Here is a 62,557-nt window from a genome sequence, read left to right as displayed (position 1 = left end):
ATTAAAGGTATTTGGAGCACTCTAGTAGTTTATCTAGATGACAAGATAATAGGGCATTTACAACCTTAATACCACACTCCAATTGAAGGTGTTTGTAGAACTGTAATAGTGTCTCTGTATGGCAAAGTAATAGAGCATTTACTGCCCTAATACAACACTCCAATTGAAGGTGTTTGGAGCACTCTAGTAGTTTCTCCAGATGGCAAGATAATAGGGTATTTATAACCCTAATACAACATTCCAATTGAAGGTGTTTGGGGAACTCTAAGAGTGTCTCTAGATTGCAAGATAATAGGGCATTTACAACCCTAATAAAACACTCCAATTAAAGGTGTTTGGAGCACTCTAGTAGTTTATCTAGATGACAAGATAATAGGGCATTTACAACCTTAATACCACACTCCAATTGAAGGTGTTTGTAGAACTGTAATAGTGTCTCTATATGGCAAAGTAATAGAGCATTTACTACCTGAATACAACACTCCAATTGAATGTGTTTAAGAACTCTAGTAGTGTGGACATATGTCAAGATTATTGGGCATTTACAACCCTAATACAACACTCCAATTGAACGTGTTTGGAGAACTCTATGAGTGTCCCTAGATTGCAAGATAATGGGGCATTTACTACCCCAATACAACACTCCAATGAAAGTGTTTGGAGCACTCTAGTAGTTTATCTAGATGGCAAGATAATATGGCATTTACAACCTTAATACAACACTCCTATTGAAGGTGTTTGTAGAATCGTAATAGTGTCTCTATATGACAAAGTAATAGAGGATTTACTACCCTAATATAACACTCCAATTGAAGGTGTTTGGAGTACTCTAATAGTTTCTCCAGATGACAAGATAATAGGGCATTTACAATTGAAGGTGCACTTCAATTGAAGGTGTTTAGAGAACTCTAATATTGCCTCTATTTGGCTACATAATAGAGCATTTACTACCCTAATACAACACTCCAATTAAAGGTGTTTGGAGCACTCTAGTAGTTTCTCCAGATGATAAGATAATAGGGCATTTACAACCCTAATAAACCACTTCAATTGAAGGTGTTTAGAGAACTCTAATATTGCCTCTATATGGCAACATAATAGAGCATTTACTACCCGAATAGAACACTCCAATTGAAGGTGTTTGGAGAACTCTAGTAGTGGCTACATATGTCAAGATAAGTGGGCATTTACAACCCTAATACAACACTCCAATTGAAAGTGTTTGGAGAACTCTAAGAGTGTCCCTAGATTGCAAGATAATAGGGCATTTACAACCCTAATAAAACACTCCAATTAAAGGTTATTGGAGCACTCTAGTAGTTTATGTAGTTGGCAAGATAATAGGGCATTTACAACACTAATACAACACTCCAATTGAAAATGTTTGTAGAACTGTAATAGTGTCTCTATATGGCAAAGTAATAGAGCATTTACTACCCTACTATAACACTCCAATTGAAGGTGTTTGGAGCATTCTAGTAGTTTCTCCAGGTGGCAAGATAATAGAGCATTTATAACCCTAATACAATACTTCAGTTGAAGGTGTTTAGAGAATTCTAAGATTGCCTCTATATGGCAACATAATAGAGCATTTACTACCCGAATACAACACTCCAATTGAAGATGTTCGGAGAACTCTAGTAGTTTCTACATATGTCAAGATAATAGGGCATTTACAACCCTAATACAACACGCCAATTGAAATTATTTGGAGAACTCTAAGAGGTGTCTCAAGATTGCAAGATAATGGGCATTTACAACCCTAAACAACACTCCAATTGATGGTGTTTGGAGCACTCTAGTAGTTTATCTAGATGGCAAGATAACATGGCATTTACAACCCTAATACAACACTCCAATTAATGGAGTTTGTAGAACTGTAATAGTGTCTCTATATGACAAAGTAATAGAGCATTTACTGCCCTAATACAACACTCCAATTGAAGGTGTTTGGAGCACTCTAGTAGTTTCTCCAGATGGCAAGATAATAGGGCATTTAGTACCCGAATACAACACTCCAATGAAGGTGTTTGGGGAACTCTAGGAGTGTCCTTAGATTGCAAGATAATGGGGCATTTACAACCCTAATACAACACTCCAATTGAAGGTGTTTTCAGCACTCTAATATTGCCTCTATATGGCAACATAATAGAGCACTACTACCAGAATACAACACTCTAATTGAAGGTGTGTGGAGAACTCAAGTAGTGTCTACATATGTCAAGATAATAGGGCATTAACAACCCCAATACAACACTCCAATTGAAAGTGTTTGGAGAACTCTAAGAGTGTCCCTAGATTGCAATATAATAGGGCATTTATAATCCAATGAAAGGTGTTTAGAGCACTCTAGTAGTTTATGTAGTTGGCAAGATAATAGGGCATTTACAACCCTAATACAACACTCCAATTGAAAATGTTTGTAGAACTGTAATAGTGTCTCTATATGGCAAAGTAATAGAGCATTTACTACCCTAATATAACACTCCAATTGAAGGTGTTTGGAGCACTCTAGTAGTTTCTCCAGGTGGCAAGATAATAGAGCATTTACATCCCTAATACAACACTTCAATTGAAGGTGTATAGAGAACTCTAATATTGCCTCTATATGGCAACATAATATAGCATTTTACTACCCGGATACAACACTCCAATTGAAGGTATTTGTAGAACTCTAATAGTGTCCACATATGTCAAGATAATAGGGCATTTACAACCCTAATACAACACTCCAATTGAAAGTGTTTGGAGATCTCTAAGGGTGTCCCTATATTGCAAGATAATGGGGCATTTACAACCCTAATACAACACTCCAATTAAAGGTGTTTGGAGAACTCTAGTAGTTTCTCAAGATGGTAAGATAGTAGGGGCATTTACAACCCTAATACAAGACTCCAATTGAAGGTGTTCGGAGAACTCTAATATTGTCTCTATATGGCAACATAATAGTACATTTACAACCCGAATAGAACACTCTAATTGAAGGTGTATGGAGCATTCTAGTAGTTTATCTAGATGGCAATATAACAGGGCATTTACAACCCTAATACAACACTCCAATTGAAAATATTTGTAGAACTCTAATAGTGTCTCTATATGGCCACATAATAGAGCATTTACGACCCTAATAGAACACTCCAATTGAAGGTGTTTGGAGTACTCTAGTTGTGTCTACATATGTCAAGATAATAGGTCATTTACAACCATAATACAACACTCCTATTGAAGGTGTTTGGAGAACTCTAGGAGTGTTCTTAGATTGGAAGATAATGGGGCATGTACAACCCTTATACAACACTCCAATTGAAGGTGTTTTGAGCACTCTACTATTGTCTCTATATGGCAACATAATAGAGCATTTACTACCTGAATACAACACTCCAATTGTAGTTGTTTCGAAAACTCTAGTAGTGTCTACATATGTCAAGATAACAGGGCATTTACAACCCTAATACAACACTCCAATTGAACGTGTTTGGAAAACTCTAAGAGTGTCCCTATATTGCAAGATAATGGGGGCATTTACAACCCTAATACAACACTCCAATTAAAGGTGTTTGGAGCACTCTAGTAGTTTATCTAGATGCAAGATAATAGGGCATTTACAAACCTAATACTCCAATTGAAGGTGTTTGTAGAACTGTAATAGTGTTTGTATTTGGCAAAGTAATAGAGGCTTTACTACCCTAATACAACACTCCAATTGAAGGTACTTGGAGAACTCTAATATTGCCTCTATATGGCAACATAATAGAGCATTTACTACCCGAATACAACACTCTAGTAGTTTCTCTAGATGGCAAGATAATGGGGCATTTACAACCCTAATAAAACACCCCAATTGAAGGTGCTTGGAGAACTCTAATTATTGCCTCTATATGGCAACATATTAGAGCAAACCAGCTTAATAAATAGTAAAAAAATTTCAAAAAATGTGAAATTTGGTCTGCAAGTAGATTATAATATAGATTAAACATCTAACGGTTTGGATTTGTTGTTTGGATATCACAAAATAAAAAAATACCGGCAACACCTCCGGCTAAAATGCTTGATAGGCCTAAATTATATACATATTCGATCTGATTTTTATTACGAAATAACACCAAATATCTTGTATTTTGAATATAAAGTGAATATAATACACCTTGGATCAAGTTACTGCGTTTGTTTGGTTTTAATTTGTATGAAATGAAGAAAACCGAAGGAAACTGCTCATTGCGGACACACGGTTTGTGATATGGCCAAAATAAGTACTTAGATGGATTTCTGGACGCGCGCCAATTTTAAAAAGATATAATAAGCTATACATCAAAATCCGTGCGGATGCACGGATTTCGATGCGGACGCACGGATCGCAATGCAGCCGCACTCTGGTTGCACAGGAAAAGTCCGAGCCTAGTGCGGATCTCGATGCAACCGCAGTGCGGGTGGCCTGGTCCGCACTGTAGCAGAACGCATAACTGGAGCCTGATATTAAAATAGCCATAACTTTTGACTCGTAACTCCGATTTAGGATTGCGACCACTTTTTAGAAAGCTAGGAAGAAGATCTACAACATGAGAAACTAAAAAAGGAAATTTGGAGTTAGTTGGACGCACAAAACTCGCAGACAGCCAAAATTGCACGTTTTCAACACAGTTTCTATTTTTGGCGTACCAAGGACACGTTTTTACAGCCAAATGTGGACAATGCAATCCTGGAAAACAATCCAAATATAGCACTCACTAACTCCACTTCCTAGCCTCTAAATTGGGCATGATCCTTGGCTATAAAAGAGGGGGTTCATTCTCCATTCAAAACATCCATCCTCATCTCATTCTATCCATCATCACACATACATCTCTTCGCAAAGATCAAAAACACATCCATATCCATCATCTCATTCTCTCTCTCCACACATAGCGATAAATTCTGAAGTAAGGAAAACTTTCAAGCAAGGAGAAGAAGGGTTTCCTGAGCAAGAAGTCGGCAAGCTTGAGGGATTTGATCAAATAAAGGGTGTAATCATTTCTTTATTTCATTTCTTCTTACTTTGCCAAATTTTTGTAATGGATCTCTCCATGAGGGAGTAGTTCTCTCTCTAGGGGTTTAGGTCAATGCATGAACTTGTTTAATTGTATCTTATTCGGATATTTGTCTTTGTTATGATTGTTTATTGGGATTTGATGTTAATTTATGTGATTTACCATTTGTGTTAATTACATAATTAGTACTTGAAATCGCAGTAGTCCCGCTTTGGTATCTTTTTGTCAAAGGATCCAAAGAAGTTAGGACGAGAGGAGAGTACCAAATTATGAATGCAAATACCCTAGGTTTAGATTAGGATTGTAACCAATTTGTAATCTAAGCCGGAACTACAGAAATTAAGGTTAGGAATTTGGTGAAGAACCTAACCGTGAAGGCAAACCCTAATTAGGACATCTCAAATCGAATCGGGTATTGGTATGAAGGACTTAATCGTGAAGTATCAATATTTGAGGAGAGGAGAGACTAACAAGAGCTCAATGGGTCTAGGTAACTAGGGTGGGGGACTTCATCGAGAAGTTCGAGTTACCTAGGCATGTTATTAATTCACGAAAGTGACCCTTAATGACATATTAGGTTAGAAACCTCATCAAATCATACATGAACTTAAACAAATACCGAATAGATAGAGTTAGCAAGGGAATGTAGACCAAAGACCCCTAGATCTCTAAATCTTGAAAGCAAACCAATTCCTTTCTTTTACTTTTATTTACAATTATTGTTTCGAACTCCTTTCTTTTGGGTATTGAACCCAACCTTAGGAATCGTTAGAACAAACCCCCCCAATTTACTTTTATTGCACTTTACTTTCCTTTTATTTTCTGAAATTTATTACTAAAGTTTAAACTAAGTATTTATCATACTCCCTGTGGATCGATACCCGACAATATACTACACGGTAGGATTGTATACTTGCAATCTGAACCAAAAGTGTATTTAGGGTTAAAAGGTACATCTCATTGTACTGAAACTTTGTGCATACGCTTTTGCGCGCATCAATGCTGCCAGCAGCAAATTAGCCGAACCCTATATATATATATATATATATATATATATTCAAAGGTCAGAGAGAGTTTAGGGTGTGCTAATTAAGAGATTTAATTAGAAGTAATGAAAGATTAAGGTGTCTCATTATAATTGAAAAAAAAACAGAGAACTGAAAAACGCATCAGAAGGATGTATAATATAAGTTAAAACTGAAAACATTTCTTCAATTTTTATTGATTTAAATGAGATATGAAATTTATGATTTAGTCCTCAAGTATTTAAGTATTTAGAAATGATGATTAAATTATGAGTTTTCAAATAAAGTTCCAACAGCATGGTTGATACGAACTTTTACTATGTAAATAATTTCCTTAATTAATGAAAATATTTGGTTGGCTATTGGCCGACTTACCCTAAAAAAAAAGATTATTTTTTAAGTTCTAATTCATTTTGCTTTTAAATAGGAAAAGATAGATAATTAATATTAATTACTATAATCAAACTACTTTTAATATCAAAATAAAGATTATGTTATCATTGTTCAAGATATAAAGATTTTATCAATGTTGCTCATATTTTAAGTATAGAATTGGAATAGATGGTTTACTTCTTGAAAAACATTTTGATATATACATTAAAATTGTACTATTTTATTTTAATGTAAATAATTTCCTTAATTAATGAAAATATTTAGTTGGCTATTGACCGACTAACCCTAAAAAAAAAGATTATTTTTTTAAGGTCTAATTCATTTTGCTTTTAAATAGGAAAAGATATATAATTAATATTAATTACTATAATCAAACTACTTTTAATATCAAAATAAAGATTATGTTATCATTGTTCAAGATATAAAGATTTTATCAATGTTGCTCATATTTTAAGTATAGAATTGGAATAGGTGGTTTACTTCTTGAAAAACATTTTGATATATACATTACAATTGTACTATTTCATTTTATGTCTTTCGTTTTCAAAGGACATATAATCGAAATGAAATCAAGAATCGAGATAATGCTCAAAATAATTAATATAATTATTTCGAGTATTTTATTGATTTTTTTTAATTTTAATTAGCATCTTCATCATAAGCAAGGTTTTTTTTATTTTTCTTCTATTTCTCCTGATGATTCTATTTCTGCGAGAAGAAATAGTTGCTCTATTTCGTTTCGAGTATATTTCTTTCCAATCAATTTGTTGACTTCCTCTTCATCTGAATCGAGTTTATCTTCATTCATTTTATTCAGTTCCTCTAGATCTAGTTCTTCTTCAAGTAATTCTTTCTCGATATTTTTTCGTTTCTCTTCCATTCACTCTCCACTTGTAATCATCTTTTTGAATTTATCTTGTTTCATCTTAGAAAAATCTTTATTATATCACTTCAATGATATAATGGACCCTTGGTCTAAGACCAGAGTTGTATTCCAATCTTACCAGACCCCCCACCAAGGGCCGGATATTCTCACGAAACAGCTCATGAGAAACAAAAAAGAATTACTTGAAGAAATTTGAAATAAACTCTGATATTGATATTCTAAATAGTAAGATTTCGAATATTTTTATATCCCTATGGGATAGAAGAAGAAAAATCGAAATGAAATCAAGAATTCAGGAAAAATGGAAATAAAAAAAGAAGTAGAAGATAGAAAGGATTCAAAATGAATAAATTGAAACTCATAATGGAACGATTTTGTCTTTTTTCCATTCCAAATTATTGATTCTGACCTCGATACTTAGATCATTCTATTGGACATAGAATGACAATCTTTTCAATGCAAAAAAAGGAGTAATCAACTGTGATAGGTGAAAAAAAAAAGGATTGTCAAAAAAAAGGATTGTAGTAAAGAAAAGATTTGTAGCTAAGTATTTATCGAAAACATTTGAGAAAATCAAAAAGGGGAGGAGAGAGAAATAATAGTCACTTGGTCTCGGGCATCAACTATTATACCCTCAATGGTTGGCCATACAATCAGTATTCATAATGGAAAGGAACATATACCTATAATAGAAAGGGAGGAGAGGACTTATGAAGTGGGATTTTTTAAATAAAAGGAGGTATCAGCATCTCATCAATATAGTACTATACCAGGTATAAGAGAATCTATAGATGAAATATTACAAAATCTCAAGACAATTGTCTTGAAAAGCCTCACCAATCAAGTTATCAAAGCATCGATATAGATTTCGGAGAGTAGTCCAATGCTTTTTACTGCCAAAAATATAAACCTACCGGATTTTGTTCACATAGTCAACGAAGACCAGCCTATTGTGTATATAACAGGAACAATAGATTTATCAATTGAATTGATATTAGAACGAGATAGAAAGTATCACCCTCGACACAGTGTCGTCAATGACAATGTCAAATATGGCGATTATAGCGATGAAAATTGCAGTTTTACTTTTCCCATAGATAGCACATTTACTCCTGTGCTACAGGTCAATTATATGTATCATGCGAATAAACAGTATTATGATCCGCTTAAAAAAAATATTTGACTCCGAGGAAATACTATTTCTCGAGATATGCACGAATGGAAGTTTGACTCTTGTAGAAGCACTTCGTGAAGCTTGTCTTCATTTGATTGATTCTTTTCAAATTTTTCCCCTCTTATGAAGAAGAAAATCTCTTTTTGAGAGAAAGGGATGAAAAGGATTTTGATATTTCAACCAATATTTCAGAAATATCTGCGTATGGATATACAAAAGTTATCTCGTATAGTAATAAATACCATTTTGATAGATATTTGAAAGAGGGTCTCCAATCTTGTTTAATCATGGGGATTCCGTACATATCCCATTGCAAAAATAGAAAGTTTGAAACAATGTAGTTACTAATTCATGATCTAGCATGTACAGAATGAAAAGATTACGCGGTACAATTGAATCCAATGAGCCCAAGTATTCAACTTCCTGTACACTCTCGGGTACTTCGATCTTCGTTACTTCTTCAATGACTCTTTTACCTGCAAATACAATGGTTGCATCTGGTTCACCAATAATTATATCGCCAAGCATTCCAAAACTGGCCACCTGTTGTAGGTAATGTCAGAAGTGACCCTAAAAATAAGTTTTCAATTCCATTCATGTTTTTCTAATTTGGTCAATCAATTATTATACTAGCTCACTTTTTAATTATTGGTCATTCAAATAACTAGGAGCTATGATTTCAGAAAAATAACTATAAACTACTTTTAATATCAAAATATTCCGTACTTATATTTTTTACAAAACAAACAATAAAGTTCATAATTTTCACGAATACAGTAGAACAAATAGAATGTTATTCATGCAATTTCAATCCATCAATTTATGAATTATTCGAAAATATTTTGAAAAATAACAACACAAAGATGTTGTTTGGGGCGGCATCAACTCTGTCCTCTTCTCTCTCCAACAAGATCCATGAACCATTCATTGCTTTGCAGTAGGCGGATGATACCGCAATAATTGCAACAGCTGATAAAGCAACCTTAATTACTCTTAAATTGGTGCTGCGTGTGTTTACATCAGTGTCGGGTTTGAAAATTAACTTCCAAAAAAGTTCATTTGTTCCGATAAACCTCTGCCAAGCTGACATCCAAAGAATGGCCAACATTCTTGCGTGTCAACTAACACAATTCCCCGTTCTATATCTTGGTATGCCACTCACAATCAAACAGCCAAGCCATGCAGATTGTAGTTTGTAATAATCTAGAAGTCAATAATACGATAAATTATCATAAAGCTTTGTTCATGAATTGAATGTTTATTTATATATCATTTTGTTGCCTTGAGTATTATTGAATTTATGGATCATTTCGAGTTCATGACTGAAATTGTGAAACTCCATAATATAGATGATATATACTCTTAAAAGGTCACTGACCAAGGTAATTAGCAGGAACACTAATTACCGCGATAAGGTTAGTATGTGGATTAAAAGATGGTTAAGTTTTACAAACCACCTGACACAAGATGTCATTTTAATCACATAGATACATGTTCTAGGAACATGGTATTTGACAGACCCCGAATGAAACATTAAATAGAATTGTGTTCGTGTCATTTATGTTTTCATTCAGTGTCAGGTTCTACAGTATGAGGTATTTATCGTTCCCACTGAGAAATATGTATGTGTGATTGTTATCTACCGCTGTCCGTAAAAAACAGTCATAACGGTAGCTTTTCCATATGTATAGCTTGGCTGAGGAAGTGATAGTTTACCAAGAATACTATTTGTCCCTCGTATCTCTATACGAGCTATAGCATCACTGGGCCCCTTGATAGAATAAGATTATCTGCTAGCGGTATAATTACAAGAGTAATTATATTTGATAATCTGCTCAAGATCAAGAAAAGATTCAGTTAGCAAGGATGACACACATCTACCTTGAAACTGATCTGATAGCTATGAGACAGAAGAACAGACACAAGTAAATTGTTTACTGGATCGTGATATTGTACAGTACAGCATCATCTGTGTAATTGGATGGTCATGATGTGTTGCCAGATGCCACCCATGATTATAGAAGTTAAAACAGTTTTAACTCTATTTACCAACATAACACAGATCCTATTGGGTCACACCATATAGGAGTTAATCGGAGAATCTTATTGTGATTGATTATAAATTGGTTATGATCAATAGTAAGATGGTTATAATTAATTATACGTGTTATAATTAAATTATAAATGTTATGTAAAAATAACAAGCAAAAACATTGGTTAATTTATAAACGTGTGTGACACGTTGTATAAAAGTTAACCGGTTAATTTATAAATGTGCAGGACACGTTGTATAAATTACCGAAACAACAAACTGCAAGAAAAATATATATAATTGTTCAGAATAATTATACGAGCATTATTTGTGTTCGGGCCGAGGGCATTCGGGTCTTTTCAGATTCGTCCTTATCCGCATGACATGTCATCGATCCTATCCAGATGACACGTCATCGATCTTATCCACATGACATGTCATCCTTATCCATTCAATGGCATATCTTGTAAATAGGCCGAACTTGGAGGGCATTTTGGTCTTTTGGCAACCGACCCTAAACCCTATAAATAGGGGTGAAGGGGTAGAGAGAAAAATCGCTAATTCACTCATACCGTTTCGTGTCGAAACGGATCGGTATTTTCTCTCTTTCTCGGTTTCTCTCCCAAATAGTGTTTCGGTTGAGAAAAGAAAGTTATACGTAGTTGACGTATAATCTTGCGAGTTGTTGTGAGGTATATTTATGGGATCGATGAATAGTGTTTTACCGAATTTCGCGGTATGTCAGTTTTGCATATTGATAAAACTGAGCAACCGAAAATTCGTGTTTACGGGTTTTTGTCTTTTTCATGTCAATAGTGTTTTTGCATTCCGCGGTTTCCGGTATTTCTGGCAGAAGAAATAAACCGCTCTCCGGTTAGTCCTGGTGGATAACCGATAGAGGTATCACACGTGTGATACTCCGAGTCGATTCCTTCCCTGGTGAGGCTCTACTCGCTCGGTCTGCATTCCAACTGTGATTTTGAAACAAGGTATAAATATGTTATATTAATCTATTTAATTGGTAAGTAGATTAAAGTTTTAGAAATCAATTATGGAGTAGATATGTAAAATGATTAAATTGGATTTTGATGCCAAAGGAATACTGAAGGTGGACCGCCTTGGAAAGTTTCCTGACATACCCAGTTTAATCCTGAGCTTAAGTTGGCCGTAGAAATTTTTGTTCTACAGTCATTCCGCAACTTAAGCCTAAACGGGTTTTTGGTTAGCACCGTAAAACTCCAACACAGATTACATGCCATTAATTGAGAAAGTTCAAAGAAAACTGGAAGGTTGGAAGGGCAAGATGTTGTCACGTGGGTAGGCTACAACTGGTAAAGTCGGTTCTATCTTCAATACCGATCTATTTTATGTCATGTTTTCATCTACCTCGATGGGTCATTCAAAGGATCGACAAGGTGAGACATGGTTTCCTATAGGGTAAGGGGGCTTCTATCATGCCGGGTTACTCGCTGATTAATTGGCATTCTGTTTACCTTCCTCATAAATAGGGTGGAATGGGGGCTGGTTTTCTTGATTTCAGAAATGATGCACTGTTATTAAGATGCTGGTGGAAATTATACAATGACCGGCAATCAATTTGGGCACAGACAGGACAGAGATTGCGATGCCTAAACTCTCAGACTGATGGGCCTATGGTGTGGAGTCTTACGGGATCTTTCTTTTGGAAGAAACTGATCATGCTTAGACACACCTTCCAGTTGTGTACTTCGTGGAGCATTGGGTCAGGCACTACTATTTCCTTTTGGCATGACAACTGGAATGGTTCCATGGTGTTGAATCGGGTACTGGGAGTCACCCGCCACCAACCCAACACAATCTGTTTACGTGATGCTTATGAGATCAGGCACGATCTTACAGATGTGGTTTGCCAAACTGTTGATTTCAGTGACAGAGAGGACGCATTGAATTGGCAATGGGAGGCATCTGGTACATACTCATGTAGCTCTGCCTATACTTTTTTAGTCAGAGGAGACATGATACAATCTGAATTTCAGGAAGTTTGGAAGTATTAAATACCACCCACTGTGTGAATCTTTGCTTATCTAGCAATACGTGACAAGAATATGACTAGAGATGTGTTAGAGAGACGAGGCATGCGATGTGACACAGTGTGCATTATGTGCTTGTCCAACTGTAGAGAGACATTTATTCACTTATTTTTTTCAGTGCACTTATGCTAAAGCGGTATGGAGGAAAGTAGCAAAGCAATTGGGGTTTAATCTCATGTCACCCAAGCAACAGTACGTCAAATATGGATTATATCCTGGCAAGATCTGAGAAGGAGGGGCATAACTTCACACAAAGTAGGTCAGTAGCTTTCGTGGCAGTGTGCTGGTTGATTTGGAAGGAAAGAAATGCATGTGTTTTTGGAAACAAGAGACAGCCGGTGCAATGTCTAATGCTTAGGATTTTGTAGTTGATAGATCTTTGGTTAAAACATTGTAAATAGTATATATGTTTTGTGGGTGGGTTGTTTTTACCAATAGAAGATTGCTATGGTTTTACCTCTATCCTATGTTACCATCATAACTTTCACCAAAATGTATGTAGGTACAATTTTCTTACAACAATTTTACAACAAGTTACTACAACTATTTTCTACATTTTCAAAGTCCAAATCGTTGATCCAAACCATTAGATGTGATCTCTACAATAAAATGTGCTTGGAGACCAAATTTTACATTTTTTGGAATTTGTTTACTATTTATTAAGATGGGTACAAAATTCAATGGTCTGAATTTGACTAGTTTTTGTACCCATCTTAATAAATAGTAAAAAAATTCCAAAAAATTTAAAATTTGGTCTCCAAGCACATTTTATTGTAGAGATCACATCTAAAGGTTTGAATCGACGATTTGGACTTTAAAAATATAGAAAATGATTGTGGTAACTTGTTCTCCTCATATATATATATATATATATATATATAGAGGTAGGCTAATATACAATCGATTGTTCCTGAGGTCTAGTACAACCAAGTCATTTTCTGATTTTTAAAGTTCAAATGATCGATCCAAACCGTTCATCTTGTTCTCCATATTAATATGTGTTTGGAGACCAAATTTTACATTTTTTGAAATTTTTTTACTATTTATTAAGCCACTTTGAAAACCGCTGATCCAACGGTGGCTTAACAAAACAGTAAAACCAGAAGCTACCGTTGGATCAGCGATTTTCAAAGTGGCTTAATAAATAGTAAAAAATTCAAAAAAATGTAAAATTTGGTCTCCAAGCACATATTAATATGGAGAACAAGATGAACGGTTTGGATCGATCATTTGGACTTTAAAAATTGGAAAATGACTTGATTGTACGGGACTTCAGGAACAATCGATTGTATATTAGTCTACCTCTATATATATATATATATATATATATATCATATATATATATATATATATATATATATAGAGAGAGAGAGAGAGAGAGAGATGGGCCACGGTGAGTTGAGAAGTAAAATGCGTTTCTACTTCACGTCGTATTTTTATTTTGAAAGTCCAAACGACCGATCCGAACCGTTAGATGTTTAATCCATATTGAAATGTGCTTGGAGACAAAATTTTACATTTTTTGGAATTTTTTTACTATTTATTAAGCATTTTTGAAAATTATTGTTTTACTGTGAACAATGAAAAACAGTAAAATTTTCTAGACCATCAGATTAGCGACTTTCAAAATTGCTTAATAAATAGTAAAAAAATTCCAAAAAATGTAAAATTTGGTCTCCAAGCACATTTCAATATGGAGAACAAGATGAACGGTTCGGATCGACGTTTTGAACTTTAAAATCGTAAAATATGAACGTGAAGTAAAATAGTCGCTTTACTTCGCAACTCACCGTAGCCCATCTCTCTCTCTCTCTCTCTCTCTATATATATATATATATATATATATGAGGGATCCGATTACACCATTTTTTGGTGACACCGAATTACACTCTCCATTTTTAAAGTTTACAAAGTTCAAACAGTCAATTCAAACCATTCAACTTGTTGGATATGTTAAAATGTGATTGCTGATCAAATTTTACATTTTTTGGAATTTGTTTACTATTTTTAAGTATTTAACAAAATCGCTATATTCAGACCGTTGAATTTTTGTACCCATCTTAATAAATGGTAAAAAAATTCAGAAAAATGTAAAATTTCATCTGAAGACACATTTTAACATATCCAACAAGTTGAACGGTTTGGATCGACTGTTTGGACTTTGTAAACATAGGGTGTAATCCAGTATCTCCAAGCACATTTTAATATAGAGAGATGGGCTACGATGAGTTGCAAAGTAAAACACGTTTCTACTTCACGCCGTATTTTTATTTTGAAAGTCCAAACAACCGATCCAAACCGTTGAATGTTTAATCCATATTGAAATGTGCTTGAAGATCAAATTTTATATTTTTTTGAAATTTTTTTACTATTTATTAAGCATTTTTGAAAATTGTTGTTTTGCTGTGAACAATGAAAAACAGTAAAATTTTATGGACCATCAGATCAGCGACTTTCAAAATTGCTTAATAAATAGTAAAAAAATTCAAAAAAATGTAAAATTTGGTCTCCAAGCACATTTCAATATGGAGAACAAGATGAACAGTTCGAATCAACATTTTGAACTTTAAAATCGTAAAATATGAGCATGAAGTAAAATAGTCGCTTTACTTCGCAACTCACCGTAGCCCATCTATATATATATATATATATATATGAGTAAAGCTAGAGTGTGATGTGCTCACCAAGAGAGTTTGGTGAGCACAACTCCAAAAGTTCATCGGATCGACTTCAAATGCCGAATCCAAATCGTTGAAATCCATGTGCTTCATGAGTGATGCATGTGCATGCAAAATTTTGAAAGTTTCGAGTTCATTTGCTACACGGTCAAGCCGTCAAAGAAATGAACATTTTATTAAGTTAATTTATAAGTTGTTTTATATTCAATTTTTAATATTTCTTTGACCGCTTGACCGTGTAGCAAATCAACTCAAAACTTTCAAAATTTTGCATGCACATGCATCACTAAGCACATGGATTTCAACAGTTTGGACTTGACGTTTGAAGTCGATCCAATGAACTTTTGGAGTTGTGCTCACCAAACTCTATTGGTGAGCACATCACACCCTAGCTTTACTATATATATATATAGGAATATGCTAGCATGCTATGCATAGCATAGAGCCCCTCCATGCAACGGCTCGGATTTCGAGTTTTCAAAATCCTAACGGTCAATCTGAACCGTTCATCTTGTTTTCCATATTAATATGTGTTTGGAGGCTAAATTTTACATTTTTTGGAATTTTTTTACTATTTCTTTAGATTTATTGAAAATCCCTGTTTTCAGCAAATCTGGACCATAAAAAACAGTGATTTTCAATAAATCTAGAGAAATAGTAAAAAAATTCCAAAAAATATAAAATTTGGTGTCCAAACACATATTAATATGGAGAACAAGATGAACGGTTCGGATCGACCATTAGAATTTTGAAAACTCGAAATCCAAGCCGTTGCATGGAGGGGCTCTATGCTATGCATAGCACGCTAGCATATTCCTATATATATATATATATATATATATTATTAAGCGAAACTTTCGGTAATTTATGCTACAAAGAGGTGTCATATAGTGCATACATGCTCGCTTAATCAATTTAACAATTTAAAAAGGATAACGGAGGGGATACATGGAATATAGTTGCATTTCAGGACCTATATATACTGAAATTTAGAGTCTAGTTTAACTTTTTCTTGATTCACTAGTTCAAAATGGTACTAAATCTAACGAATTTTCAACAGAAAAAGTCGAGAAAAATAGTAAATTGTGCTAATTTTTCACTCCGACGACAATATCTAATTGACTGAGTGAACCCTATCTCAGTTATTCTTCTCTTGTGTTGCCATTGAGCTTGTAATCAAATTCAGTTTACTGATAATTGCCTTCCTGCAGTGATCACAATTCAGAACTGAATTAATCACCAATCATTTATGTCCATATCAAACAAATATTGGACTAACTCTAAGAAAATGTCATTTTAAGGTGGTAATGCGGATAATCACATTTAATTTAAATGTGATTTTCAGTGCATCACTTGGAGGATATTTGGACAGATCTATAATACAATCACAAGTGGTACATGTCAAGGAAATCTTGAACAATAACACTACACACTTGGTACCAGATTTTGCCAATTCAACAAATAAGCGTGAATAAAAAGAAAAATGCAAAGTAAAAAAATAATGACAATTGCCAAGAACAGTAAGTAGCATCTTACTTCAACTCATAAAAACCTGACACCATTTTAACTTACATTAGACTAAAGAAAGAAAAACGAGATTAAAGAGAGAATTAGACAAAACAACAACAACATACACCGTACTATAAGCAACTATTTATCCTGACATGCCCATGAAATTAATACCAGAAAAGAACGTTTTGATTTGGACCATTAGATTTGAAAAGGACTGCTTGATTTGTCCCCAAAAGTTTAAGACACTTTGATGACTTTCCTCTTTTGGAATTAATAAGACCTTTCCCATATCAGACTGAATCAGCCCCTTGCTCGATTCCTTTTGATAACTTACCTTTTTCCGAATTGCAAAGGCCTCGTCTAAATCAGACTGTGTCAAAGCTCTTGGGGTCTGCAAATAGATCAAATAGCATCACATTCTATTAAGTGGCTAATAGCGTACAAGATATTATAATTGATGAAATGTATATACAAGATCTTCCAATTGGTAAGCTATACTCACACATAAGTAGAAGCTTTTTAAATGTCTAATCAGGGGGGGACACAACAAATATTTTTCAAAAAAAAAAGGGAAATTGGTAAAAAGAAAAATAGGTTGTCCTATATAATAGAGAGTAGATATGACTCTGGTGGGCCCTGTAATGGTCGACCCAGTAAAAGGCTGGTACTTGCATAGGATTAATGATTGAATCTTGTTTTTTATCTAGTAATTTCAGCCAGTAAACAAGAAAGCAATAATACAGTGTTGTACTCTATATTCCAATAGTCCTTGCAACATATCAAAAACACCAAAAGTACCTTCAAAAGCAAGTAAAATTCCATATATACCAAGTCACCATCATACCAACATGTTATCCCTTGGAAAGAAGTAAAGAGGGGGGCAATTTTGGCATAGAAAACATTTACTTTCAAAATGTGCTAAATGCACAAATTAATTTAACTTACATTAATGCTTTCCCCGTTTTTCTCATGAGCCAATAAATCTCTAATGGGAAATTTGGCAGCTTGCTTACACAGCTCCAGTATGTCAGAACCACTGAATCCTTCACACATAGTAGCTATACTCTCATAGTCTATGTTTTCTTGCACTCTCTCTCCTTCCAGAATTGCCCTCAAAATACTGACTCTTTCACTCAGGATTGGTTTCCCTATTTCAAATTTATATGTAAATCGCCTAAGGATTGCTTCATCCAGTGCTGATGGCCGGTTTGTGGCAGCAAGAACCATCACTTTTGTATTAGCTGGTACGGATAGAGAAAATTCATTGTTATTTGAAAAGGATATAGCAATGACATTTTCATTATTTGTGCAATGAATTCACTTTGATTATCGTAATTTCATTGGAACAGTTTCTAACAATAACAAGCTTCCAAGCTTAATAAGTAACAGTGGGAGATATCCCAGTGCTAGCTGTAAAATATAGCAGAACACCAATGGTCATCCACTTTTAAATAGCTTCTTTTGTTTATGTCACAGCCCTCATATTGGAACAAGTGTTAACCAAGAAAAACACCATGTCAGGAAAGTTTGGGCATCTTCTAATAAAAGGTAATTTGGATGGTACTTAAACAGGGAAATATATCATTTCTTTCTTTCTTAATTCAAGAATAATGCTTTGTAGTGTATGTTTCAATAAAAACTTGCATTTAATAAGATACTGGACTGCACAATGTGTGGTGTTCATATTGTTTCTATAATATTACAGCGCAATACAGACAAGATATTCACCTCTACAATTTTATTATATTGTTAATTCCAGATATTCACCTGGGGTACCACCTGTGTACAGCTTGTTTGTAGTTGCCTTGAACAAAAAACAAGGCTACTATATTCAGCTTCTACCCTGCTAAGGCGATAATAATTACAAGCACATAACACAGAGCATCTATTGGCAACAAAACACTCGCATGACTACATGGACATTGATGTGCATGCACAAAAGCTCGTTAGAGTTTTAAAATTGAAAGTACTCACGGTTGGAGGTGAAGCCATCCCACAAGGACATGAACTCAGTTTTCAAGCAAGTCATTATCTCATTGTCAACATCTCGGCGCTGTCCCAGGAAGCTATCCACTTCATCAATGAAAATTATTGCCGGCTGAAGTTTGTTAGCAAGACTAAACAGTGCAGCCACTGGATTTTAATAAGACAACAAAAGAAAATTACCAGAAAAATTTGGTATGATGATATTAATAATTCTCACAAAGAAAATTATTTTTCATTTTTCTCTACCAATTACTTATGGAATTATGACATGCAAATAAGTAATAACACCAGCTAACAAGCAAACACAACATTCTTAAGGTTATTTTCCACAAAAAGGGAACATAGGAAAATATTTCTGTAATATATAATATAATTGTTCATTCCAGTTCACTGCTATCAGAGCAAATCAATGTACCACTTTTTCTCATTCCAAATTTACTAAAAATGAAGCCATTAACTCAGATGTAAATTTCCAAATTTAATCAGTATGAAGAGTATTTAATATTCCTATTCTTCAGTAACAAGTTTCAAATGTTACACAGTCCAAAATATTGACTGCAATTTGAAAATATAACAAATGGATAAACTGGTATTAACCCAAAGATAAAATCAAAATGATAAATGAAATATAATAAATGATAAAACCAAAATATTGACTGCAATTTGAAAATATAATAAATGGAATAAACTGGAATTTATAGATCACAACTGCATATAACTAAAATGATATTTAAATTTTACCTAATTTCAGTGATTCACCAAACAATTTGTTCATCAAATTTGAAATTCTAACATTTATGAAAACAGCACCAGACTCCTTCGCAATGGCTTTGGCAAGCATGGTTTTACCAGTACCAGGTGGACCGTACAAAAGCACTCCTTTTGTTGGGGTCAGAAGCTTCCCATGACCAAATACTTCAGGCCGTTTTAGCGGGAGGATAACCGATTCAACCAAAGATTCTTTTACTTGGTGTAGACCACCAATTGAATCCAACTTAACATGGATATCATCTGGATTGACTACATCACTTGCTATCACATCCTGAAAGAAGAACAATGAAAAATGATTTCATTGTGACACCGACCACTTTTGCAGTACAGTACTTGAAACAATATTGTGACAAAGTATTCATCTCTTGTTTTAGCTTATCCTTAATCATTGGTCAAATCAACTCAAAATCTGACAGTAAATAACAAGGTGTTAGCTTGTACTGTGTCGATCTTAGTCAAAGGACCTAACCTTTTCTGGCTATTCACAAGGGAATGAAAAAGTGTAATAAAGGAAACAATGAAAATGAGACCTCGTATGAGTTTACGTTGACAAGTTTGCCAGCAATGCACTTAAGAGAGACCCTCTTCGTGGTCAGGACCCCGCCCATAGTATCTCTTCTGATTTTTCTGTGGGACTGTTACTGGTAAATTTCCAATGAAGGAAGTTGTACAGTCGTGAGATAAAGAGAAAGGTAAAGGGAAGTGGGGGGGATCCGTTTTACTCTGACATTTATATAGTTTGAATTTGGTCGGTGGAGTCAGAGTGGCGCCGTTGCTTCGAGAGGTGTGAGCGACCGTGCATGCAGTGTTCGCTTCGGTCATTGCTCCGTCAAAATCTTTTGGCTTTATTTTGTTTCGGGGCTCACGTACAGATGCTGAAGCGACGTCGAAGGTCAAACTCCCTTTTGGTCTTGGGACTTGGGGTTAAATCTGCTGTGATTATAAAGAGATCACAGGACCCTGCGATTTCAAATCTAACCTTCTACTTTTTGAAATACACAAATTTCAATAATACTTATTTTTCATGCACGAATCTCTAATCGGATAAATGGATGGATATGGAATAACAGGGTCCTGCGATCTCTTTAGAATCACAGCAGATTTATTTCCTAATTTCACAAGTCACTGGATTCGGACTCATTCAGTCATTCTGTTCTATCTATGAACTACCAACTTTGTTTTCAGTTTAGAGTCTCAATATAAAAGTTTTTTATTCGTTTTTCCATCTACATCGCATTAAGCATACTACAGAATAAAATTAAAAACTAAATAAGTTACTCTAGTATAAGTTAATTTTATGACAAAAATTAATACTTTCTATAAATTGAAGAAAAAAAAAAAAAACAAGATGGAATAACGTGCTATAATTTGAAGAGAAAGAAAAATAAGTTAAGATCAGTGTTTTAAAATGCGGTTTTGTTCATGCATGCGGAAGGCCTCTGCATACCGCAAATGTGAATTTGTATGCGAAATTATATATGCGGTTTTACTATGCTTTGTTAAAGAAATATGGATGAAATAAAACTAATTTATATCTAAAGACTTATTTAGTCTAGTGGTTTGTGCTATTTATCATATTACAAAGGTTATAGATTCTAATTTTCTTCATCGCAAAATAACTTTTAGACTTTTTTTAAGTTCGCATGGACCGTATATGTGTCCCTATATTCAAAACAGCATGAACTTGACTGCATGAGATTCTATATGCGGAAGACCACTGCATAAGCATATGCGGCCGCATTTTAAAACACTAGTTAAGATAGAGGAGCAAAATTAGGGTGTGATGTGCTCATCAAGAGAAGTTGGTGAGCATACTTTCGAAAAGCTATCAGATTGATTTCGAATTACAAATTTAAACCGTTAAAATCCATGTACTTCGTGAGTGATGCATGTACATGCAAAAAATTTAAAGTTTCAAATTCATTTAGTACATGATCAAGTGGTCCAAACAATGATAAAAATGAATATATAAAACAATATAAAACTTATAAAATGTTTATTGTTTTGACTGCTTGACCATGTACTAAATGAATTCGAAACTTTATAAGAATGATTATCTTTTTTTTCATATGTACAATACAAACTTAAAAAAAATATTTATAAGCTAAAAATTGTAATAAATAATCATCTAAATTAATTTCATTGATAAATGAGAAGATGAAATATTTACCTTTGATGAGAAGTTTTGGTGGTAATTAATGGTGAGAGTTGCATATGAATGAGTATTCACATTATATATTCATAACAAATTTCAATACTTGCAAAAATTATAAAGGTTAAAGAATAAAATTGTTAGCTTTTATTTATAGAGAAGATTTAGTTCTTTAGCACTCCTCAAATCTAGAGATCCACTTACAACATTGGTAAATTACAACATCTTACAAGAATTCAGTTTTGTGATTTTAAAAGTTTAAAAAGTCGATCTAAATCGTTCGACATGATATTTATATTAAAATGTACTTGGGCATAAAATTTTACATCTTTTTTAAATTTTTTTACTATTTATTGTATTTTACATAACTGCTATTTTTAGACAATTCTGGACCACTAAAAAACAACAGTTTTATAAAATACTTAATAAATAGTAAAAATTTCAAAAAAAATGTAAAATTTTATGTCCAAGTACATTTTAATAGATATATCATGTTGAATGGTCTGAATCAACTGTTTGGACTTTTAAAATGATAAAACTGAATTGTTGTATGATGTTGTAACTTACAAATATTGTAAGTGAATCCCTCCTCTTTTACTATTAAGTCAAGTATTGATAAAATTTTCTTCTCTAACCTAATAGATGGGGGGAATTTCACGTATACCCCTCAAAATTTTCAAAATTACGTATTTTCCTCTTTAAACTTTAAAAATTCACAAATTTACCCATTTATTGTCTTTTATATTAAAACTCATTCTAAAATTTCAAAATACTCATTTTACCCTTTATTAAAAGCATATAAGGCTCATTAGACTCATATTTGAATCTGAATGGTTCATCTATCATCTAAATTTGAATCTGAAGGGTAAATTTGTGAGTATTTGAAGTTTATAGGGGGAGAATGCGTAACTTTAAACTTGAGAGGAGAAAATACATAATTTTGAAGTTGTTGAGGGGTATATGTGAAATTCCCCCTAATAGTAAGAGTTAACTTGTACTCGCATAGATAATGAATAAATACATGATTATATATAATAATTTTTGCATTGTCATATATGTGATAATATTAATTATATATATCATATTTATATTATTTTATCTGTAGTTTATGACAAAATGAATTGACGCAATATTTTATACTTTTATTTATTTAGTCGTTTATTTTTTTTTTAATTAATGAGATCATTAATTATAATTTTCATATTTTATGATATTATGTAAATGAGGTGTTTAAGGTGATATATTTAATTGTTTGTTATATGTTTTTGTTAATTATATAAGTTATTAATTAATTTTAACGAGTAAGGACGGAATACAAATAAAACTAATATTTAACCAATGAAGAAAAAATAGGAATAAAACTAATTTTGAACAGATATAGATACGAAAATATTCCCATCTAACCGTACCGGATCCATTGATATATTTTTCAATGAGATCATTATTTCCGTTTCATATATAACCTATGGACAAAAAATTTTAAGTTACTTTGCTCAATTATATTGGGTTCATTCATCTATATATACAAGTCAACAAATTGTATTCTAGATTAATTACCAGAGATTTCTGAGAAAGAATTGGTTTACATGCATGGGTTTTGAACCTTTGAAATTTTCTGAAATCAATTTTATATATAATTTTAAACTAGACAGGCAATACTAACTACTAAATATAAAAACATCTTTGTTAAATTAATTTCATATGTTGTTTAAGCACACAGATATAACACATCACATCTATAATAATATGCCTACAATTTTACTTCTCTAATTTTGATAACCATTTTATTAATTATCGTGGTTATCAAATAAATAAACATAGTTAATTATTGATATATTCCTTCTTTATAAGTACTTGGGCAATTGATACGTGTTGGATAAAAATTTCAGGCAACCATTAACATATGCTATCGCATGAGATGAAGTGTACAAGTAGAGAGCAAATTAAGCTTTTTCAATCAGTTAATTGTTGTACAATTAGGAGAGAAGAAACTTTTTAAGTGCTGTTAATATTGTTAGTCACATATGAAAAGAACTCTTTGGTGTCAATCGATGCATACAAGGATCAGTATTGTGGCAAATGCATTGTTTTTAAAAATGCATTAATTGATAATGTATATTTCGTCAAAACGAATACTTGAAAGGCCGTTTATGGTGTGCGCAATATTTATTTAACTTATGCATTCGATAAACACGGACTATATTCGGCCATAACTCATGTTCCTATTTAAAAATCACATTAGCAAAATACAAAGCATCATCACACACGTTTTGCAAACATAGCATGGAATATTCTATTGCAATAAGTTCGCACTTTAAAATAATTTGGGCAAGAATTAAATTTGTAATTGATATATAATACGGACGTGATTTAAATTAGTTAATTATTCCTACAATAGAAATAATCCATCAAAAATACTTATATTTTACAAAACAAACGATAATGTTCATAATTTTTACGAATACTATAGAACAAATAGGCAATTCATCAATACATGAAGTAATACGAAAATATCTTGAGGGATATTGCTTAACGTTTCTTAACTCATGAGTTCAAAATGGTACGAAATCTAACGAGTTTTCACAGCACAAGTTAGAAATTTTTTGGACAACTTAGTTTTACGTCAAAGAAGATATTGATTAAACCATTTGCTGGGTTTTGCATCGGTTTCCTTTAATGACATAATTGTATAACAATATAAGACTACAGACTCTTCCACTTTAATTAGCAACTAAAAGATCAAAAAAAGTATACATATATTTTCCTCTAATAGTCAAAACCCCAAAATGACTATTACCCCAAAAGGGTGGAACAAAAAAACTTAGTACCATATCTGAATAAGATCAATTGAATTGCATAACACCCGTGCCAGACCAATTGTCACAAAAAAAAATCTACTGCTCAGCAATTCGAGACATAATCTTGGATATCTCATAGATAACATTATGGACATCATCTCCCTCCTGAGTCGTCGTTTCAACCCCCAGTTTGGCTCCTTTTGCCTTTTTCCCTTTTCTAGCTGATAATGCCTTCTCCAGATCAGCCTGTGTCAAAGCTCTTGGGCTCTGCAACAATAGTTTCAGATAGGATCATGATTTATAGACTTGGTTAATTGTGAAAACTTACACAGGTTGAATGTGAGTTGCTTATCTACAATACTGTAATGATAAGCTCAACACCTAACAAACCTTTCACACATCTGGCTGGGAAGAAAACACAAGCATAAAACATAAACAAACAAAAAAACAGAAAAAAAAGCAACAAAGTTGTCGCCATCATACCAGTCCTTGTACTAGTATGATCAGAGATACTTGCACTTAGTACAGAATATCTTTGACTTATGGTCCACTAAGAACTAACAAGATTGAAGAATGTACAGTTGTATCGGTGTTTAACAGGAGAAAAGATAACATTTTTTTATCAGAAGATTGATGTGTCCCACTATATTAAAAAAATTGCAGAAGGAAGATACATCCCATATAGCCCACTCATCTCAAAATATTCCACCTTATAACCGATCCTGTTTTTTTTTCAAAAACTATCCAAGATATCCCACCTCTCATTTACATGAAAGTAGCAAGGAGAAGTGATATGGACATCTTTCGTGGGGCACACAGAATATTAATTTCTAAAAGGGGAGGCAGGGAGGCACAAGTAACAGAACTTACACTATCAGACTTCCCGCTCTTTTCATTATCCAATAGATCTCTGATGGGAAAATAGGCTGCTTGCTTGCACAACTCGAGTAGGTCGGAGCCTGTGAATCCCTCACATAATGCAGCTATGTGCTCATAGTCTATGCTCTCGTCTACTTTCTCACCTTTCAAAATAACCTTCAAGATCTTCACTCTTTCGCTCTGATTTGGCTTGCCTATCTCAAATACCCGTGTGAACCGCCTTAGTATTGCCTCATCCAATTCTGATGGCCGGTTTGTGGCAGCAAGAACCATCACCCTTGCATTTTCTATTGCAGCAGACACAAATTATTGGTTACTAAAAAATCGCAGATATGCAGTTTAATTTTTTGAATAAGTGGGACAGTTTAATTTTTTTGAATAATTGCAATAGTTTCAAGGATACCCTCACAAAATGTCAAAATTTTACTTTTTTCTAATAAAACCGCTAGATGAGAAAAATCCCAATACTAGATAACAACGTCAAGTATCTATCATTTCTCTTCTCACTTGATAACTTGTTCAAAAGTACTCAAAAGGCCTTTGTTTTTGTCCTTTCATATCTAGGATATAGCTGAGAAAAGCCAGTAATTTGGGAGAAGCGGGAAGGACAGCTATCATGCTCTCAACTCTCAAGTAACATGTGGGTCCCTCTGGGTTTTGTAGGGTTCTGCACCAGATTTCTCATATTGCAAGGGTACATAATGTTTTACTAATTAACAACAAAAACAGCCACTAATTTATTTGTTAGCCATTTATTGGTTTATGAATGTTTTTTAATTTTCTTTCATCAGTGGTTCAGTTTGTGTGCTCCAGGATAGTTTCTTGGTGTGGAAAAGCACTACTTGTTAAAAATTGTTGCTAACCTAATAATAACAATGGTAGACTAGTGCAGACAAAATAAACTCGGTACGCATTTATTTATTTTTTCTCTTCCTTCTTCAGTAAAATCATCACAGTAAAACTTGATAAATTCCTAAATCCGTGAGATGAATCCAAAAAACTAATAACTACAAATCAAACAACAACAGAAGCATTGACACATGCACATGTACATAGAAACTAAAAGGGTTGGTCATTTCATATGTATGATTATGAGTATCATAATGCAAGAAGAAGTCAGAAAGTACATACTATCAGTTGTGAAGCCATCCCACAAGGACATAAACTCAGTTTTCATATTTGTCATGGCTTCATGGTCACTATTTCGTCGCTGTCCCAAGAAGCTATCCACCTCATCAATGAAAATAATTGCTGGCTGAAGCTTATTAGCTAGACTAAAGACAGCAGCCACTGCATTTTACCAAAAAGAACAAAGATGAAATCACCACTACGCTAAACAGGAAACATATTACTAGCAAAATGGTCAATTTAAACTTGGCTCAGCATTAGTAGCCAACCTTAGTTCTGATCGTCTATACCCCGTTTAGAAAATCATGTGGACAATATTTCACAGTACAGCGTTAACATATTAGGGACAATATGAAAAAATTGCTCCCTGGTTTATGTAAAAAATTACCTAGTTTCTGAGCATCACCAAACCATTTGCTCATCAAATTTGAGACCCTAACGTTGATGAAAACAGCACCCGACTCCTTTGCAATTGCCTTAGCAAGCATTGTTTTACCAGTCCCTGGTGGACCATACAAGAGCACTCCCTTCTGTGGGGCCAAAAGCCTCCCATGGGAAAATATTTCAGGTCGTCTTAGAGGAAGAATAACCAACTCAAACAAGGCCTCTTTTACTTCGTCAAGACCACCTATTGAATCAAACTCGACATCAATGTCATCTGGATTGACCACATCACATGCTATCACATCCTGTAAAACACCACCAAATTAATTGAGATTTAATGATTTGACACAACATTTTAAATATAATACCAAATTTATTATGAATTTGACATCAAATCTATGTTTTTGTGTTTTGCATGATGCTAAACATGAGAGAGAACTATAAATAACACTTAGAACATGTACAGGCTTCCATATATATATACTTTATACTTCATTACAAGCCAAAAACCTCAAAGACTAACTAAAAATATAATTTAAAGGAAACAGAAGGTCTAAAGTTTATCGATTACGGTTAGCTTTAATCTCTTGGCACTAGCTGTGCTTCAATTGGTGTGTGGCAATAAAGAAATACTAAGAAAAAAATAAAACCTCATAGGTATTGGTGTTGACAAGGGGGCGACCAAGGCGCTTGGCGATGGCCTTCTTCTGCTCCAAGGCTTTCTTATTTGAGCTCCGATTAGGGTCCAGTTGGCGGAGACCGACATACAACACCAGCGAGCTCAGCGCCGCGCTCACGGCGTACAGCATCAACTCCTGCACCACGCTCGTGTCCGATTTCCTCGCCATCCCCTTGGTGTACTGTCCCCCTTGTCCTTTATTTCTTTTGTGGGTTTCGTTTGTGGTCTTCTTCGTTTCTTTTTGTTTCCTGCTTTGTTTGTTGCTTGGTCGAGAAGCTCAGAGAAGGAAGTGGAGCAGTCGTGTTAAAGCCTTAAGGGGCGAAAGATGGAGGGCATACCACTGGTGCAGCGATAATACCGAGCAATAATTATGTGGGCTCCATTTTCAGAGGCGGAGTGTCAGTTGACATAATTTGGTAATGGAGTAAGGAGAATTTTGACGGGTTGGGTCTAGGCCGGGTCGACTTAAACCGTGTCTTTATTATTATCATTTTTTTATTTCATAATGAATCGGATCAGGTGGGCTGAATAAAAATAGAATTCGATCCGTTGTCTTAAATTTTTGGACTGTACATTTATGTCTAGGTAATGGGCCAATGGCCCAAGTAATCGTTCATGTTCGGTCTGGGTCGACCAGGTATTTTTTTTGCCCAACTATTTTTTGTTTTAAAAACTTCAAAGCCTAATATTTTATCAGCAATTGAATATCACTAAATAGTAGCAATCATTCATTAATATACTTAATTTAATCGTACACTGCATAATAGCAATTTGAACTCAACTACCGCTATAACTATATTCATATAAATACATTATAATATTTAATAAATATAAGAACTAACTAATTGAGAAATTAATAATATGAAAGCAAAATAATTTACATGTTTTAACACTATAATAATCTTTTTAGAAAAAAACACTATTAGTATAATATTACTATTAGTAAAACAAAGAAATCGGTTGGAATATCCACTTTTGTTAGAAAAAAAAAAAAAATCGGATAAAACTGGTCCATTGATCAGGGGATGGCCACCAAAGGAAATTTGCTGCGATCGGAAAGAATTGCAAGATTTCTATTATTTCAAATTCAACCTTTTATTTTTTAAAATGCACAAATCTCAATAGAAATTACTTTTTTATACAAATTTTAAAATAAATAAAAAGTTAGATTTAGAATAACAGAGTTCTGCAATTCCTTTATATCACAGCAGATTTATTTCCAATTTGTTGTGGGGAGCTAAGTTCGATTCAATCAAACTGTTAAGGTTTAATCTTCTCCTTGAATGAATATTGTTCCTCTGCTACCAAGTTCCAATGGTTGTAAGTCTCAAGGCAATCTTGAGACAATTGATTCACGTTAATTAGTTTTGAGTTATATTTTTTTTGTTCTCTCGTCTCTGTTCGTTGCTCACCAAGAAACCTCAAGCATGTCGGTGGAGATAAGGAGATCATGAAGATAGTAACCCAGCAGAGCAGAGACCCATGTACGGTTCTTTTTAGGAAGCTATCACCGAAAGGAGAAAAAAAAACAGATATCACAAAGCAAAATTGCGCTAAAATATCTTTTTGTCCTCTATTATATTTCGGTTTAACCGAACAAATCAAAATTTACTTCAGTTTATTTGATTCGATTTTTATTCTATTTTAGTTCAGTTTAGTTTGAGTTTTGAAAACTGAATAAAATTTTAATTTGCTTATTTTAATTCAGTTTGAATCAAACCGAACTGAAGTGGCAAATAGGGGTGTCAATGGCACCCTTACCCGTTTATTCGATCCGTATCGTATTCAAGAACATGGATAAGGGTAAGATTTTTTAGCTTATCGAGTACGGATAAGAGTAATGAATTTTTTCCATTATTTTACCCATTTTCAAAAATAAAATTATATATATAGAGAGAGATATTTGTATGAAGATGACACATGCTATAATAAAATTTTGTATTTTATTAAATTTTTATAATACAAATTGGTTGTATTCATTATTACATTTTTCTTTTATTTATTTTTTTAAAAATATTTTATTCAAAGTACAAATGGAAATGTCAATGGTACTTTTTTATCCGTCAATCTGTACTATATTTGAAAAGACGGGTAAGGTTTAAGATTTTTTTCATTATCAATACGGATATGAAAATGTCTCCACCCAATCTGTATCATACCCGTTGATGCCTCTAGCGGGGAACACACCCCTAGGTATGGCTGCATCGGGTCAGATCGAACATAAACTTTGCTTATAGTTTAGGTCTGGTTTTTGAACCATATATTTGTCAAAATGGTGTGTGTATTTTTCAAATTTTGTTATGATTTTGTTACTATTTATTAAGATGGGTGCAAAAATTTAATGATCTGAATATAGCGATTTTGTTAAATACTTAATAAATAATAAAAAAAATCCAAAAAATGTAAAATTTGACCTGCAAGCACATTTTAACATATCCATCATGTTAAACGGTTTGGATTGACTATTAGGACTTTGAAAATTGAGAGTGTAATTCGATATTACAAAAAAAAAGTATAATTGGATCCCTCCTCTCTCTCTCTCTCTCTCTCTTTTTAAAAATCTTCGCAGAGACTGCGAAGTCGTGAGAAGAAATCAAACTCTCAACTTTGAGTACAACAACTCCATAACATTTTTTTAGCCAATTGTACTACCTTCTCTTTACCCCTCTCTCTCTCTCTGTATATCCAACTTTTTTGAACAAATTACATCAACTCATAAGTACAGGGGCACATGTAATGATGTAAAACCTTTAGGACAGGATAATTCCTAACGTGAATGATGGCAGATGAGAATCTTGTTCCTCTTTCATGATTTCATTTGTCCCTTTTTGAGAACATACATAATTAATAATCGTCCTGGATTAGACTAACTAAAGGGTTTATGCGTTTAAAGTCTAAGTAATTAAGATGGTCTTATCTAACTCGAGGCCAAAAGAAATATCGCACGGATAATACTATTCCTGGACCCATTATTTAGATGCTTTTTTTATCATTAATCATCGGAAAACTAATCCGATATAGTAGCTGCAAATAATGCAAGCGTACGACAAAGTATCTAAGTATGGAGGAGAATATTGAATTAATGACTATATGCCATTAAAAATAGGGTTTAATGAAAATAAGCTCCGACAAAAATGTACCAAGCGTTGTTGCATGCCAACACGAATCCGTATCCTCTGACTCAAGCAAATTACAAACGGACGGCTCATATTAATCTTAGTCAGGTCAAAGTCAATCCGATACATATAGAATTAGAAACTATAGCCTATAGGGGTTCCGTTTTGAGAGACGTGCCAATTTAAACAAACTAATTTGGACCGTCCGTTTGTAATTTGCTTGAGTCAGGTACCTTGGGTGATCAGAACTCATGCCAACACCATATTGCAGCGGGGCTTGCGCCATTCTTCATTGATCTTTAATTTCCTTTTTGTTGGATTGCATCAACACTTTCTTTTCGGATTAACTAAAGAGACAAATTATTTTCTTCTTCGATCTTGCAAATACATTAATGTCATACTTGTCATGGAGTCGTTTAGAATATTATATTTTACAATATCTAAGTTGGGCCGGGTTTAAATTTTATTTGTAAAATATATCTAAGTTGAGCCGTTTAGGATTTTATTTTTAAATATATAAATTCAGGCCAACCCTTAAATTAAGCATGGTACATTATAAAAGCAATTTTGAATAGCTTTTTTTTTCCAATTTCTAATAAATGCATAAAGTTCCTCTACGCAAGCAATATATATACAGCCAACAAGCATTGGATTCTGTTCCTTTTATTGTCTTTTATTTTTATTTTGTTGATAATATCTTGATTTTCTTGACTTTTATTTTCTGATTGTCTGTTATGAGAACAGGCAGACCCCAATCTCGCTGTTCCCATCCCTATTCCATGCCTAATTGTGGGTTTAACAACCATCAAGAAAATGTCCTTGTACTGCTTGATTGCTCCACAACTTCTTCCAAGATTTATATGCAGAAAAAAAGAAAAATGAACACTTAAGACTGTTAGACATGCCCAATAATTGCACCTAGAAACGTCTGAAAAAGAGAACAAATAAACGGAGCATCATTAAACAGGGTAGAAAAAATCGAATTGGATTTTGTCCATGGGGCTCTGGACAAATTTTATTTAAAGTCGAACCTAGACAGTCTGACATGCACTATGCGTTGAGATTCATGCGAACAGATTAAGAGCTAAATAATTTTAATCCATTCTGCGAATTTAAGCTATCGGCGTGACTTTTGACATAGATTAGACAATTTAGGTTCGATTTTGAATTTGACTTTGTTCAAAACTCTTTGGACAAATTCCCACATAGGAAAAAAATGTGTAAAAAGGAGTTTGCTCGATCATAAGAAGCTCGGTTTTACTAATTGAAGTTAGCAGGGTGTCAATCATTATTCGTTTAATTAAGTATGGTTTTTAATTAATTTAAGTACTTTTTATATTTTCTTAAAATACAAATTGTAATTTATTAACTATCAACACTTAAGTTGTTTCATTACTTGGGTGTTCCTCTTCATTGGAAGAAATTAAGTTTAACAAATTGGTATCCATTAGTAGATAAAATTGAAAGGCGTTTACAAACTTGAAAATGCTCTTTATTGTCATTAGGGAGCAGGATAACCTTATTAAACTCTGTTTTGTCATCTATGCATTTATATTGGCTCTCTATTTATCGTAATGCCTGTTACTATTAGGAAAAAAAATTGATATCATTCGAAAAAGATTTTTTTGGACTAATGGCAACATTGGGAGAAGGAAATATCATCTTATTAAATGGTCCAATGTGTGTTTACCTAAAAATCATGGAGGCTTAGGTGTATTAGATATTAATTATATGAATATTGCTTTGTTGGCTAAATGGTGGTTTCGATTTAAGGATCCCACTGTCAATGATAAATGAAAATCAATTCTTATTGCCAAATATGATTCTATTGGTTTAGCTTCTAGTAAATTTTCTTCATTTTGGGTTAGTATTTTAGATCTTACAGAAATATTTAATTTGGACATTAATAGAATTGTAGGTGATGGTAGTAATACTTCATTTTGGTTAGATAAATGGCATGATAATTGCTCTTTATTTTGTGTCTTCCCTAATCTCTTTAGGATTGCATCTCATCCATCCATTCATGTATCTACAGTGTTCTCTAATTTTTCATTTAGTTTGCAATTTACTAGGCAATTAACGAGGATTTTTCTTTAGGAATATAATAGACTTTTAGAGTTTTTTCCTATTCATGCTTTAGATCCAGCTCAGCCGAATAGAATATATTGGAGATGGACTTCGTCGGGTCTTTTTACTGTTCACTCTCTTTATAAATGGCTTTCATTTAGGGGTATTCCAACTCATATTTTCAACACTTTATGGAAGGCTAAAGTTCCTCTTAAGATAAAATTTTTTGTTTGGTTACTTAGACAGGATAAAATCCTAACTAAATACAATTTACGTATTAGAGGTTGGCAAGGTAATGTAGACTGTCCATTTTGTGGTGCCCCTGAGACTATATATCACATATTTGTTACTTGTCTATTTATTTCTACTTTGTGGACTTGGATAGGCACCCTGATAGTGATATCGGACACAGCCTCTCAGGACAGAGCTAGCTCCCGTATAGTTTTTGATTATTGGATACCTTTAAAAGATTTATTGTTGGTTGAGTTAATTAGAGCAGCTACTTTATGGATTGTCTAGTTGACCAGAAATAAAATTTGTTCTCAAAATACACCGGTATTAACTATTAGTTCTGTTGCATCTTCTATTATTGTTTTGACTTCATATTAGTGTAAGTCTCGTTTAGATAATTCATATTTTAAATTATCATTGATTATGCCTTTTGATATTTCTCCTCTGACACAGATAGGCACCCTGATAGTGATATCGGACATAGCCTCTCAGGATAGAGCCAGCTCCACTATGGTTTTAGACGGGGTTCATTATTTTGGTTTAGGAGAGTCGAATGATAGGGACATCTCTGATGCCATTGATGAGGCAGCTAGCTTATTGTCTCCTGATTGGTCTTTAGTTGACACTAGCTCTTTTGATGTGATTGCTCTTAGTGATTGATATTAGGGATTTTGATGTTTTTAGTGATGTTAGTTTGATTTCATTTTCTGGTATACTACTTTGTTTTGTGGTTGCTGATACTAGTTGGTAGTTGTTCCACTAGTTCAGAATAATTGACTTTTTGTATGACCTTTGTTGTTTCATAGTGGAATTCCACTTTTTCAAAAAAAAAAAAACACTTAAGTTGTTTCAATATTAACCTAAATTGTATATATTTAGTATTCATTTATAATGTATATTACCACTTGAAATATATATATATATATATATATATATATATATATATATAGTAGAACTAGGGTGTTCTTAAGCTCACCAAAGTGTTTGGTGAGCTTAACTCCAAAACTCATCAAATCTATTTCAAATGATGAATCCGAACTGTTGAAATTCACCTACCTTACGAGTGATGAGTCTACATGTGAAAATTTTAAACATTTGAATTAATTTAGTATAAAGTCTAGCGGTCAAAAAACGTTCAAAAAATGAATACACTAAAATTAATTTATTAACCTTCCAATTTTGACCGATTGACTTTATACTAAACTAATTCGAATGTTTAAAAATTTCACATGTAGACGCATCACACGTAAAATAGGGGGGGTTCCAATGGTTCGGATTCGTCACTTGAAACCGATTTAATCGGTTTTGGAGTTAAGCTCACCAAACACTTTGGTGAGCTTAAGAGCACCCTAGTTCTACTCATATATATATATATATATATATATATATATATGAGATGAGCTACGTTACTCCATGGAGTAAAACGCATTGGTGCTCCATGGCACTATATTTTTATTTTGAAAATCTAAACGACCGATCCGAACCGTTCAACATGATCTCCATACTGAAATGTGCTTGGAGACCAAATTTTACATTTTTTTTGAATTTTTTTTACTATTTATTAAGCAATTTTGAAAATCGCTGATCCGATGGTCCAGAAATTTTTACTATTTTTTACTGTTCACAGCAAAACAGCAATTTTCAAAATTGCTTAATAAGTAGTAAAAAAAAATCCAAAAAATATAAACTTTGGTGATCTCCAAGCACATTTCAATATGGAGATCACATCTAACGGTTCGGATCGGTCGTTTGAACTTTCAAAATGAAAATACGGCGTGGAGTACAAACGCATTTTACTCCATGGAGTAGCGTAGCTCATCTATATATATATATTTGATTTTCTTTTTTTTGAATGCCGTATTTTTTTACTTTCATTACTCAAAATTTTGCCCCCGCCTCTGGATGCATCAACAATTAGTATTAGTGTATATATTATGTAGTTGATTCTATATGTTTTCTTGTTTTTGTTTGTAGATCCATGATGACTATATGGTTCTCTAGTGATATTCGAAATTAATTAGATTTAGTTATTTTTTGTTTGAGTAGCTTATTTTATTGGTATCGTAGGATGTAGAACACAACTACTCACATATTGTTATCAATTCTGTCATGTCTTATCATATTACGTCACGTCGCATTATATGTGTTGATCGTGTGATGTGACTGTTATCCACTATATTAATCACATCACGTAAATTGACCCGATCACGTTAATTACATGACTAATTTTTCAACATTATTTTCTAAATATAATTTAGTTTGTGATAGTAACTTATTATTTGGTATATATTTTATTATTATTTTTTTAAATAAATTAAAACTTGAAAATAATAATTAAACGTGATAAGTCATGTAATATGACTATTGTTTATTATTTTAATCACATCACGTTATGTAAGAAAATAAATTAGTTACATCAAATCACAACATATTAATCATGTCATATCACATTTTTCCTTCACTATTGTAGTACAGTATCATTCACTGTGTATTACTTTAATTCAATATACTTTGTACTGGTATTCTTAGTTTCTAAGAAAATTCATGCATATGTCCGCTGCTCCAAAAAAAAAAAAAACAATTAGCATTCAAATTCACTAAGGTCATGTTTGATTGTGGGGTAAGTGGTGGAGTAAACCATCTACTCCACTTTTAAGGAGCCAAATGAAAAGTAATGTTGAAGGAGTAACATTTGAGTTAATCCGGAGTAAGTTATTTCACTTCTAACTTAATTTATAAGTGGATTCGTAAAGGAGACAGAGACCCTTTATTATTAATGGTAGTGATGATTAGTTGTTGAGTCTGATAATGAAATGTCATGTCAACAATTAGCACACATGGTATGCTTAATCCAAACTATAAACTGTTCATTCGACCCTACATCCAATTTCTAATTTTTAATTAACTACAAGGCTAACATGTATACATATTTATTTTCTATTTTTTTTATAATTACATAGACTTAATTTGAAAAACAAAACGTTGATTAATGGATCCCAAAGTTAACGGGTGTTTATTTTAAAAAAAAATCATGATTAAATTTCGGTCATTTGGGAATTGAAGTTGTTTAGTTTTAAATTTTAATTAAAAAGAATGATTTAAAATTTCAAGTGTTAAATATTAATGATCTTTTAATTGATATACAAACATATTACAAATTGAATACATATATGACTCTATTCAAGCAATAACATGCGTACAATTTTAATTATATGATTTGGAGTACAGTTTCGATGGCGTAATATCAAATTATTGAAATGAATACACTATTTTATTATAGATGGACACTACAACTACCATTAATTGTATAATAATACGGGGGCCTTCAATCTTAGCCACATATTATTAAAAAAAAAATGGAAAAATAGGCTAAAAAGCCCTTCTTACCACATATTATTAATTGGTCATTGATTTTAAGTGGTCGTCAAATTAATACTTAAATTAAAACCAAAGCATAGATATGGAAATATCGTAAGCGCGCGCACACACAAAAATAAGAATCACTTTTGAATATATATATATATATATATATATAACACTTGCCGAGGGTTGGCAATGGAGAATAGTAATGCACTAATTTATTTTACATAATATATAATTAGAAGGACCACAGGGTCAACCACGTTTGGAGGGAATCCCAATTACGGAAGTAGATCCAACTGTATCAAACTATTCGCTCTCTCTCATTGACCAGGGGACCATTTTAGATTTGCTCTATAAAGATATATATCTCATGAAATCAAAACATACAAAGATCTGAGTTCAATTCATTTTCCTTGGTTCTGGCAATATGGCCCTGAAGGTAATAACTAGTTTCCTGTACATGCATGGATTTAATTAATTATATGCCAGAAAATTAGGAATGCTGTTTAATTACAAACGGATTAAATGCTTTTCATATTAATTATCAGGTTCTAAACTGGTTGCACCAGAAACTCCATGCTAGAGAAGATTACAGCCCCATCTCTTCAAAGAAAGGTTACCTAGCTACATACTTTTGTTTGACTGAGAAGTACCTACCTAGCTCATCAACTGCCATTTTATTCTTAATATATATCTTGCATTGGTAATATATACAGATGAAATTAAGGAAGAAGCCGTCCGTGAGAGCGCCGCTGATCGTGATACCGAAGCTCTCCTTCTGCATGACATACTCTTAAACGGCATCCTGACAATTGGTACATTAGGTCACGAGCAGTCGTTCTTACCAGCAGAAGCCTTTGTGGTTGAAGTAAAAGAACAAAATTTGCAAACTGATCAAGAGGAGAAGATTCAACAGGAACTCATCAACTCAGCTGCATTGGTTGCCGCCACAGAGAGCAAACCAGTGAGCAGGGCCGGGTCGCTCAAGATGAAGTCGGCATCGGCAAAAGGACGTGAATGCAGTGACATGATAATGGAGGTTTGTGCCAATAGAGGAGAGATGGAGGAGTACAGAGTAAGCATTCAAGAGAAGCCGCTCTTAATGAATGAGGAGAAGAGGGAGGAGATGAAGACGAGGACGACTCTTGCCGAATTGTTCGCTGCGGAAGTATTTGTGGAGAAAGATCCGAAAGAGGTGATCAGCGGGAAGGAAGATTTTGCTATGAAGAAAGTTTCTGATGAGGCGAGATTCTGTGAGGAGAAAATGGAGAAGAGAAAAGAGATCAAGAAGTCGATGTCTAAGAGCGCACATACACTGAATCGAGTAAGGCATCTGTATATTAGATTTAGTAGTTTCCGTTTTTTTAATAAATATTTTTAAAGTACATCCAGCTTTTATAATATATCTAGTTGATATTTTTTAAAAAAATATTGCACGACATCTGTGAAAGCAGCAATGGGCGAACGAACCGAAATGTGATTGTAATTTTTTAAGATATAACTAATAATAAAATTTGAGTAAACTTGAAATTTAATTGATTATTATATGTTCATTATTAAAAGTTTAAATTATTAATAAAAATCTAAACATCATTCATATTCATATGTGCCCATATATACTTTTCCAGGAGCGGTTCTGTGTCCTTAATTGAAATTAATTACTAAATAGCAGTTATAAAAAAATTAGGAATTAGACAATCAACTCCTACATTAGTACAATCAACCAAAAACTTGAGATTAAACACTTAGCCAACTCATCTTTAGAAAAGGATTTCTTATTTTTACCAGTATTAGGATGTATGCACTGATAGCCACTATCAGTTTTTCAAAAAAAGAAAAGGATTTCTTATTAAGCAATATTTTCTAACAATTGCTAAATAAGCAATAGTCATACAACCCAACAATTATATTAGCAATTGACACATCAGATTAGCAATCCAAAAACAATTACCATTGTAGACACTCTTATTTTTTTATGTTTCATCATGACTGCATACTATATTTCTATTAAAAATTAAGAGCGAGTTTATGGTAATATATTTAGTATGGATCAATCCATGCTATATATAGATTCATATCTTTATTTATAAACTACAAACAATTAATATGAGCTGTTACATATGATTTTTATATAATCAAATAATTAATATAAATTGTTAATAAAATGTTATCTTCATATGAAAATATATTTGAAGATCAAATTTTACATTTTTAAGAATTTTTTTACTATGTTTTAGATAGGTCGAAAATTACTGCTCTTGAATGGTCCAAAATTATTAGATCTAGTGTCACTTAATCACGTGAATATGCTACTTCAAAAGAAAACAATATTGTTCAAGATGAACTCCAAAATATATATAAGACGCTATATTTAATTCTTGATCATATTGTTCAAGATGAACTCCAAATTTTCGGATTATATATCCACGTGAATATGCTACTTCAAAAGAAAACAATATTAATAGTTTATGAAATTATGGATAATAATTAGATGGTTTTAACATTATCTTATGTACCCTGCAATTCCTTCTTTTTTAAACGGTTGATGTTCTTTAATTTCTTGCTGCTTTTTTTTTTTTTTTTTAATTTGAAAATGGTAGCTGATCAGGAAGATGCTCAGGAAGAAGATTCATCCAGAACATCCGAACAGACGCAGCGATGAAGGGCCTCTCATGATGCATGCCCAGTTACCAAATATCTCAACCAATTAATCTTTTCTGGTAATATCTTTTTTCTCCTTATAAATTTAATTAAAAAACAGGAACAGAACTAAATATTTAAATTGAGAGGACTGAATAAAACGTATATATATAATGTATGACCACAAAAATTTGAATTCAAAATTTTACGATTACAAATTGAAATTATAATCACTTACTTACAAACACATTTAATATTTTATGAGAAAGACTGAACTATATAAATTTAAAACAAATTCAATTAATTTTAATATATATATATATATAGAGAGAGAGAGAGAGAGAGAGATAGGCTAATGTGCTTCCATAAGCACTTGGCCCGCAGTGCTGCCACCCCATTTTTGATTTTTCAAAATCCAAACAGTCGATCCGAACCGTTCATCTTATTCTCCATATTAATATCTGCTTGGAGACCAAATTTTACATTTTTTGGAATTTGTTTGCTATTTATTAAGCCACTTTGAAAATCGATGATCCAACGGTGGCTTGCCAAACAGTAAAATCAGGGGTTCACCGTTGGATCAGCGATTTTCAAAGTGGCTTAATAAATAGCAAAAAAATTTCAAAAAATGTAAAATTTGGTCTCCAAGCAGATATTAATATGGAGGACAAGATGAACGGTTCGGATCGACTGTTTGGATTTTGAAAAATCGAAAATGAGGTGGCAGCACTTCGGGCCAAGTGCTTATGGAAGCACATTAGCCTATCTCTCTCTCTCTCTCTCTCTCTCTCTCTCTCTCTCTATATATATATATATATATATATATAATAAAAATAATTATAAGGACGGCTAAGCACTCTATGACGTAGCTTTAGGTCCATCCCTGATTAAATATAGTGTTTTTTAATTTATTCACGGCCCAAAAAAACTAATTACTATTTCTCGTATTTTACAAATAGTAAAATTAATCAAACGATTACATAAGTTGTTAGTAATCGGCGCCGACACTTTTGTCAATTACTAAAATTAAACAAATGTTATTCGTTTTCATCATATGTTATAAAAAGCTCCTGCATTAATTATTATACAGTCTAAATGTCTGTTGTATTCAAGTTTCTGAACTTTTCTTGGTTGAGAGAATCACAGTACACATGACATTCATTCATACAATCATATTGCATTGAGTACTGTTAGGTAATTGATACAATATTATCTGCAATAAGGTCCTTTTCTCAACCCCAACTTGCCTTGAAAAGATGCTTATATCATGTATATTGGCACATGGCGGTCCAACACTGTTCCTAAAGTTTGTCAAATTCATGTGATCAAAAAGCGCAACCACTTTTTATTCTTTTTCTCTCCCCATCTTTCCTTTTTGCGATTTCATGCAACATTTTGGGCCCATAAGGTACATCAAAAAATTTACAGGGATTTTCTTACCCACTAACTCAAACGATTAGCGGAAGGGTTCAAATAACGAGTAGAACCAGTGTGTTCTCAAAGTTCACCAACTTTTTTTTTTTTTAAACTCAACTATAAAATTTATTAGATTGGTTTCAAATAATAAAGTTAAACCGTTAAAACTCACTTACTTTACATGCGATGCTTATAAAATAAAATTTAATTTTCAAATGAAGTTAGTAAAAAATCAATCTGTCAAAATTAAAAGGTTTATAAATTCATTTTAATGAATTCATTTTTTTAATGTATTTTGACCACTTGACTCTATACAAAATTAATTCAAATTATTAAATTTTCATATGTAGACGCATCACTCGTAAGGTAGATGGGTTTCAATAGTACAGATTTGAAGCCAAAATAAGTTTTAGAATTGAGTTCACAAAAGAGCCTAATGAACTTATGAACACCCTAGTTCTACTCTCAAATACCTTATGTTGTTCATGCCTTATTGTGCCTCACAGTCTTTATTTCCGTTTTCAAAATCCAGACAATCGATCTGAACCGCTCAATATGCTCTCCATATTAAATTATGATTACGGACCAAATTTTATTTTAGTTTTTTGGTATTTTTTTACTCTATAAAATATTTTATATGGGCAGAAAATCACTGTTTTTTATGTCCAAAAATAATAATTTTGTACTTCTATAAAAATATTAAACAATTACTAAAAAATATAAAATTTGGTTACCAAACATATTTTAATATGAAAGTTATAGTAAGCAGTTTGGATCGACTGTTTATACTTAAGAATAAATAAGTTCCGATAAAACATGAAACAAATGGCAGATTAGAAAAATACTGTTCTAGTGATGGATTACTGTAAAAAAACTTGTAACTTGTCCTCATGTAACTTTAATTTGGACTTTTTAAGTGTTAACATAATTTTATGACCATGCACATATTATATTTACCCATAATTTTTTCATGGCTGTTAAGAATATAAAATAAGAGGAAAGATTCAAACTCGTCAACCTATATGTCTCTATCAGGACTATATTTTCTAAATTCTAAATATAAAAGTTTGTTAGACTCTAACAACAAAATAAAACTGCCAAAATTTGTTCTATAATATGTCATTTACATACATAAAAAAAAAACAATCATTCCATGGACAATTTCCGCTATTCTTTTTTTTTTTTTACCATGTACATAAATTTAGTATTTTTGGAGTATACACTCACATATTTGTTAAAAAATTCATATTTAATCCCGATAAAACTAAACAAATTAAAAAAGCAATATGTTATTGACCCTCATATATGTCACGTCCTCAATCTAAACAGCAATCACAAAACATCAATAGAATAAGAACACAACAATTTCTGAGAAACTAAGCTCAATTTTGTATTAAGAAGAGAGATACAGTGGCTATCGCCTATTTGGTTATAAGAGAAATTACAATAGAATATGGTTCAAAAGCATGAAAAGGAAAGAAATATGCTATCTCCTTATATGGGCGATGCATTTCTAAAAGAAATTATTGAATTTGGTAAATTAAAACGCGCGAATGATTCTGCACTTGCCACCTCAGACGGGGACCAATTCTCTTCTCTGCGATATAACTGACTAACAACCAACTTGTGCCATAGCTTCTCCAGTTGATTTGATAACTGGTGTCTCCTATTCTACTTCAATGGGACCCTCTTCACATAATGAAATCCAATTCGGGCCCAGTGTCAGTTTCTCATCCTTAATTGGGTCACTGCCCGTTTCCTGACCTTTTTTGCCTAATTGCCCTTCTTCTTCTAAAATGTTGACTGGTTCAAAATTGATTACTCCCAATTCTCCTTCTGCACCTGACACTCCCCCCTTCTTCAAACCTTTCTCTACCTTTAGAAGGAATTCAGGAAACCTCGGCTCTATTTCTTTGTAATCCTCCCACGTCGCCTCCTCATCAGGTTGGTTGTACCATTTGATAAGCAATTGAGTTTCTGCCATATTTCGCTTCTTCACCATTCTGCAAGCAAGGATGGTAGAAGGTTTGGGTTGTAAACTCCCACCTGGACTCACCAGAGGTAATGATGGAGACACAGCATGAGTGTCACTTACACGAGCCTTCAACTGAGACACATGAAAGATAGGGTGAATTAACAATCCCACTGGCAAGTTCAACCGATACACCATCATACCAATTCTTTGTAACACCTCATAGGGCCCGTAATAACGAGCTCCCAACTTCTGATTCTTGACCCCAGATACTGACAACTGTCGATAGGGCTGCAATTTGAGGTACACCCAATCCCCTTCCTTAAATTTTCTCTCGCTTCTATTTTTATCCGCAAATTGCTTGCTTCGAGCTTGAGCTTTAACCAAATTCGCCTTCAATTGATGCAATGCTTCTTGTCTGTCTCTCAAATAAGTATTAACTGCTTCAACGGGACCCTTAGGTATACTTGTTGACCCCAATTGCGGGGGTTCATACCCATATAAGGCCTGAAAATGTGACATCTTTATCGCACTGTGATAGGTTGTGTTATACCAGTATTAAGCCAATGTCAAGTACTTCATCCAATTCCTTTGTTTCTCATACACCATGCACCTCAGATAGTTCTCTAAGCACTGGTTAACTCTCTCAGTTTGACCGTCTGTTTGGGGATGGTAGGCAATACTCATGTTCAACCTTACTACTAGCTTTTCCACCAACTTTTGCACATATTTGCTTGTAAAAATAGGGTCCCTATCTGACACAATATTCTGAGGCAACCCATGCAATTTGTAAACTGAATCCATAAAGGATTGAGCCACATCAGAGGCTTTGTAAGGGTGGGAGAGAGGTAGAAAATGAGCATATTTGGTTAATCGATCAACAATGACCATTATAACCTCCTTCCCTTCTGACTTGGGTAAACCCGTAATAAAATCCATTCCAACACTACACCAAGCTTCCTCAGGTATAGGTAGGGTTTTCAATAATCCAAGGCTTTTCACTTTTTCTGTCTTATTTAATTGACACACCTCACAGTAACTGATAAATTGATGGATATCACTCTTAAGGTTGGGCCAATAAAAAGACTTTTTCACTTTATGATATGTGGCAGTAATTCCCGAATGTCCCCCTAAATTGGAAGCATGCAATTCTTTGATTATTGCATATCTCCAATTTCCAGCATTTCCTATACAAATTCTCCCCTTGTACCTTATTATTTATAGGTGCTGAGATAGGTGGTTGTGCTCCTTGCTGTTGCTTGCCTCCTCCAACTTAGATTTCAAACTTTTCACCCATTTATCACCTTCATAACTGCTTTGAACTTCTTGAATCCATTGTGGAACCAATTCAGTAACAGACATCAACTCCATGGTTTCCACCTCTTCTACACCTTCCGTCCTTGACAATACATCAGCCACCCTATTTTCTGCCCCTTTCTTGTACTCAATCACATAGTCTAGCCCCATCAGTTTGCTCAAACCCTTGTGCTGACTAGCCGTATTGATTTTCTGCTCCAACAAATACTTTAGACTTATGTGATCAGTTTTGATGACAAATTTACCCCCTAGTAAATAATGTCTCCATTTTGAGATAGCAGTTAAAAGGGCAAGAAATTCCTTCTCATAGGTTGATAGCAGCTGGTTCTTTGGAACAACTTTCATACTCAAATAAGCCAATGGCCTCCTGTTTTGCATCAGTACTACTCCAATTCCTTCTTTACTTGCATCAGTTTCAATAGTGAATTATTGAGAAAATTAGGAAGAGCTAGAACAGGAGCTTGTGTCATTGCCTCTTTTAGATCTTCAAAAGCTTTTTGTGCCCCTTCAGGCCATTTGGAAGCACCCTTTCTTAGCAAGTCAGTCAAGGGTTTTGAGAGGAGACCATAACCCTGAATGAACCTCTTGTAATACCCTGTCAATCCCAAAAATCCTCTCAAAGACTTCACATCCTTTGGCACAGGCCACTCTCTCATATCCTTTACTTTTCCAGGATCTATTGATACTCCTTCATGAGATATAATGTGCCCCAAGTACTCAATTTGGGATACCCCAAACTCACATTTACTCCTCTTCAAATGCAACTGATTTTGTTCTAAAATTTCAAATGCCTTTCTCACATGTTCAACATGAGTGACCTGATCTTCACTATACACCAAAATGTCATCAAAGAACACCAAAATAAATTTTCTCAAAAAAGGTTTAAAAATAGTGTTCATCAGGTTTTGGAAGGTAGCTAGTGCATTAGTAAGCCCAAAAGGCATTACTTTGAACTCATAGGGCCCTTCATGAGTGTGAAATGCAGTTTTGCAAATGTCCCTTTCATGCATTCTAATCTAGTTGTATCCAGATCTTAAATCCAGCTTAGTAAACACCTTAGCCCCTTAAGCTCATCCAAGAGATCCTCAATAATGGGAATAGGATACATGTTCTTAATGGTGTCACTATTAAGCCTTCTATAGTCAATACACATCCTCCATGTTTGATCCTTCTTCTTGACTAGTAACACAGGTGAGGAGTAAGGACTGGTTGAGGGTTGTATGAATGACTGTTTAAGGAGTTCTTCAACAATTTTCTCAATTTCTAACTTTTGGTAGTAAGAAAATCTGTAGGGTCTGAGGCTTATAGGTTTGGATTCTGGTTTGAGGTGTATTTGGTGATCTTGTTCTCTTTTTGGAGGAAGATATTTGGTTTCAGAGAATAGAGATTTGAATTCCTCCAATAATGGTTGCAAAACAGGGGTATCAGTTGACTGCTTTTCTTCTCCCTCTACTTTAATTTTAAACAAGTGTGTCATCATCACCTCACCGCCTGGTTCTTTATCTCTGAGCAACTGGTTGACCCCCTTGCAGATATGTACAACTACATTAACCTCATCTACTTCTAAATTGACAGGTTTGCCCTTGCTTCTCATTTTCATAATACCATTCTTCCAATCTATAAACATAGGGCTCATACTGGACAACCAGTCTACTCCCAACAACAAATCAAACCCATTAATGTCCAATACCCTCAAATCTGACTCAAATTCATGTTACTGCAATTTAAAATTCAATCCCGGACAAATTTTCTCAATACTCATTTTGGTCCCATTTGCAATTTTCACCTTCAAGGATGGTGTTTGTTGAGTGTTTAAATTTAGGTTCTCTACCAAGTAAGGGTTAATGAATGAATGTGTGCTTCCACTGTCAATAAAAGTACACACTGGTACCTGATTAATTTCTCCCTTGAATGTCAGAGTTTTGCTGTTTGGGTTGTTATGTAGAGTGCACAGGTTTACCACTGCCAAATCCCCTTGTTCTTCTCCTTCTGACTCTCCTTCTTGCATGATTTGTAACTCTTTCATCACATCTTCCTGCCATGCCTGTGCTTCACCTTCTTCATTTTCATCCTCCAACACCAACACTCTTTTCTGTTGACACTTATTCCCTTGACTCCATTTCTCATCACATCTAAAACAAAGACCTAAGGCTTTCTTTTGCTCCAGAGTCATACTACCATTTGGATTTGGAGTTGCTTTAATCATGAGTGGGGTTCTATCCTTCCATCTTCCCTCTCCAATTTGGGGTAACTTAGATACAAGGTTTTGTGGAGGTTTGTTAGTGTAACTAGGTCTCTTCAAAGCACTGTCTAAAAACAGCTCAATCTGTTTAGCAAACTTCACAGCATCATTTACTGTCAATGGATTGAACATTTCTATGGTGTGCCTAATGTCATCCCTTAGCCCAGAAATAAACCCTTCTACATAAAACTCTTCATTCACAATATTTTTCATGTAAGTCAGCCTTGATTTGGCTTGGAGAAATTTCTTGACATATTCCTCTACTCTTCCAGTTTAGTGTACTCTTTTAAATTCATCAACCGGTTTGTCAGATTTACCAGCAAAAATCTCTCTTACTAGATCCAACAAGTCTGACCATGAGGGTTGGGGATTTGCAATTTTGTAGCACCTGAACCAATCCTTGGTCTCTCCCTTGAAATGCATAGTCGCCAGCCTTGATTTGAACTCAGCTGGGGTCTGAAACATGTCAAAGTATAGCTCACACTCTTCTCTCCATTCAGTGGGCTCAGTACCATCAAACGTGGGAAAATCATACCTAGGTAGATTATACCTTTGGTATTGGTTGTCAGGTGGTCTTTGCTCTCTTCTGCGCCCCAAATTGCCTTGGTCAGGGTGTGCTTCATTAGTTGTTTCTTCAATGATGAGTGTTCTTACCTCTTCTCTGACAACTGGTAGAGGTCCAGTTCCCCCCACACCAATATGACTCGTATCGCCAATCTCATGTCTCGTATTAGCCAAGAAATGCCTCATCAACATCTGAATCTCATCCAACTGCTGGGTCATCGTCTCAATCGATTGCCCATGTGCTAGAGACTGGTGATAAATTTCATCAACTTGCATCGATGTATTGGCTTGCTGCTGATTTAACACACCAAGCTGATTTTCGACGAGATTCATCTTACTTCCTATCTCAAGCTGAGTCGATTCAGATCGGCTGACTCGATCATTCACTGCTGCTAGATCGAGCGCACCCGGCTCAGTTTGCCGATTTTTCATCGCCATCCAAGTCTCAGTATCTAATCTCCTAGATACAATCGAGACACTCTAATACCAATTCTGTCACGTCCTCAATCTCAACAGCAATCACAAAACATCAATAGAATAAGAACACAACAATTTCTGAGAAACTAAGCTCAATTTTGTATTAAGAAGAGAGATACAGTGGCTATCGCCTATTTGGTTATAAGAGAAATTACAATAGAATATGATTCAAAAGCATGAAAAGGAAAGACAGATGCTATCTCCTTATATGGGCGATGCATTTCTAAAAGAAATGATTGAATTTGGTAAATTAAAATGCACGAATGATTCTGCACTTGCCACCTCGTACGGGGACCAATTCTCCTCTCTGCGATATAACCGACTAACAACCAACTTGTGCCATAGCTTCTCCAGTTGATTTGATATCTGGTGTCTCCTGTTCTACTTCAATGGGGCCCTCTTCACATAATGAAATCCAATTCGGGCCCAGTGTCAGTTTCTCATCCTTAATTGGGTCGCTGCCCATTTCCTGACCTTTTTTGCCCAATTGCCCTTCTTCTTCTAAAATGTTGACTGGTTCAAAATTGATTACGCCCAATTCTCCTTCTGCATGACTGCACCTGACAATATATAATTACATTTTATGCTATTAATATGGTCATTATATCAATATTAACATTTGGTATTGTACTCGACTCCCATTCAAAAGTTTTCTAGTTCCCCTCGTGCATCTCGTATACTTTGTTTTAATGAAAATTAAGAACTTGAAAATTCTACAGTAAGTAATTATCCACACTAATAAGATTTTAAAAGCTCTTAAGTTGAAATATCAAAAGTGTTATGTAAGGGTTAAAAATGAAATGTTTTGATACACGAGCTAGCTTTATATATTAAAAAGTAGAAGTATAACGGAGACATCTAAAGTTAAGGCATTTGAACTTCATTAACATAAAAGGTCAATTTTTTTTACTTGTTTAAGCTTCTCTCTGAATTGACGAGTTGAATAATGATTATATCTAAAATAAAAAAATAAAATAAAAAATGCATGAAAAGGATTTAAATTTCAAATTTTCTAGCCAAGCCACATCACGATTTCCTTCATCTGTACTATCGTGTTTCTTTTTATGTATTTCATCTGATTGCAGTTTTTATATGTTGTCGTGCTTTTTTTCTTATTTCTTTAAATGTCTTTTATATATGTACATATATATAAATAGAATATAAAGAGGTTTTTGAAACATTACAACTTTTTTGTATTTTAAGAATTAGTTTTTGGTCTAATAGCAAAGGCAACATTCTCCGTGTAAAAGATTTTGAGTTTGAAATTTGAATAGAGAGTCTTTTATAGATATGAAATAAAATTTAATAAGCTAGATTTCCATCTTTCTAATAATAAAATAAAAACTCTTTTGTACTCTAAGCAAGAATTTTCGAGCAACGTATTATGTTATATTTTTTTTATTGCAAACATCTTTAGCATTTGAAAAACAAGGAAGCTGATATGAGTACCCGCACTTGCGTACCTGCACAGTACCCGCACTTAAACTGCCATAACTGCTTGTGGGGGCCGCAATCGTTTCAGATCTGTAACTTTTCTTTTTTAATATTAATAGGCAAATCTTGAAGTATGTAGTCCAAAGAACACAAGTATTTTATATCTATATAGTAAACAATGTAAACGATAAATTAATTATTTTTAAATAATCGTACCCGCACCTTTTTTTGAAATTTCTGACGTCGTACCCGCACCTAAACTGCCATAATTACTTGTGAGGACTGAAAATAATCGTACCCGCACTTTTTTTTTTGAAATTTCTGACGTCGTACCCGCATTAGGAACCACTCAAATGGCATGGGGGAACCATAACTGCATGTGGGGACTGAAAGTATTAATATCTAAGTATTGAAAGTATTTATATCTATACTACGTTGTGCTTACAGCAATCTCAAAAAGTATTTATAACTATGCAGTTATCATAAAATGAAAATTATTTATCTTGTATGCATAAATCATCTAAAAAATACACATTTAGATCAATATCCATTCTGATATTGAACAATAAAATGAAAAGTATTTATCAGTTCAACATTTTATATATTACAGATGGAAAGTATTAATATCTGTTATAAGTAATGTAGATATATATCCAATCAAGTATTGCTAATAGAGGTGGGGGAAGAGAGAGAGAATCTATTTTAGAAAGTCGTTAGTTATGATGGTCAAATTAGAAGGTTGACCGAGTTGGAAAATATGTGAGTACATTGCGGGGACGGAGGTGTGGGTTCTCAAATGATTATTCGAAAAAAAAATATTTGCTTTTTTTTGTCCATAATATGAATACAAAAAATAAATGTCTTATATAAAAAATTCAACTTTTTTCTAGATATTTTTTTGAAAACAAACTCTGATAAAACAATTCTAATGCAGTTATTTTGCAAATTTAAATATTGTCCAACTATATGCAAAATTCAATTTTCTAAAATGTTCTTTCTTAATTCAACTACAATGTGTTCTTGATTGTCTATCCTTTTATTTTCCTTTTTCTTATATAGCATTGCAGAATGTTGGTTCAGAAGATGCCTTGTCATATGGAGCTGTATGAGATCAACCATTTATTCTGTATTAATTTGAAATTAGTTAAAAAGGATCCTAATCTTCTCAGATTGAACCGGAATGCATTGTATGATCTAGGCAAAATTAGGACCATCTATATTAGATCAATTAAATTTAATATTGAGCAGCTAGGACAACTATTTGGTCAGGAGTTAATTATAAGCCAGATTGTTCAATATGAAATAGATGGTTTAAATCTGCTAAGAAACATTCAATGAATTCCTTACAAAACATTTTAATGTGTTTTCTGATGTTTGTGTCTAAATTTGTTTACGCATTCTTTAATTTTGTTTCACTTCTTCTATGAAAGAAAAATATTTAGATGTGTTTTTATTCCAGCCAGATTCATGTGAGTAAAAAATCATAGATGGATAATTATATATAGCATCCATCTAAATTTTATTATCCATATATATAGTAGAGGAGGGTTCAAATGCCTCTATGTTTTTGTGCCTCCATCATGCCTCCATCTCTCTCCATCATTTTAAAAGTTCAAACAGTCGATCCGAACCGTTCAACCTAACCTCCATACTAAAATATGTTTGGAGACCAAATTTTATATTTTTAGGAATTTTTTTAGATATGTACAAAATCAGTAAATCTGAACCATCTAAAAACAGTATTTTTGTACCTATCTAAAAAAATAGTAAAAAAAATCCTAAAATTATAAAATTTGGTCTCCAAACATATTTTAGTATGGAGGTTAGGTTGAGCGGTTCAGATCGACTGTTTGAACTTTGAAAATGATGGAGAGAGATGAAGGCATGATGAAGGCACAAAAACATGGAGGTATTTGAACCCTCCTATATATAGTATTATCCAAACTACAAAACAAAAACTATTTTTTATTATTTAAAATGTGGACGTGAAATCTGTTTTCCCATCAAACAATCTTTTTTTTTTTTGACGTTTGAGTTTAAATGGTTTTTTTTTTATAGATGAACTTCAAATTAACTCAAATTTGATATACTACATATCAAATTTATGCATTTCGAAACAATAGGAGGAGGATGGCACACGTTTTAGGTGTCACAAAATGCCACTACCTCACTTTTTCATCTATATTTCAAATATTGAATTCCAAATGTTGAATCCCAATTGTTGATCTTCCTTGTATTTAAGATACATCTCTCATAAAAATGAACAAGATTAATGTTTTAAGTTTGACATTTAAATTTAGAAGTTCAAAATATACATAATAATGTGAGATGGTGACTTTTGTGGCACTAAAAATGTTTTACATTGAAACCCTTTCTGAAAAACAAATACATCAACATGTAGGAGGTGTTGGTAGAATGGTAGGGTAGCCCAATAGAGTAACATTTCATGTGTCCAAACTCCAAACATAGATGCATTTACGGGGCGTTTGTTCAAGCTTCTTTTTTTCATTAAAAGAAATGACAACGCTGGATACCAGGGCTGCTGAATAAATTAGGCGTCAGATATCATATTCTAGACTGGAACAACTCGGAGCCCTGATTCTTTGCGGAACCTAAATTTCAGTGTGGCCCAAAAGTGTAATGATGGGCGAACCCCGGCCCAATGCTGTTCTCCATAATCAGTTTCCGAAAATTAAATAAAGTATTTCAAAAAATAACTCAAATCGACGTCCCTATAAATAAACAAGGATTATTCAAATGTCTTTATTTTTTTTATTTTTTTGTGTTTTTATCATGCATTTATTTTTAAAATTTTAATAATTTAAATATCAAAATAAAACCATTAGATATGAAGATATGATCTATGTTATTTTCTATATATATGTACAAAATGTTATGATATTTTAACTTTAATTTAATTGTTATCAAGATCTTGTAAAATATACTGATATAGATAATTTTTTTATATTGATTTTTAAACTTATCGATTCATATAAAAATAAAAATGATAATTTTTTATTATAATTAAATAAAATAATATAACAGTTTTATTTGACATATTATTGAAACATAAAAAAATAAAATATTTGAACCCTCACGATACATACACGTTTAAAATATAAAATATCAATTCTCTATTGAATTGTGCAATCTACGTTATTTTAAGGTCCTGAGGAGAAAGAAAACAGTGATTTTACGCAATTTCATAACCTCTTCACAACATTTAGGACAATCTATGCTACTTTTCAGGTGATGGATAATAAACTGGCGACTTCAACACAGAATATCACACGGTATAAGCAACAAACGGCAGACTTGGAAAAATCCTCTCTCGGAAGCCAATCTGGAGGACCCTCATATTCTCCAATCCGAACCGTTCAACATCGATCAAACGGTTTCAATTTCTTTTTAACATGGCACGAATCTCAAAGCACAAATAAATCAGATGTAATTGAAGTCGTTTGATCGGTTTTAAACGGTTTCAATTTCTTTTTCATTCCCTCTCTCTCAATGTCTTGTGATCGTGTCTGAAGGATGTGTATTTGAAAGTTATCTTTTAATAATAATTTATGTGTTGTTCATGATTTTATTACGAATGTTATTATTATTGTTCCTTGATATTTATATGTTATATCTTTGAGAGTATTCAAAAAGATGTTTTTGGTCTTGAATCATATTAACTCCTAAGATGAGAAATATTTAATCACTAAATAAGTTCACGATCGTGGTAATTGAGGAGGAACATTAATTACCAAGGAAGATTATCACGTAGATTAAAGTACATTGAAGTTATATAAATATTGATAGAGGATTATTATTTAATTATATGAATATATAAAAATGTGTATTTTATATATTGAACATGACTTAAATGAATGGAACATTATATGGATTGTGTTTTATGTCATTAATGTTTCAATTGTGTTTTTAAAATCTTAGATATGAGATGTGTAGATTTTTCACATGAGAAGTATATAATGTGATTGTTATTTAAATACTATCTTATGATAGGAATAAAATAGTAGTTCATTGTGTACAACTTGTGCGGGAGAAATCTATATGTTAATATTATCATTGTCCCTCAATTTGAGTTATGATATTATTGGGCCCCTTGGTAAAGTGAAATTATATCGCATACAATATAACTAATGTGGTTATAATTATAATTCACTTGAGAGACCAAGAAAACGAATATAATGCAAGAATGACACGATCTTATTTTGCATATTATTCATAATATCATGTGACAATGATAGACACGAAATTAATGGATTGAGTAAATGATTATTATGTCACAATAATATAAAGTTTATATTATTGCAAAGATGACATTCTATCTATCTTAAAAAATAGTAAAAAAATTCGAAAATATAAAATTTGGTTTGAAAGTACATATTCATATGAAATTATTTTGAACGGTTCAGATCAACTGTTAGAATTTAAAAAACAAAAATATTAATTCATATTACAAACCAAATCGTGATATGCATAGTACCATAGACTCACTCATTTAAGTTTACAAACTCTTATAAATCTATTTTAAATTACATTTCACATTTTTATTTATTTTCCGGATTAACTCAATTCATAATATTTGAGATTGAGTCCTAATTCTACAGTGTACATATACTAATATTTCATAAGCTACCAAATTATAATTTATAAATGCCCCGAAAGAATAAAATGGAAGGAAAAAAAAGAAGATAAAAGTATTCTGAACACCGACAAAGTTAGAGTTCTATAGACACCAATAAAAAAGAGAGTTACACATTCTTTATTAAAGTTATTTCCTAAGTTCCTGATTTTGCAGCTTCAGTAGCTACCCTTGTAATTTTCTACAATTCAAGTATATTATTAACAATTAAATTTCATACAATTTAAGTATTACTTGATAGTTGAAATTTACATCAAATCTCAATTATTATTAAAATTGCCATTTAAAAAAAAATTAAAATTATCAAAATCGACAAGTGAATAAGTGATTAACCTCTCTTTTTTTTTTGGTGGAGATTAACCTCTTCTACAGTTGTACTATACAAAAGGGGCGCATCGGACAACTTTGGAATCGAGTACCGTCGTGACTGAAGCAAGGCATAAAGAATTAAAGTGCCGATCCCACGGCTCGCCTCCAACCAATACCCGCCATCTCACGCAAGGCACCGTCCATCTTTATTTCAACGGCTTTAAATAACCGACAGGTCAAAACCCAAACCTCAGCTTCGCCTGTCACCACCTCGCACGCTCTCACCCACTACACACAGGCGCACCCACTCGCAACTTTATATCATGAACTTCTCCACCGTTTCTTTGTCAAAAACCCTTCTCCCCTCTACCAGGTTTCTCCGATCGTCTCAGACCCGTTTACGCCCATTCTTCGCCCGACCTGTCCCCGGCTCCAAGCCCCGGTTATCGAACAAACCTCTTTCGATCTCGATCGGGTCCCACCGGAGACAACCTGTGACGATGGCAGCAGCGATCGGTAGCAAGCAGTTGACGGTGTTTGACGCTGAGGAGGACCTGGCGGTGTCCCTGGCCAAGTACACCGCTAAGCTCTCAGATAAGTTCACCAGCGAGAAAGGCGCTTTCACTGTGGTTCTCTCCGGCGGATCCCTCATTAAAGCTCTCAGGTTTGTATTTTGGTTCTTTTGATGTTAATAATATTAGCTGTGCTGCTTGTAATCGAGATACTATAAATTTCTCCATTTATGGTGGAATTGGTCTTCTGGCTTTAAAACTTTTGGTTTAGGTCCAAAATTTTTGTTTAATTCATCCAATTGTTGACACGAAGAGATAGGAAAGTCCTTGTAGGGTTTTTAATTTAAATTGTGATGGTTAATTGTGTAAATAATGCTGCTTACATTGCTAATGATTCTCCATAAGTTTAGCACGTCTAATTATTCTTACAAGGAACTAGGAAAGGGTTTTAGTTTAAACTATCAAATAAGAAGTTCAAAGGAGTCAAGAACAAAGAATTTGAGGATGCAATTGAACTTCTTAGAACTATGCTATTGCTAATTGAGCTTTTAAATTCAAATAAGAGTAAAATCAAATGTTGAAGGACGTGCAAGAATTAATTCAAAAGATTACCTGTTGTTGCCTACTTTTGACTATTTGTTTTCATGGGCGCAAGCTACAGAATAGGAAACATATTAACACATGGGAGATACTGGTTCGTTATTGGGCTTTTATTATATTGGTATTGTTGGTATAAGTGGCACTGGTACATTTGTTATATCTTTACCTTATTTAAGTTATGCAGTTTTATTGGCATAGGAGATTTACTTAGGTATATAAGTTCTTATGTATATGGGACTTTAATGGTGAGCTGCAAGAGGGAGAAGAAAAAATATTACAAGTAAACTAATTAGTTTATGTCTAGTATGCGTGCTTCCACAGTTTGGTTTTACTATATAGATTTCTTTCCACTATGTGTAGGGTTTGAATTTGGTTTATGGCAATATTTTGCAAGGAGCACTCAGTAATTTTTTTCTTTCTAAAATATTTGAGTCTAGTCAAATACATGTGATGAGTAATCTGCTAGTGCTTGCGAATTTGTCAATTATATAATTAATACTCGTACAAAATTTGTGAATCGAGTGTGTGAAATATAAGCTTTGTGTAGGAAACTAACAGAGTCACCATATTTGGAATCCTTGGAGTGGTCAAAATGGCATGTATTTTGGGTTGACGAGAGAGTAGTGAAGAAGGATCATCCTGATAGCAATTACAAACTTGCCTTTGATGGGTTCCTTTCCAAGGTTTGAATTTCCGTCTCTCTATACCTTCTTAGGCATAAATTCACTTGTGTGCTCCTCAAGTCTCATTATTGGCAAAATGATTCACATATAAGGCTCTATAGCTGTACCTTTTATCAAACTGAAATGATTGGAATTGGTGTGCTGGAAAAAGAGGATGCTTTTGGTATAATTATAGAGAAACATATCAATATGGAGCTGCACTAAAATTTAGAGCCCTTTGAGCTTCTGTAATTTAAAAAATCATTTCTTTATAGTAGAATGTCCTGCTCCTGCAAATATCACTATGCTGTCTTGTGTTTCTCATCCTTAGGGTAGTAATTTCTCTAAAACTTGGTACCTTTTTCAGAGCTCAGGGAATTGTGCATCTTGTAATCCTCCTTTTTCATGTTCTCTAAACACTGTATCCTGTCTATGCAAGATTTTTTTTTTCTTCTTTGTCTTCTTTATACTAGTGTTTTTCAATTTCCGTCAAAACCAATATATCAATCTGAGTGCATTTTATTTGTGTTTTTCTTTTTCCAAACTGCAGGTGCCAATCCCACCAAACCAAATTTATGCAATTAATGACACACTCCCTCCAGAAGGTGCAGCTGAGGACTATGAATCCCGCCTGAAGCAGTTGGTATGGGACCACGTCATCAAGGTGACCACCTCAGGCCTCCCTCGCTTTGACCTCATGCTCCTCGGCATGGGCCCCGATGGTCATGTGGCCTCCCTCTTTCCTGGCCACCCGTTACTTAAGGAGACAGAAAAATGGGTGACCTATATCAAAGACTCACCTAAGCCACCACCAGAGAGGATCACCTTCACCTTCCCAGTTATCAATGCGTCAGCATACGTTGCTATGGTGGTTACTGGGTCAGGTAAGGCTGGTGCAGTGCACAAGGCTTTGTCAGGTGGGGAAAATACCGGGTTGACAGATAGGCTGCCTGTTGAGATGGTGGAGCTTGAGCAGGGAGAGTTTACTTGGTTTACAGATAAGGCTGCGGTTTCCATGTTAAATGAGGGTACTAGTCTGTGAGTAAGGTTTTGTTTGATGAGGTTGCTCAATAAAGATCCATGGCTTCTGGTTTTGGCTCAGAATATCAGTAGGTTGAGGTTTCTTGGTTATAAAATTGTAGAAGTTTAAGGTTTTCTATTGTAATCATCTCTTTAGTGTCACTCATTGCTGAATAAGTGCTCGTATGGCAGTCATATTCTGACTGGTCGTGTTGTAACATGTTGGTTTTTCTTTTGTTGTACTTTGTTGGAAATAATATTTTGCTTGAAATAACAGGCATGATAACATAGAGAATGCAGGAATTTGCATGTCAGCAGCGGTTTTATTTGGTTGCTCAGCTATTTATTTTCAAACTCGTAGTAATTGGTTTAATTACTAATGTTTCCTTGGTTTGTTAAATGTTGCAGCAGTTACATAAACATCCATCAATAGCAGTGTATTGGATTCAAACTTTGGAAAAAAAAAAAAATCAAATGGAAATGGTGTTCTACTTAATTGTTAATAAAATTATTTTCAAGAGGATATACCTTCTAAAGAGGATCGACTGTACAAATACCATCTACTAAAGAATTATAGAGTAGCTATATTTTCTGGTCTAAAAGGTTATATTAAACAAGGTACATAATGTAAAAAATATTGGTTCAAGATGTATATGATTTGATGTTTTATTAACACACACTAGACCGTTAAATATATTTCAATTAAGAAGGTATTATTAAAGGGAGTTTAAGAATATCTTTAATGTTTTTTTTTTTATGGTTCAATAGACGATCATTATAATTGAAAGCAGGTGGGACGTATAATCCACAATCAAGGGGATTGGGGAACACATTCTGTCTCAAGACATTATAAACCGACACCACCAGCATTTGTTTAATGCTTATTCATGGCAGGCTAACCATGCAACAAAAATAATAATGTCAGCCACATGGGCAAAGTTGATTCTTCTTGAATAGATCTTCTTTTGTCGCTAGGCTGCCTGATGAACTATCTTCTTTGGATTGCAACTTGCAAGGATGAGATAATGTCACGTTTCTTGAACTTTTAGGTTGTGACAAGTTGGTCTTCGAATTTTTAATTTTAACAATCATCCGTCTGAAATCTGAATTATGTAATCAATGATAAATATTGTTGGCAGTTAATTAGATATTTAGTGCTCTATCTGTAATGACTAGAATAACCTTTGTTGTTTATATAATAATATTAAAATATTTATGATCTGTGTATTTTAATTTGTGAAAACTTTGTAATTTTTTTAAATGTAGAGGCCTTATTAAATATTCATAATACATGAGATATTTGATATTTATTTATTACTTTTGTATTATTTGCTTCATTTTTATAGAAAAGATATAGTTTCGTAATAAGAAATTAAAGTTGATTAAACTACTTATATTTATATTTGAAAAATAATATTTATTATGAAATAAGAAACAAGCAGAACTAGGGTGTTTTTAAGCTCATCAAGGTTCTTAGTAAGCTTAACTCCAATAATTACCAGATTGATTTTAAATGACGAATATAAATTGTTGAAATCGATCAACTTGACAATTGATGTGTTTACATGTGAAATTTATAATTTTTCAAATTAATTTAGTATAAAATTAAGAGGTAGAAAATACTTATAAATTAATTGTAATGCAAGAACCAACCTTTGATCGAGTCACTCTAGTAGCAAAGACACGTGTCCTCTGATGTGTGAGGTTTTGTGTTGGAAACCTAGATGAGGAAAATTATTTATTATAATACTGAGGTTTGAAAAGAGTATTAAGTGGCTTGACTCTCAACCCTCCTATTATTTTTTTTTTGTAGTACATTTACTTTTCATCATTTTTGACTGGTTGACTCTATACTAAATTAATTTGAAAATTTATAATTTTGTATGTAAACATATTACCCGTGAATTAAATTGATTTCAGACGTTTAAATTCATCATTTGAAGTCAATTTAATAGACTTTGGAGTAAAGCTGAGCTTAAAAGCACCCTAGTTCTACTAATCTCTTATATCAAAGTAATTGCTATTTTTCAAGTATAAATACGAGTAGTTTAATTAATTTAGTTATTTATTGTCAGGAGTGGACCCACATGGTTCCAGGGGGGCAGCCGCCTCTCTGGATTTTGAGTTTTAGTGGAGATCTATCGGTTCCGATCAACTTTGCCTTCCCTGAAATTTTTTTTGCCCCCTCTGGATGTTTGATTTGTAATTCGGATTAAATTTAGAGTTAAAATCAAAATATTTTTCTTGTATTGTGATTGATAATTATAATTATAAGTTATAATATCAGTAATTACAAATCAGAGCACTAGAAAATATAAATCAAAGGATTGATTTTTATCGAGTACCCAATTAGTTAATGGATTTAAATCAGACTAGCTATCTAAATCCGATTCGATATTTTTTTTGCCTCCCTCCTAACGAAAATCCTGGATCCGCCCCTGCTTATTATGAAAATATACCTTTTCTATAAAAATGAAGCAAAGAATACAAAAGCAAAACTAGAAAAATAAGAAAATATCTCATGTATTATGAATATTTAAATAAGCTTCTACATTTAAGAAAATTACTAACATTTACTGACTAAAAAGTCATAAATCATAAATCTTTTAAATATTATCAAATAAATAACATAATTTATTGTGTTCATTTTATAAGTACAGATTGAGCATTAACTGTCGACAATATATGTCATTAATTACATAACTTAAACAGATTATTGTTAAAGAAAAAAATTTAAACAACTTGTCACAATCTAAAAGTTTAAGAAATGTGACATTATCTCCAACGGAATTTCCTTGCAAGTTGCAATCCAAAGACTTAAACAAAGTACAAGTTCAATACGGATATTATGGTCATTTTATAATTATAACTAAGCATGTATAATAAACTAACTGCGGAGAAGAATGTTTGGATTGCATAAAACTCATGAAAAGTGGTTGTTAAAATAAAATAAAATAAAAACAAATACCAACTTTCGAAATCTTCCGTAATCTCATTTTGAAATCTCAGACCAAGTTGCAACTTCAAAAATTGCAACAGACGAAAAGGCATGACGATTGACGAGGCCCAAGTCGCCGTGCAGTGAATCTACCAATAATAATTCAAAAAAAGGAACAAATCTACAATCGACGGGTACCGGTCTTTCCCTAGCCACTTTGTCTCAGTTCTCTTGTGCTCTTTACATTGAGGTCTTTGGTGTAGCAAACTTTATGTGACCTTTGGTTATTTTAATTATGTTCATGTATGAAGTCAGATTTTCAAACTACAAAGGTCAAACACTTATTAAAGGTTAATCATATAAAATTTTCATGCTGAAAATGAGAGTCAATTTACAATATCCATGACATTTTACTCTAAATTATATAAAAAATTATACATACATACATACATTTTTAAAAAAAAATTGGAGGTCAATTGACCCACATTCATTGAAATTAAATTCGCCTATGTATACTGCTAGCTACTGTAAAGCAACAAAGCATTTATATTACCAACTTTTATTTATTTATTTTTTATTACTTCTCAAGCAGTAAAATTTACATTATATTAACAACAATTCAAGGCACATTGTATAAAGTTATGTCTATAAATACTTCGTTTATTATTGTAATTTTCATATTAGATATAATCGAGAAGTTGTTTGCAAAATTCAAACAAAAATAACATGAAAACTATAAATAAGTTAGGATCGTTAATAATTAGTTGTCTTGACAATTTCGACAATATGAAATCAAGCGGAGAATGATTTTAAAAATAGTGAAAAGTTTATAGACATATGGATAGTCTTGTAGATTGGTTTGGGTATCAAATTGTGTGCATCTTGAGTATATTTTATGTTTCATAAAAAAAACATTTAAATAAAAATAGTTTCTTTAAGTCATTTGATAAATAAAAAGGTTGCATAAAGTTCCACCATTTTTCATGTGCAAGTTTTATTTATAATATAATTCATAATCCAAATTTAGAAGTTATTTTTTATTGATCATCAAATCTCAAGATTGTTAAGTTAATTAATTATCAATTGATTCTAATTTATTGTAAATTATAGTTAATTATTGAACTCAAAGCAATTAATTGAAGGATAAAAAAAAACTTTAATATTACTTGAAGGCACAAATTAGGTATTTAAATTTGATACGATGCAAAAAATAAATTAACGAAAACTGAATTAAATCAAGATATTGAATTTCAAAACATATATAAAAGACTATTGGGATCAAATTTAGTAGGCCTTACTACATAAATATAATATTACTAAAAGATAATAATTTTTTCCAGAGCACCTTATCACTTGTCAGTGTTGTCACTCATATTTTATTGTTCCCTTTTTACTTAATTTTGTAAGTGGTATGCGTGCAGATAGTTGATACTTGTATTTGAAGACATACATGTATATGATATTTTTACATAATTATTACAATAATAGGATTAAGTTATTAATTAATTGCTTTCATACCGATTTCTATTGATTTTCTCTATGAATGCTACTTTTCAATAATATGTGAAGCTATATTTACACTGACTTTATACTACTTTTTCTATTTTTATGTTTAATAAATATCATATTTATTTAACAAATTTATTTAAAGTTTATTCGAAGCAAACTATTATTATAATTAAAAAATCCAGTTAAATAATTTATGAAAAAAACTATATAGATATACATATTTTTAATTTGTGAGAAAATTACCAAGCTTTTGGTACGTTTGGATCGTGCAAATATTAGTGCAAGAATAGCAATTTTTGGATTAGTGGTTGAGAATAGTGCTAACCCGAGTGGTTTGAGAATAGCACTAACTTTGAACTATTTAATCCTATATTCTATTTATTTAATGCAAATTTAGTATTTTATTTAATACTAATTTAATATTTAAACTAATATTATATTACATTTAACATTTAAACTAATACTGTATTATATTTAATCTAATATTTATTTAATATTTAAACTAATATTATTTAATATTTTATTTAATATTTTATTTGATTATAATCTAATATTTAAAGTAATATTATATTACATTTAATATTTAAATCAATATTATATTATATTTAATATAATACTTTATTTAATAGTGTTTAATCTAATAAGATATTATATTTAGTTAATATTGATTTAATATTAAAATCAATATTATATTACATTCAACACTTAACATTTACGTTAATATTATATTATATTATATTAAATATTTTAATTATTATTATATTATATTTAATCTAACATTTCATATAATATTAATCTAATTTCATATTATAGTTATTTAACAATAATTTAATATTCAAATTAATATTATATTACATTCTATATTAAAATAATATTATATTTAATTTAATATTTTTTAATACTAATCTAAGATGATATTATATTTATTTAATACTAATTTAATATTTAAACTAATATTATATTATATTTAATATTTAAATAACCACAATGTGATATTTAATTTAACATTTAATTTAATATTAATCTAGTTTGATATTATATTTATTTAATACTAATCTATATTTTAAATTAATATTATATTACACTTAATATTTAAACTAATATTTTATTTAATACTAATCTAATCTAATATTATATTATATTTAATACTAATTAAATATTTCATTTAATATTAATTTAAAAGTTAAACTAACTATAATTGAAAATAATCAAATATTTTATTAATATCACTAACCCTACTATCTCTATTCTTACTAACCCACTATTTCTTTGAGTTAGTAGAATAGAGCTATTCTTGAGCTAATCCAATTTGATAATTTATGTTTGGATCACCAAATTTGAGAAGAGTGGAGCTAACCCAAGAATAGCTCTATTCTTGAGTGATCCAAACACACCAACACCATGTTTGATTGTGGCCTAAAAGGTGGAATAAAGAGTTCAGGCTTTGTTATTCCACCAAATGTGCCTTAATTGAGTCGGACTAAGATGGCATAAGCTGATCTTTAGGCTGGCATAAATTAAACCACCTCACATGGTGGTTCGTGGCCTAACTTGAATGATTATAATAATATTTTATTTGTATATAATTAGTATATTATTAATAATTATTATTAGTATATAATTATATAATATATATTAAATAATTATTATAATATATTAAATAATTATTATAATAATATAATAATATTTTATAGTTATTATTAATATATAATTATATAATTAATATCCTATATTGTTAATATATTAAATAATTATTATAATAATATTATAATATATTAATATTATATAATTAATATTTTTTTATTCATAATTATTATTAATATGTAATTATAAAATTAATATGTTATATTGTTAATATATTAAATAATTATTATAATAATATTATAATATATTATAGTTGTTATTGATATATTAATATTATATAATTAGTATCTTATTATTAAT

The 62,557-nt window shown here is 32.6% G+C and overlaps 6 protein-coding genes across 6 annotated transcripts; 2 read left to right on the top strand and 4 right to left on the bottom strand.

Annotated features, from left to right (window-relative positions):
- Window positions 1-16,935: 16,935 nt before the first annotated feature.
- On the bottom strand, window positions 16,936-20,229 carry LOC144567683 (uncharacterized). Its single transcript, XM_078317848.1, has 5 exons — window positions 20,081-20,229; window positions 19,521-19,821; window positions 18,768-18,926; window positions 17,739-18,034; window positions 16,936-17,184 (listed from the first exon to the last, which is right to left on the bottom strand). The coding sequence occupies exons 1-5, from the start codon at window positions 20,156-20,158 to the stop codon at window positions 16,936-16,938; spliced, it is 1,083 nt and encodes a 360-aa protein (XP_078173974.1). The 5' UTR covers window positions 20,159-20,229.
- Window positions 20,230-24,354: 4,125 nt separating this feature from the next.
- On the bottom strand, window positions 24,355-27,868 carry LOC144567008 (uncharacterized). The gene is made up of 5 exons (XM_078317028.1): window positions 27,542-27,868; window positions 26,896-27,196; window positions 26,511-26,669; window positions 25,371-25,666; window positions 24,355-24,767 (listed from the first exon to the last, which is right to left on the bottom strand). Exons 1-5 carry the CDS (start codon window positions 27,737-27,739, stop codon window positions 24,597-24,599), a joined length of 1,125 nt encoding a protein of 374 aa, XP_078173154.1. The 5' UTR covers window positions 27,740-27,868; the 3' UTR covers window positions 24,355-24,596.
- Window positions 27,869-36,684: 8,816 nt separating this feature from the next.
- Window positions 36,685-49,642, top strand: LOC144567514 (NAD-dependent protein deacetylase HST1-like protein). The gene is made up of 5 exons (XM_078317662.1): window positions 36,685-36,786; window positions 36,896-36,962; window positions 37,064-37,671; window positions 38,948-39,067; window positions 49,469-49,642. The coding sequence occupies exons 1-4, from the start codon at window positions 36,775-36,777 to the stop codon at window positions 39,056-39,058; spliced, it is 798 nt and encodes a 265-aa protein (XP_078173788.1). The 5' UTR covers window positions 36,685-36,774; the 3' UTR covers window positions 39,059-39,067; window positions 49,469-49,642.
- On the bottom strand, window positions 42,070-42,897 carry LOC144567682 (uncharacterized). The gene has a single exon (XM_078317847.1). The coding sequence runs from the start codon at window positions 42,895-42,897 to the stop codon at window positions 42,070-42,072; it is 828 nt and encodes a 275-aa protein (XP_078173973.1).
- On the bottom strand, window positions 44,076-44,702 carry LOC144567681 (putative mitochondrial protein AtMg00860). Its single transcript, XM_078317846.1, has one exon. The coding sequence runs from the start codon at window positions 44,700-44,702 to the stop codon at window positions 44,076-44,078; it is 627 nt and encodes a 208-aa protein (XP_078173972.1).
- A 3,985-nt stretch (window positions 49,643-53,627) lies between the features above and the next one.
- Window positions 53,628-56,480, top strand: LOC144567212 (putative 6-phosphogluconolactonase 4, chloroplastic). Its single transcript, XM_078317296.1, has 3 exons — window positions 53,628-54,036; window positions 55,032-55,167; window positions 55,697-56,480. The coding sequence occupies exons 1-3, from the start codon at window positions 53,696-53,698 to the stop codon at window positions 56,186-56,188; spliced, it is 969 nt and encodes a 322-aa protein (XP_078173422.1). The 5' UTR covers window positions 53,628-53,695; the 3' UTR covers window positions 56,189-56,480.
- Window positions 56,481-62,557: the final 6,077 nt, after the last annotated feature.

The sequence above is a fragment of the Carex rostrata genome, chromosome 16 (genome assembly GCF_964058835.1).
Source record: "Carex rostrata chromosome 16, lpCarRost1.2, whole genome shotgun sequence".
NCBI classification, from domain to species: domain Eukaryota; kingdom Viridiplantae; phylum Streptophyta; class Magnoliopsida; order Poales; family Cyperaceae; genus Carex; species Carex rostrata.
Note: the sequence above shows the minus strand (reverse complement) of the source record. Positions and strands in the feature narration are given on the sequence as shown.

What these genes read in the sequence shown, in the direction of transcription:
- LOC144567683 (XM_078317848.1), bottom strand. Translation starts at nt 20,158, where the DNA reads ATGGGCGGGGTCCTGACCACGAAGAGGGTCTCTCTTAAGTGCATTGCT. An exon ending in TGGTGAATCACTGAAATTAG is followed by an intron (nt 18,927 to 19,520) that starts GTAAAATTTAAA and finishes ATTAAAATCCAG; the next exon opens with TGGCTGCACTGTTTAGTCTT. An exon ending in GGATGGCTTCACCTCCAACC is followed by an intron (nt 18,035 to 18,767) that starts GTGAGTACTTTC and finishes TATCCGTACCAG; the next exon opens with CTAATACAAAAGTGATGGTT.
- LOC144567008 (XM_078317028.1), bottom strand. Translation starts at nt 27,739, where the DNA reads ATGGCGAGGAAATCGGACACGAGCGTGGTGCAGGAGTTGATGCTGTAC. An exon ending in TGGTGATGCTCAGAAACTAG is followed by an intron (nt 26,670 to 26,895) that starts GTAATTTTTTAC and finishes GGTAAAATGCAG; the next exon opens with TGGCTGCTGTCTTTAGTCTA. An exon ending in GGATGGCTTCACAACTGATA is followed by an intron (nt 25,667 to 26,510) that starts GTATGTACTTTC and finishes CTGCTGCAATAG; the next exon opens with AAAATGCAAGGGTGATGGTT.
- LOC144567514 (XM_078317662.1), top strand. An exon ending in CCCCATCTCTTCAAAGAAAG is followed by an intron (nt 36,963 to 37,063) that starts GTTACCTAGCTA and finishes TAATATATACAG; the next exon opens with ATGAAATTAAGGAAGAAGCC. An exon ending in GCGCACATACACTGAATCGA is followed by an intron (nt 37,672 to 38,947) that starts GTAAGGCATCTG and finishes TGAAAATGGTAG; the next exon opens with CTGATCAGGAAGATGCTCAG.
- LOC144567682 (XM_078317847.1), bottom strand. Translation starts at nt 42,897, where the DNA reads ATGTCACATTTTCAGGCCTTATATGGGTATGAACCCCCGCAATTGGGG.
- LOC144567681 (XM_078317846.1), bottom strand. Translation starts at nt 44,702, where the DNA reads ATGCATGAAAGGGACATTTGCAAAACTGCATTTCACACTCATGAAGGG.
- LOC144567212 (XM_078317296.1), top strand. Translation starts at nt 53,696, where the DNA reads ATGAACTTCTCCACCGTTTCTTTGTCAAAAACCCTTCTCCCCTCTACC. An exon ending in TCCCTCATTAAAGCTCTCAG is followed by an intron (nt 54,037 to 55,031) that starts GTTTGTATTTTG and finishes AGCTTTGTGTAG; the next exon opens with GAAACTAACAGAGTCACCAT. An exon ending in TTGATGGGTTCCTTTCCAAG is followed by an intron (nt 55,168 to 55,696) that starts GTTTGAATTTCC and finishes TCCAAACTGCAG; the next exon opens with GTGCCAATCCCACCAAACCA.